We start from the raw sequence: 72,089 nt of genomic DNA on the forward strand, positions 1-72,089 counted from the left end.
CAACTTCGACTATTTTACATTTTTTGTCGAGGAATTAAGCTTAGTGTGTGATGTTTAAACTGTTTCGTACATCCAGTCAACATCTTATATTGCCACAGTATCAGTCTCACTATCTTACACTTGATGCCTATCAAGACATCAAACATGGGTAGGAGATTGTTTTGTTGCGATTGCCATACGATCATCCAAATTAACCCCAGAGTTATTTGACACCATCAGTCTGGTTTTCTTATCCGCTTTTGCCATTAGCATTTTTCATTTTGCAGTCAAACTTCAAGCTCTCATATCTTACTCATTTGTGCTCCCTTTTTCGAGATTATTTATTTATTTATTTGGAGTAGAATATCCTGGAATTTTAGTGGTATAATTAGTTTTGCATTTTGGTAGCTAATTTGATCAAAATTTATAGATTTTCGTGACTGTACTTGTCGAATCAATATAATAGTTTGTCAATGAGACACCTAAGGGTTAGTTTGGTTTGTGGAATTATAGAAATATCAATTTCTACAATTCTCAATTTAGCCAAATCAAGGCTTTGCAAATCTTTATTACTATTTTTGGGATTTTACTTGAACCGTTTGTTTCACTCAGAAGATGAGTGTGAAGGCAAATTTTTATGCATAAGCTTGGAGTTGACTCCAAAGAGTAGTCCAATCTATTGTTTTTACACTCCTCGAAAAACATAACCAAGTTTTGATTTTCAATTCCTACTTGCTAGTAGGAAGTCATAAAACCTAGTTTTGAGGCTAAATAAGAAGTCACAAATTCCAATTCCGATTTGTCAATTTTGAAACAAATGCAAAAAAATTCAAATTTGGATTATGAAAAAGCCAATTCCTGTCATCTTCCACGAAACAAACGGACCCTAAGGGTCTGTTTGGTTGCAAGGATAGGAAATTGGGAATAGGAATCAAGAATAGGAATAGGAACATAAATTGGGAATAGGAGTTAGAAATAAATTTTGGGAATAGGAATAGGAATAGAAATTCAGATTAGGAATGAGATTTATTATTCCACTCTGTGTTTGGTACTCCAAACCTAGAATAGTTATCTTGTATCCACAACCCTAGCTTTGGCGGTAGTGGGATCAATATAGGCAAACATTGCAGGGAAATAACAAAAGCTTCAAGGCCTTTTCATGGCAGCTGCTAAAGAGGGCAACAAACATGGTAGAATAATGAATGAAACCGATGCTTGCTGGAGAAATGATCCAAATTGGGCTCATTATCAATAGTTTCAAGGTGATTGGTAGGCATGTCTTATTTGGGGATATGTTGTTCATACAGGCATTTGGTCCAACAATATGTGTGAGCCTTTTGATCATAGTTCATGATTGCTTGCCTACCAAGTCCGCCATGATTCAAAGCTCACCATCTCACATTGGTCACAAACTTCCATTACTCCCATGACTTCTAAAATGGTCAAGTCGAGCAGGGTTTTAGTCAGTCTATTTAAGCAAACCTAAAAACATTATCAAATAAGCAAAAATTAAGATGGGAATAGGAATAACTATTCCGATAACAGGTTTTTTTGAGATTTGACATATGCTCATTTTGGGGCCAAAGTGGGAATATGTATTCCTATTCCGAATTTTGATTTAGCGCACCAAACAGAAAATTGAAAATAAGTTCCAATTCCTAATTCGAATTCGACGCACCAAACAGAGAATACAAAATAACTTCTAATTTTCAATTCCTATTCCTGTTATATTCTAGCAACCAAACGGGCCCTAAGTGTTTGCACTTCAGTTAAGCACACGATGTAGGAGAATTCCACTCTAGGTAGTGTTAGTTCTTATATAAATCTACCCTTACTCATCATTGCACATACATTGTTGCATATTGGAGGATGATGCAACTTTGGTGGACATGTGATTCCACCTCATGTAGGTGATAGGACATCTTCTCCTTATCATTGCTTCTTCTCTCTTACCTGTATAAGGAGGCCTATGTACATTTCAATCATATCCAAAAATGTCCATGTAATCAATTGATGTTCATTATCAATAATATCATTCCTACATCTTAATGTGATTATCTTGCAAATCTCTTATGGAAGTTATCTTGATTTTTTGCTTGATCCTAAGAATATTATAGATTCACCTAAAACTCAAACAAAAATAAATACAACTTTATATAAAAAAAATACTATTTACCAATTTAATTATATTTACTCCATCAAAATAGATCTAAAATAAACAAACATTACCTTAAACATGCAAGTTTCTTCATTACACATAAGAAACCTTTAATTATTTTGAAAACCTTTGCCTTGTTTTGTCAACCAACCATATTTTTCATATAAAGGAAATGACCTAGTAACCATCCAGGCTAACTTTATGCACCTACAATTCCTAATTTGTATGCCAAAATTTGTTGATTTTTTTGGTGAACCTCTGTAAGTGACTAAAGAGTTTAAAGCTAACCTTTCAACTTTCTCGCATTTACAAAACTCTGTGTAGAACTCATAGAGTGTGAGGTGGTCTAAAAATGCCCACTAAGACCCCCAATAACTGTTATAGTACTTTTTGGACAAATGAACCAATCAACAATCAAGAAAAATGAAAAATGGAAAAAAAAATGTACATCTATTGGTGTTCATGGTGATTTGTTTTGGCATGTTTGTGTGTAGGTATTGGGCCTTTGTTGGGCGATAATTAGGGGAAAGGTAACAACTAACATGGTGGCATTACATAAATGGCCAACAATTGACTCATTTCCCCTACTTCTAGCTCTCCGTCCATGCACACCCCTCCTCTCCCTCTCTTTATAGTGGAGATGACCCAATCATTGAGCATCCTAACTTCATGCTTATCAAAATCTTATGTGGAAATTTCAAACAAAATTCAACTTTTTCACAACTACTTACTTGGCAAGTTATCTGCGTATAGGTAAGGTTTCAACATATTTTTTGTCAAGTTGTCGAAAACAACCTAAATAAAAAGTGAGATAATAGTTGTGCAAAAAGAGTTCTCATGCTTGTACAAGTGATGTGGCATCACATCATTGACTACTTTTTATAACCAAGGGTACATTTCATTCAATTATAGATAGTTATTATTGTGCTAACAATTTTAAAATCACAATTATTACTACAATATTGTCAAAAAAAAAAAAAAAAGTTAGACATTAAGATGAGAAATATGAATATTATTAGTTCCTGCCCAAGAAACTAATGGAATCACCAAGTTTCATATTAGTTCTATAATCTAAAAATTTCATTGAGATACCAATGTTTGCAAAAGGTTTATTAATTTGCATATTTTTTTGAAATTGAAAAATACAAATTTTAAAAAACTTTATTGGTTCATGATGAAAAAGGCAATGAAAAAATTCAATTTTCTTCATAAAAAATACAACTCTTTTTTTCAACATCTCTATTAATGCAAGCATTAATTGTAACCTTATCTTTTTTTGTGACAAGTGGATAAACTTTTTTTTTAAATAAATATTTTTCTAACACCTCTATTAATGAATGCATTAATTTCAATTTTATCTTTTTCACATTTGTGACAAGTGGATAGATTTTAAAAAAAAGACAATTAGTTTTAATTGATGTTTATCTTTGTAATTTGTAAAATGTTATTCAAATGTAGATATTTTAATCAAATATAGACATTTTAACTCTTTTAAATTGTTAATTTTCAAAAAATATTTTTTATATAATTTAATTTCATATTTATCTTAATTTTAATTTGTATATAAGTTTAAATTTTTATTTTTATTTCTACATATCTAAACCAATGCTTTTAATACATTATATATATATATATATATATAATTTTATTAGGTTATACATTTATTTAACATATATAATTTTTACTATATTGATATTTTTAATTTATACTTTAAAATACATAATATTAATTTTGTATCAATTTTAATAAAGTTCAAATTATTTAGCTTGGTATATTATCAACTTTATTTATTATAAGTGTGTTTGGTTTTTTTAAGGCATAAATGTTATTTTTAAATTATTATTATTCTTTTTTTTAATTCATTATATTTAACCTTAAGAATATTGTCCAGCTTCTACAATTGGATGAATTTATCACTTGAACAAGATATATCAAATAATTTAATAATTGAAATTAATCAATTTAACTCTTTAAAAAAAAAATTATACAATTTTATCTATATCTCATGTATAATTAGTTGATAAATATCTTTGGTATGATAAATGTTCTTTAGGATGTCATTTAATTTTAATTTAGCATGATACTATAATGTTTATTTATATATTCTTTTATTATTTTAATTAATATACATCATTGCAGTTATATAATTTAATAATATACTAACTATACTCGTAATTTAATTTAGTTTAGCACTATAATATTATATTTTTCATTACTATTTATTTGTTATTTTATTAAATTAAATACATTATATTTTAACCAAATTCTACTTCAATCAACCATAAAATCATGAAGGTCAAATGAACTCCAACTCTCCCCTAGATATATATAAACCTTTTCATCATTAACAATTGAAATGAAAGACCTTAATAAAGCTCTCCTAACAAAAATTGGATGGAGACCGACAGAAGGAAACACGGGGTGGGAAAATATTATGAAAGCTAAATATATGTCTAATACCTCCTTTCGGTGGAACCTGTATAATAATGACCTCCCGAGTGGGTCAAAGATCTGACAGAACATTTTTAGAAATAGAGGATTGCTAAGAGATGGATTGAGGTGGATTATGGGCAATGGCTTCAATATAAGGTTTTGGGAAGACAGGTGGATGGAGGGGAAACCACTGGCTTTAAGTAAATTTAGTGGTTTAAAGGAACGCCTTAAAGAGGACATAGGGGTTAGAGTGGGAGACTACATTGATCAGGGAAGGAGATGGAAGAAGCTGTTGAAGGAGGATTATTCGCGAGAGATAGGTATTCTCATAGAGGAACTGGAGAAACTAATAAAGGAACAGAGGATCCCAGTGCTGCCACAAGAAGACGTTTTAGCTTGGGATTTAACTCTAACTGGGAACTTCACTGTCAAATCTGCTTATACCCTAATGTTTAGTAAGGAACCATGCCCAACTACATGGAGTAAGGTATGGATCAATAACCTTGTACCTAAGAATAATTTCTTTTGGTGGACAGTTCAACATGGAAAAATCCTAACAATCGATTATTTGAAAAAAAGGGGATTCTAGATAACAAACCGTTGTTGCCTTTGTGAACAAAAGGAAGAAAGTATTTACCACCTGTTCATTAAATGTCAGTTTGCGGTTGACATCTGGATTAAGGTTTGGGAAAGATTGGGGGTGGCATGGGTTATGAAAGATAACTTGGGACAGTTTGTGGATAATTGGGATTGCCCATTTCATCATCCAAGACTGATCCTCTTATGGAAGTTTATCCCACCATATGTATGCTAACACATATGGAAAGAAAGGAATAACAAGATATTCAGGAGAGAAAATAGGACGGTTGAAGTGGTTTTTGGAGTGATGAACAAATTGTTGAAGGAAAATATAAGAGTAGCTAAATACAAGATGCCAAAGGAGGAACTCAGAAGATTTGAAGGCATTGTGGCTGAGAATTGGGGTTGTCAAGAGGACTTCTTCCTTTTTGATAGCTCTGCTAGGAGGAGGAGACAACAGACAATATGGAGACCACCCACCATCACACAATATAAACTAAATTTTGACGGAGCTGCGAAAGGAGGACAGGGAGCGGCTGGTGGTGTGCTGAGAGACAGGAATGGTGATGTTCTATTAATTTATGCAGGCCAGGTGGGGATTGGTAGCAATAATGTGGCAAAAGCTATGGCATTATTATGGGCTCTACAACTCTCTAGGGAAAGAAACATTTTAGAGTTAACCATAGAAGGGGACTCCAAACTGGTGATCGATTGGGTCAAGGGGGAGGCAAAATTGGGATGGAAGATTAGAAATATCATTCTGGATATTAAAAATATATTGGAGGAAATGAGAATGGTCCACCTGCAACATATCTACCGGGAGGGTAATCAAGTGGCAGACACAGCGGCTGCCATGGGGTTTGACGTTAGGGCAATCACGTGCTGGGAAAATTTAGTTGATATCAACGAAAATCTAAGGATGTTGATAATAAAGGAAAAAGGCGGCAAAATTCAAAATGATGATTACTAAATTTAAAAACAAGGCCAATTTTGGCGAGATGGAGAACTTTGTCGCTAAATTTAACTTTAGCGTTTTGGAAATAAGAGACAGACGTGGCCGTACAAATGACAAGTGGAGTAATTACGAATTAAGAAATTTGTCTTTTCGCAATTATGGAAACTTGGGGCAAGCTTTGAATCGCTTCCCAAATGGAAGTACAATAGATATGATGGATTGGGATGTCAGAAATTGACAGGGAGAGAAAGTTAGGTTTTTTAATACCCACGAACCTCATAATAAGATGTTATGGGATTCTGGTGCTCATCATACGCGGGTTTGTAATTTCGATCCCTATTCCCCCAAAGGATCAAAGCAAGAGAGCAGCCATAGAGAATTGGAAAGCGATAAAGTTCTGATGTGTATTTCTGAGGAAGAGAGGCAGGATTTGGAGAAATTAATATGGGAGGTGATTTGAATCGGCTGGAACCAATGAGACTTGAGAACTTCAAGGACAGGATGGCAACTTGGTATCTCCTGAAGGAAGGGGGTTTTTTGCCATACATGATGTCCATGGTTGGGCACGATGAAAATTGTGCATTACAGTTTGTGAATAATTGGGATGATAAGAAGGTCACAATCAACGACATTACTTTTCAAGTCACAGAGGAGGTTATTGCCATGGCAGCAAGACTCACAATAAAGGGAAAAAAGTGGAAGAAAGTCACAAAAGTCTCAGATGAGAATAGCATGAAAAACTTCTTTGTGGAGAATGAGGAGCCGATTCGCTACAGAGGAGGGTTTAAAAGGGATAAGCTTCCTGAGCCCTGAGATGATGTGTGTCTGGTCTTGATGAAGTATCTCACACTGGAAGGCAGGTTTGGAGTGTGCTATTACTATCATTTTCCCTTGTTGAATCATTTTAGAAATAGGGATTTCATTTCCATTCCGTTTTTTCTTCTTCATTCGCTTGAGGATATGACTAAGGATGTTAAGGAGAAAAAAAGTAAAGGCCTAAACTTCACCATTATTCATCAGGGGTTAATTTTCTGTCTGTATCAGTTCCACTTAGCTTTATGTCCCCCCAGAGAGGTTGTTGTGGAAAACCCCCGCCATAGTAGGATTTCCCCCCTGAGCTCCAATACGGGGACGAAAATCCATACTCCTAGGCCATCTCCTAGTAAGGACACTAAGAAAAAGAAAAAAATTGACATAGCCATAGAACAAAAGGGAAACAAGAAATTAAAAGTTGAGAAGGTGGTAGAGGTTGTTGGAGAGGATTCTGGTGAAGATATTGGGAGAAAAGCAAGAAGAAGGTCTGGTAGGCTAGCTCAGTCCTAGGCTAGGGGTAAACAGAAGTCTATTAGATACCCTATTGAGGAAGTTCAAGAAGATAGCTTTGATAATAACAGTGACAGAAGGGAGGAGGAAAACATTTCCAACTCAAAAAAGGATGATGGTAATGAGGAGGGGGAAAAAAATTTCAATTCCGGGAGCATTTTCATGGATGACACTCAAACTCAAGTGTCGGATGGCAAAGAAAGGAATACTGAGACAACCCATGTTTTAGCTAGCTTTTCACTTAAACCCCTTACTTTTTGTGATGAGACGAGTAAAAAGGATAATTCTCCAATTACCATTTCTTCCCCTGTTAAGGAAAATTCAAAGATTTCTTCTAACCCACAGGTGCTGTAGGATAAACTAAAGGGACATAAAATAAAGGAGGATGCTGCTACAAAGGTCGAGGAGCATAAAGAGGAGACAGTGACGGTGGAGGAGCATTACAAAAACCTAGAGGAAAGAGTCAAAGTTTTGGAGGAGGGGTTTTTCACCTTCTCCAAATTTGGACTTAAAGTTACTCATGCTGCTGCAACTACCCTCCAATTGCTGGCACAGGAGAAGGAGGAAGCTGGCTTGGACATGGAGGACAATAAATTGCTCTTTAAATTCCTTGCTGACGACTGAGCCCAAATTCTTCTTCATGCAAGAGGAAAAGGGAAAAAAAGAAATCTAAGTTTTTTTATTTCTGTTCAGTTATGGGGTCCATGGATCCAAAGACTTTATATACTATTATGACAGTTATAGTTTTGCTAGTTATCAGCTGTAATTATGTTTTTATTAGGTCTGGGTGCCTCGCTGGACTTTGGTTAGTTGATAGGGTCACTTTTTGGTTATAACTCTCTTGTTTTAGGTTCTTATCTCTGTCTGCTGGTTCATCTGTTTTTGCTGACTGGTTGGTAATGTTCTGGTTACTAGCTTTTGAGTGTTAATAGCCGACCCCTTGCTTTTGGTCGCTTTTAATTTTTTAAATGAAATTATAATTTCGAGTACGACCAAAAGAGCTCTTCATTGAGATCTATCTAGTCAAGTGCATTTAATTTGGATTTCGGGTTTGTGCTGCATGAAAACCCATTTTACATAGAGGAAAATCCGAATTAGCGTTGCAGTTGGTTGCTTCTCCCTCTTTATGCAACGAAAATCACAAAGTAAGCGCGTGCGGAGGGAGAGAAGATAAAAATGGCGGATCTGTTTAGCGGCGACGAGACAGCACCATTTTTCGGTTTCCTTGGCGCTGCGGCAGCTCTCGTGTTCTCCTGTACGTCTTTTAAATCACAAAACATTAATTTAAATCCCGTCTTTCTTTCCTTTACCTTTTATTTTTCCTTAAGCACCAATATCTCACCATTAAAGACACTTGAAATTTACCAGCGAGGCATCGTTTTGCCACGGCTTTGATTTTCCTGTGAATCGATGCCTGATGTTAGATTTACCAGTTCCAAGAGGTTTATTGTGTGTGAGTTTGTAGGATGGATTTTACGTTCAATAGATTGTGGGGTTTAATCAGTCCGAGCGGATACTTTTTGCTTATTTGTTTGTTATTCAAAGGGGAAGCACTACACAAGTAGTACGCTGTGAAATGCTGAACACTTTCTGCATAAGGAGCCATGCTTGAGGGTATTTCCTCTGTCAAAATTCACCTATGACTTGCAATTTACCAACAATATGTAAGCAAGTTTCATCATCACAGAAAATTTTCCATCCCCGTCCCAGGATCGTAATTCCCTGATTTTCATCCATACTTATTTTTTACAATAAAAAAGTAGTGGTGCCTGGACGAATAAATCTACTCACAGGGATTTCATCGTCGCCGCGCTTTTCCCTATAACGAAACAAAATGGGGTGAATTTTGATGAAAGATCCAGGTGATTCTACTGGCAGTTTAATTTTCTTTTGAAGGAAAGAGGCTTTGGAGGTGGAGAATCTGCGGTGTAAACAATGGGACTTAATTGCACGCTGGCGTTATTATATACCATATTTTATTAAACTGTAGAAGGTTAGAAATTCAATACTCTCCTTGAAATATCAAAGGAAGCTCATTCAGTACTATGGGATCTGTAAGATAGATTACTTTTGTCGAATTCCTTGCTTTGGTGAAACTGGTGGTGTTGACCATGTGGTGAGTGCCAACACTAGATCTGCTTAGAGATACCCAAAGCCCTTCCAAAAGAGAAAAGTCTCTGAAAGAGAAAGTTGAAGGAATTATTTTAACTTAGTAAACATCCGCATAGCCTCCACAGTGACGAGGGTTGTGGTTTGAGTTTTTCTTGGCAATCGACAATAAACTTCAGTAGTTCCATTCTTCATACTCCTTCCTGATTTTCAGTTGAACCCTCCACATGTTCTCTCGCTCCTTTCATGGTTGTCCTTGTAACCTTCTCAACCTTCAACAATTATTCTCTTGCCCAGTTTCCATTCTTTTTTATTTTGCCTTTTCTTTCTCTCTTCTCCTTATGTTTGATGCACATCGTTTTCCTTTTCTTTCCTATCTATCCATTCCTTTGGTTAATTTTCATACCCTGTGTCAACCCCTATAGATTCCCCTTCTTCCTCACCCTTTCGTTGGGTCATTCTTGTTTCCACTCCCTCATTTCTTCTGTTTCGCTTTCATAAGCTTCTCCTTATACTAATTGATTACACTATATCATAACATATCATTTTATTATATTACGTTCCTGTCACTTTTATTATACTTTTAAATTTTTATTTTTGGTTTTTGCCTTGAAGGTAACTTTTCCACCTCTAAATTTCTATTTTCTATTTTAAAGTCTAGGCTCTTATTTTTTAATCTTCTAAGCTCCCTGTCCTTGGAAAAAATTGTCTTTTTATTGTGCAAAATTTTTAATCCATCTATTTTTATTTCTCATGCCAATTATGGATTACAATGTCGGACCTAAAATGTTGATGCAAACAAAACTCACACACACACTTTTCTAGAAATAGTTTACATTGTTCATGCCCATCAATTAGCATTTTTGATCAACTTAGGTAGGAACACAGGTTCTTTATCTCTCAGATTACTCGGAGAGTGCTACTGAATAGTAGGATGAAGAAGACTTTTGATGCTTTTCTAGGCTTCAAACAACTCATCAAGGGAACTGTGACCTCCATGCAAGTTGTAACCATTCACCATGCATGCAAACAAGATCTTTAGTATCAAGGTCCAATAAAGGCCAAGTCAATCTAGACATTTGCATTTGTTATGATGAAATTCAAGCAAATATGCTAGATGAAAAGGAAGAAACACAAATGGCTGTTGGATTACTTGGAAAGTGATGCAGAAAATGTGGGGTTTCTGATTTTCATATTATGACATTTGATGCATCTCTAGACAACTGCCAACTCATCAAGGGGTTGTTTGACCTCTATGCAACCATGAACCATCCATCTTCCATTTCAACTAGCCCTTTCAGCATAAATTCAAGACCAAGTTAATCTAGACATTTGTATGTTTCGAGACAAAATTAAATCTGTTACGCAAGATGAGAAATTTTGGTAACTTGAAGCTTACTTCTTTGTCAATTGCTTCGTGGATGTTGAGAAGATTACCTCCATATGATTTTGAAGGTTTCCATCTTGGTCTTGCATAATTGGGAAAATTTCCATTATCATTTATCTGAACCTATGAAACTTGGGAGGAGTTCCTCAATGCTGTATGTGAATAATACTATCCTCTTAAGTACCATGACAGCAAGGATATTAAGTTTCAGTAGCTCTGCCAATTTAAAGAGCAATTGTTGCCAGACTACATTAGTGAGTTCCATGACTGCCTCAAATGGCCACACATTGTTGAGACAAAGTAAAATAGGTGTAAGTTGTTAAATAATAAGGTGCAGAAGTGGACTTTATCTTATATCCATGCTAGACTTGAGTAAGCCCCCTGCCATGCTTCCAAGGTGGAAGTACAAGCTGAGATAAGGTAAAATTCCGTCTCTTCTTCATCTAGTATCATGTGTAAGAATATCCAACATTGACAACCTCTCTATGGACAATTGCCTTGTGCCCTAGAAAACAACCACCATTGTCACAATGTGAAGGTCTGGGAATAAGTAGAGTGATTATCACTGCATTAGCATCCACAATGATTTTGAATGTGATGCACAAAAATCCTTGATTGTGTACTCTTCATCAAGTATCATGAAAGCAGAAGGTGTTGATGCTGGTGCTACTGGTATTATTACTGGCACCTCTCACACTTAGCTTATTGAGGAACAAGAGTGCCTCATCCATTTTATGTTTTGGGCCATTGATCAACTTCTCCACCGCACTCCCTTGGTTGTCTGCAACAAGGTAAACATATCCAAATTAAGTGTCTATGCATTTTTAGGATCATCTAGCCCATACATGACGATGTCACTTGTGATGTCATATCATTTGAGATATGTGATATTCTACCACACAAACCATACATCTATGATGGTGATCATTTTGCAGAGCTAAGCTACGTATTTAGACCATTGAAGTGAAAGGCTACATATTGTTTAGTTATGGAATGTCTTTTGAAAACCAAAGTCTGTTTGGTATCAGCCAAGCAAGCTTGAAAAATTGTGTCACATATGTAGAAGATACTGTTGCTCATGGTTCATCTCGGCATATCTGAGTGTGTAAGTAGGTGTTAGCAATATGCCAAGAACTGCATACCACACTTTAATAGCAATGGATTGATCAAAAACTGCACAGCAGTATGGTTATTCCTTGATTAGCCCAAAGGTGTTCTAATGCATATATTCATAAGTTGTCAGATTAACTGCGTTCAAAGATCCATTCTTCTGAGTGTTTTTGCAAAATATGCTCATGTACCATTTGCTCCTCCAAGTGATTTTTTTTTTTTATGTTTCTGTTTGTACAATTGAGCTTTTAGTTGCTTATGCATGTCTGGAGATTGAAACTCCATCACGATAAACTAATTATTCTCATTGACAGTATAGATTCAACATCATGAGCCCTCTGTGTTTGATAAGGGTATCATTGTGATTCTAGAGAAGGCCCTCCAGTAACGTCCCCATCTAAGTCTGAATGCTGAATGAAAATGTGGTCAACAAATAGTTAAGAAATAAAGATCATGTTTGCAGTTAAGTCAGACCAGGATTAAGTCTTCAGTATTTAAGTAGAATAATAAAGTCCTTTCGCAGTTAAGACTTCAGTGGATAAAGACTAACTCTTCAATCTCAGGTCTTCTGCTGGACAGTTGAGTTAGTTTTTGATATCCGTTTAATTATTTCAGCAAAGTATGGGGGAGCTCCTTTCAATTTCAACCACTCATAATTGAATTGATTTCCATCCAGCTTGGGAGTGCTCAAGTTAGTTTCAGTTACAACGATGAAGTATGTGATCGATTCCATGCAATTTGGAGTTTAAAGTAGTGATCGGGGCAGAAATATGGTATCTTTTGAAATTGAAAGCAAAATCTAACTTCACCTTCTGGAACAGGAAAAAATGAATACTGCTACAACAACCTAATTTTTGAAGATGCACTTCTTCAAGATTAAACCTGTTACAGCCTTGGGAACAAAAACACTCAAGAGTGGGACCTTTGCATACTGTGCGGTACAATCTTTAACTAGTAGAGTGATTTATTATTATTTGTAGGGTGCAAAAGACACTTGGGAAATTAGATCTGTTTGCTGGGCACACAAGTGAGTAATCTGATATTTTCTTTACTTTCTGAAAATATGCAACGCCAAGAAGTAAGTTTGAAGATTAAAATAAAAGATTTCAACAAGGTAGGATGAGACATTCTAGAGATATCCAGGAACCATACAATACAGCAACTCATGCAAGGAAGTAGGAAACTACATGGGGAATATAAAACGTGAGTAAGTTTACTGAATCTTTGCTGCAAGAGAATGAGGTGGTCACTTTGGTTGAAATAATGCACTTATTGATTTGAAGGTTCAATTTGAATATATCTCTGATGACTCCATTTCCAACATACTTCAGGTTCAAAGGAGCATCCATAGACATGACTATAATTTGTGGAGAAATGAGATGCTTATTGGGGGAAGAAATAAGGACTGATGTAATCACTTGCATGTTCAGAGAATTGGAATGCTTGACCTTGGTGTGCAAATGCAGAAAGTTAGTTCACAGTCACACTACACCTTACATTGAAATGAAAAACAGCGTATGACACAACATTTTGTGATACAAGCGAACCTATGTGGTTAGAGAGTAATCAGTGCAAAGACATCAACAACTACAATAACAAATTAAGCAACAACAAGCTCGACTGTAGGCCCTTACAGATAACCAACAATATTAGAACTATGGTGGTTATGCCCTGCATTGTCAAGCTCAGAATTAGGAGCATAATCCACATTATAATAACCTTTCAAATGTGGGAATTTCATTCTTCAGGTAGGTAGCAAGATTCCCACTGGTACAACAACTTTTGAAAATGGAGAGATATTGACAACATGTTTTCTTTGGATTCATTGAATATTCTAATGCAATCCCTAATGAAATTAGGAGAAAGCTCCCAAAACTATAATCTAGTAATGTGGTCATAGGAGAAGAACGTCTGAGGAGATTCATCATCATCACAGATGAGTATGAAGTTGAATGTGAGGATGTGATGATGAACTTTTTTGTTTATTCCTTGGAGGAAAGTTGAAAAGAATGTTACTGCCGTTTGTTTGATAGCTGTATAGATTCATGGGACAAATTCATGCGAGTATTCAAACTATGGTATGGGGATAGGTTTAATCCCAATTTTGCGATCCATGAATTAACATGAGGAAATGAGTTGATGATGGATTTCAATAGTATATTTATTATGACCATGATATGGTTCAGTCAATGTAAGACCAAATAAATCAATGTGCTTGGTCTTGTATTGTAGCATGTTTGATGGTAATGTTGGATATTTTGCTTAGATGTAAGAATCCAGACCTCGAGAATGGTGTATGTCACCACAAATCAATATTCAAAGCAACATGCAGGCATTAGATGAGCACCTTAAGAGAGTAGATGTGAAGATATTGCAATCAAGTAGAGGTATTCAATAAAAGCCTCTTTTTGTCGAGGATGAGTTGGATAAGTTAATGGGATCAATTAAGGACTTACCTTATAAGTGCAAGGAATGAAAATGGCCTATCTCTTGGTAATGCTATTGCATCACATTAGAATGAAGGATAGAGGCTATACAATAGAGCTTATAACACATATTGGTCTAAAAACCCACTGCAGAATGATAGGCTGATGATTCAAAAAGCAAGAAAATTCTATCAAGTTGCACAAAGATCCCCTTGTTCCATTAAGAAAGGAGCTTGGGAGAACCACTGCAAAAGGATTGGCTGATGATATAAAAGCATGAGGATTCCAGACGATTTGATAGGGATCCCCTTGATAAGAAAGGAGTTGTGTGAGTTTTCAAGAGAATGTACTATGGTAATGGGATCAATTAAGGACTTACCTTATAAGTGCAAGGAATGAAAATGGCCTATCCCTTGGTAATGCTATTGCGTCACATTACAATGAGGGACTACAATAGAGCTTATAACACATATTGGTCTAAAAACCCACTGCAGAATGATAGGCTGATGATTCAAAAAGCAAGAAAATTCTATCAAGTTGCACAAAGATCCCCTTGTTCCATTAAGGAAGGAGCTTGGGAGAACCACTGCAAAATGATTGGCTGATGATATAAAAGCATGGGGATTCCAGACAATTTGATAGGGATCCCCTTGATAAGAAAGGAGTCGTGTGAGTTTTCAAGAGAATGTACTATGGTGTGAAGTATGTTACCTTTTGTATGATCCTATAAAGCAGACTAATCAAATATGCTTTTGTCCCTCCCCAAATGTGTGCATCCCTGTATTTGATTCAGATATACATCAGACACATCTTAGATACACGTCAAATAGTAAACCCATCCCTGCCCTAAAGGCCATGATTTCCAATAATGTCAGATACTATGTGATTTTATTTTTTAAAAACTTGACAGAAATCTTCCTAAATTTAATATAAAAAACTTCATTCATGCAATTTTTTTGTTTTTGTATAAACAAAGCTTATACCAAATGAGGAAGTCAAATGAACTGTTTTTCTAGTTCAGCGACCCATTTTTTTGGGTTATCTTCCAACACAGCTCTATTATTTTTCCATATTGTAAACTTTGCTATATAGTACACAATTGCACTATTAGGGTTAGAAGACAAATATCTAACAACTAAATGCAGATTCCATCAATGAAAAAAAGGAATAAAACATAAAAAATTGAAACAAGAATACACAAAATTTAATGTGGTTTACCTAATCTTTGGCCACGTCCACCAAATACTAAATAGAGACTCCAATCTTATTATCCAGTAAATCAAACAGATTACAGTCAGCAATCCCCTTGAAACTCAATACCGCTGCGAAATGCTACTAAAAAATCCTAACCCTAAGCCATTTTATCAAGATTTATGTTGGTTAGAAAAATAGGGTTAAAAAATGTGATTGAATAGAAAAATTAACTCCGGACGCTTTTGTACAATAATAGAAGTTGTTTGAGCTTTTGGGGGCACTGCCTCTTGAATAGTTGTTTGAGCCCTTGGACACCGCAAGAGGCGTTGCCCTTGACCCCATCTTGGGGGCATTGTCCCCAAACTCCCTTTGATTAATTTGGGGGGAAACTGTGTAGATAAAAGTTGGGAAAAATTAACCTCCGAGTTTGGTTACGCTCCATATAACTCTTGTGGTTTTTAAAGAAGTTGTTTTTCCCAATCAAGAGGGCAGCCTTGAGTATTGTGATAATGAATTCATAAGTTGGACACATTTGAATACGGGCTGGATGACGAAGATGAGTATATGACATAGGGTGTCGATGGAAAATAATTCCTATATTACTGGTGTATATGATTTTATTTATGTTTTTTTTTTGAGGATCGCTGCCAATGTAATAGCACTGCCATTATGTTTGGTATGTGTGTTCCACGTGCAGATATATCTCTTTATATTGTGGATGAGATATGGATAGACATGTCCCTTCATGGGACATCTCTATTCATTAATATTTAATTAATATAATAGTTTACTATTTAACTACACACACAAATATTTATTTACACACAGACACACACACACACACACACAACTTTAGTTTAGTCTCATGAGTTTATCCAATTGAAGCTACCAAACATTAATACTCTGTATTATATAGGGAGGATAAACACAAGAGACATTACACCATTGCTAATATTAGGAATGACAAATTTTAAAGATATCTTTGATCAAAGAAATCCACCATTTTAATATCACATTTGATATCATGAGTATTGGCCTCTAGAATTCACCAAATATATTGGTTAATGGCAAGTAGAATATCAACTCATGATATTAAAAATTTTGCAATCACATGAGTAGCGGTCTCCAGAATATCAACATATGATATTCTCCAAATACTCTGAGTAATTGTCTGCAGAATATCAACACATGATATTCACCATGTTGAAATCACAAGTATTGGCCTCTAGAATATCAACATATGATATTCACCAAATACTCTTTGTAATGGCCCGCAAAATATCAACATATGATATTTACCATGTACTCAATAACATTTGATATCACATTTAATATAATGAGTACTGGCCTCCAAAATATCAACACATGATTTTCACCAAATACTCTTTTGAATAATGGCCTCCAAAATGTCGAGATGCAAGATATTCACCAAGTACTATGAGTGATGGCCTCCTGGAGATCAAGTCACATGATATTCACCAAGTACTCTCTGTAATGGCCTCCAGAACATCAATTTGCATAACATTCACATGTACTCAAAATGTTTATAAGGTATGTGCACACGCATTCTCATAATGCATACAATATAAACATCCACCATGCAAAGTATAATCTATCATGATTTGCATAGGCATTGTAAGATATCCATTATAATAGAAAATTAACTTATTGTAAGATTGTCACCTTTCAATAACATCTACAAGTACAAGTGATAATCATTTGGAAGTTGTCACTTCCTCATGATACACTGGGGGTAGGCCCATTAAATCATGCAGTCATACACATGATACCAAATGTTTACATGAATTCAAAATTCCCTTTGATTCTGATATGATCAAGATCTTCAAGGATCAACTGAAACATATCCTCTAGTTGCTTCTTTAGATGAATGTGTCAGACTCTCTTTGATCATCAATCTTTTGAGCTTCTTATCCAAACTTGCCTTTAACAAAGTGTTAGACTCCCGCTGAATCTGATATCAATCATTTTGCCTGCAATAACAATCTCGGAGGGAAAGATCAAGGCACATAGCTCTTATAGCATAACTATATAAAAGATCTTTCCGATGTAATATAGATAAATGTCTAATCTTTAAAGATATAAGTATATATTCCACCTTTTATATGAATATATATTGTAATCTATAATTTTAATATATTATTTTCTTATTAATGCCACATATAAAAATCCTAAGTGACCAATTTATTAAAGCTTTTAATACATTATTATACACACACACACACACACACACACACACACACACACACACACACATATATACCCTTTCATAAAGTCAAACTAACTTGAAATAATAATATGCATACCTCCTTACACCTCGTACGATAGCCATATGCAACGTGGTCTTTATGCGTAGACCAGATCCCTTAGAAGTTGGTTGACTACTATATACAAGTGGTGGGTTTCTTGTAATCATGTCCCATGTGATTGGGCCGAGGAGGGTCTTTTAATAATTCTGTTGTAGAAATGCTACGTAATTGTAATGTGTACTGTTCAAACTTACCACTGTGGAAGTATGGTTTCCATGATACCTCTTAGTGAGTTGCATCCCTCGACCATTCCTAGCCTATACGCTGCTTTATACATCTATCCCAATTAATAGGTTGACTTTCGGTGTCACTCTCTTTATAAATTTTCCTCCCAATTCAACGTCTTTCGTTATCATTAACTCTCCTTCTAAATGCAGTCCAATGGGAACAAATCTGAGCCCCTCTACCGTTAATGCAGAAATGACGCTTGTTTACTCGCACACATCAGGTTTGGTCAAAGAAACATAACAGACCCCTATCACGCTGGATATGAGAAAGCATTCAAAATACTTCTTTGCAGATCAATTCAGACCTTTTCATGTGTGCTTTGGGATGTTTAAACATGCAGAGTTCTCCACCACTTCAAATTGCCATTCATTTATTTGTTTCGATGCTAGTTAAAACTTAACATACCTCCCTTTGCCAATAGATTTGGAGAAGACCTCTTAGTGTTTCAATATTGAGAATGCCTCCTCTAACAAGGATTCCTATGATTTTCTTATACACTATGAATTTGACGACACATTGCCTCCTTTACAACATGTATGTCATCGACTGTGTTGTGTTTGCATAGCTCATAAAAATGTTGGTGTTTGGTATGCATTGAGCGTTCACCATAGATCTTTGTTTGTTTAGTTCATATTTCATTTCACTTCTGCAACATTCTTTAATACACCATGGCCAATAACAATTTCGTATTGGAAAGACTTTGTGTTGTGTGGCTACCTTATCTGCCAGTTTTCCAAGTTTCTTCAATGAGATCTAGTGATGATTCAGTGAAAGAGTATCTGGTCTTTCATTTGAGATAAATTTTAACAGTGTTCTGATAACTCCTACATTTGCAACTGGCTTTGATACCATGTTATTTTGAAGATCATTACAAATGTTGTAAGAATTTGGCTTAGGCTAGAATTCACCCAAGAACTAAAGAACTCAACACAAGCACACAATAGACCAAAATAGACAGAGTATGATCAGAATGACGATATTCATTCAATAACTCGTTTCAAGAGTGCACTAGGAGTGCCTGGATATAAAGGCCTCAGGAGAGCTTGTAGAATGCATAGAAGTCAGCATCATGATATGTCATACAACCAGGCACATGTCCACCAGATATGGATTATCCTCCATTAAGCACGGGATTAAGTGCGATGATGTGAGGATAAGCCTACAATGGTGTAGCACGCAAATCAGTGGTGTAGACAACATGTGCTAAATGAGGAGTGCGGATAACTGTGTTGTCAACATGACAACTCAGTGAATGATGCATACTCCTGTGTTGTAGACACCACGTGCATAATTAGAGTTGCGTAACTCAATGAGAGTTCACAAACTCCTAAGTGTCTCACTAAAATAATAATAAAATAATGCAAAATAATTAAATAATGCATTAATCTAAGTAAAACTTAAGTAAGTGTAATAAGTAAATACTTATTTACACCAACACCCCCCCTTAAGTGCAACTTAGGGGAATGCCCTTAAGCTTATGAAATCTAGGGTGAAATGCAGTATGGGTCCCGGCTACTAGGCCATGTTAGGTACCCATGTACATAATGATATGCAATCTCCCATAAAGCGGGGAAAGAGGGAAAACCTCGTGGGAAAAACCCTCCCCCAAAAAGAGAGATAAAGGAGGATGCATGGATGGATGGAGTAATCAAGATCCCCCCATTATGACATACATCCAATATATACATAAGAGAATGATGAGAAGAGGTAGAGAGACAGAAAAGGCTCCCCCCCCAAAGAAGAATGCTGAACAGTGATTGCTCCAATGAAGAAGCTGATCCAAGACTGCAGCATGGTGTTCCTCCCCTTAGGAAGAAACAATGCCAAGGGTACAACTGAGATGCTTCCGCTGTGTGTGGAAAGAATCCCATGGAAAAGTGATGTCTCTAAAACTTGCTCATCTGGCTGAAGAACTTGTCCCAAAGAATTGTTTGTCTCTGCAACTGATGAAGAACCTTGCTGCAACTGCTGATCATAAGTATCCACAATCACGTCAATCTGTGAGGATTGATCATGTAGAGAATGAACAAGAGAGTCTGGAACCCTCGTGACAACTGAAGAAGGTAATTCTGCATCAAGAAGAAGAGGCAGATCATGAATACTGTCCCCCAAATCTGTCACTGAACCTGTATCTGGAAGACTAGAAGTACCTTGTTGTTCTGGACCTATCACTGTGGTGATGTATGCATGTGGACTGAATTGATGAAGTGACCTCTCACTGTATTTGTCGACAGAACTCCACGTGTCTGAAGCTGTTGAAGCACTATCGCTGGAATCACTATTAGTATCCACACTATATGATGTGCGAAGAGGAGTAGAGGACAAGCTCCGTGAACTTTCCTCAAAATGTACATCCTTCTCCACAAATATCCGATGTGTCTCAAGATCTAGAAGTTTATATGCCTTCACACTGTCTTCATAACCAATGAAAGTACAAGGCCGAGATGACTGTGCCTTGCATCCTCTGGAAGATATCTTTGCCCATGCAGGACAACCGAAGATTCTGAAGTGTGTCACAATAGGTTTTCTGCCACACCATGCCTCAAAAGGAGTTTTGGCATCTAAGGCTGGATGAGGAGAACGATTAAGAATGTGAGTGGCACTTGAGATTGCTTCGACTTCTAATGATGGATCGAGAGACTTGGCATGAATCATGCAACTTGTCATAGACTTAAGAGTTCGGATCCTCAATGCTGCAACATCTGTCTTATGCGGACTGAATGCTGAAGGAGTCTGAAGATCAATTCCCTCATGTTTGCAAAAATCCTTAAGTCTTCTATTCACATCCATGTTTCCATTTTCCATGCAGAGTACTTTGATGGCTTTCCGTTCTACATGAGCCTTGAAGTCTAGAAACTTGTCCAACACTTCATCCTTACTATGCAGAAAGTAGACCCAAGTGAACCTTGAAAAGTCATCAACAAAAGTGAGTATGTAGTGACCCTGGCTGAATGCAAAAGGACCTGCTAATACCATGTGAACCATCTGAAGAACACTTGTTGCTCTTGAAGACTTCCCTCTTTGTAACTTCCCTTCTGGATGCATATCCACTGAATCTGTTGAACATTCACCCTTAGAAAAGTTGATTTGAGGTAGACCTTTCACCATGTGGTATGTGTAAAGTTGCTGAAGGTAGCGGTAGTCAAGATGACCATACCGCTCATGCCATAATTGCATGTTTGAATTTGATTGAGATAACAAGGCTTTTGAAGAAGACTTGGGCACAAAATGAGAGAAAGAGTTCCCCACTGCAACCGAGGAATTATCTTTAAGACTGTGCACTTTTACCGAGTCTGGAAGGAACTCAACTCTATGTCCATCTCCAAGGTGAGTGATTTGGTAGATTGATAGGAGATTTGAACTTAGGTTTGGAACATAGAGAACCTCTTGGAACTCTCCATTTTCCATCTCCACGTTGCCTTTCTCTTCAACTTCCATTTTGCTATCATTCCCCATGAAGATGTGCGGTACCTTTTGAGTGATTCAATGAAGAAAAATCCTCCTTTGAAGAACCCATATGATATGAGGCACCTGAGTCAAATATCCATTCCTTTGAAGAGTTTGCATTTGCCATGAATGCTTGCCCTTTGCCCTTTGAATCTGAAGATGACCCTTTCTCCTTGTAAGCATTAGGCAATGGAACATTATGTTTTTTCATGATGTTGGTTAATTCATCAATCTGTTTAAGATAACACTCATGCTCTTCATGACCTGATTTTTTGCAATAAGCACACTTCTTCTTCTCCTTATTGTTGTTGTCCCCCTTCTTGTTGGAATTTGAGGACTTGCCTTGTTGATTGGATTGAGGTGTTGTCTTTTCTGCATCCTCAAATTTGTCCTTCCATTTCTTCTTACCCTTTCCTTTATTCGAAGATTGTCCAGCTGAATTTTGAGAACCCTCATTGGGCACCAATGCTTTGGACTGAGGTGATTTGAGAATCCCCATTGATTTCAACTTCTTTTCTTCATCATCCAACAGTTTTGCATATTCATCAAAAGTGACTTTCTTTTAGGTAGACCCTAAGGTAGTCTTTGAGGTATTAAAAGAAGATACAAATGTGGAATACTCCGATGACAGCTTGTTATGGATGAGCTAGATCAGTCTGTCATCTTTGATAGAATTCCCACAATCACTAAGCTTTGTCCTTAATTCATTCACTTTAATGATGAAGTCCTGTATGGAGTCATATGACTTAGGATCTAAGGATACAAGCTCATCTTCAATTTTGAACACATCCTCTTTAGACACTTTACCATATAGTCTTTCGAGGGTATCCCAAGCTTCCTTGGATGTAGTACATTTCTTAATTTGATACATGATTTTATCATTTACCCCCAAACATATATCACCTAGGGCTTTCCTATCCATTGCTACCCAATTTGAAATTTCACTTATTGATACATTATCACCTGCTGGTTTAGGAAGAGTACCATCTACAAATTGTGAAACTCCATTATGCATTAAGCGATACAACATTTTGATTGACCACGAAGCATAGTTATGAGGAGTTAATTTAGGAAACTTAAAGTTGCCCATAATGCAAAAAATGAAAGAAAATTGCAGAAAAGAGAGAACACAACACCAAGAATACCCCCCTTTTCACTAAATCAAGAACCCCCCCCAAGATAGATGCTTTGGGCACTTTATCAGTAGTGCGTTTACAATGGGCCACTTGCCAATTTTGGCCTTCGTGGACTTCTTATTTTGCTTGTTACAACTTCTTAATAGAGTACAAATCTGAAACTTTACAAAGTGCTACAATTCTGAAGCATTACAAAGCAAAGAGAGGCCCTATTGTTGAAAGTGACAATTTTGTCTACACAACACTACAATCTGATGCCAGAACTAGAAAGTAGACGAAAAAATATGCACTGTCAAAAAAAACAAAACCTGTTTTCGACTCCAGATGTGCCCGTACAGAGCGTTTGAAGTTGCAAAATGTAGGATTATCCAGGTACAGTCGCCAAAAAATGCAATTCTTGAACAATCCGTGCACCAAAACCAGAAAATAGCTGCACCACTGAAAAATTTGGAAAATTTTACCCAATTTCAAAAAAAATTGCACTTGATTTGGAGTCTGGATGTGCGAGTTATGGCCTCTTGAAGTCGGATTGCAAAAACCAAAATGAATGTGGTGAGGGGTTGCACCAGCAAAAGATGGGGTTAAATTTGACGGTCATACGACCGTCGCAATAGTTCTAATTTGGCCTGTGATGATGTCTAGATGGGCGTCAATTTTAGGTTCATAAAAGTGATGACGTTAGCAAGCGTCTGGCCAGTTGGATGACGTGGTAGATTGCGCTACCTTCCGTACTGTACGGAAAAATCCGACGTGTTTTGCTGACAAAACAGTGTACGGAGGGTTGAGTCAGCAATGATGTGTCGTTGATTGGACTGCACAGTCGGATTGCTGACTGTATAGGTAGTAAAGTGACTGCGGATTTGCAGGATCATGTGGCATTTAGAATTCGCCGCGTGGCGGGAAGGACGACCTCTGCGTGGCGTGGGCGGATTGGCCCTCGTGTCCAGTTGTTGTAGGCTTGTCTGCCGTGTGGGCAATTTGAGGGGCGCAGCGTGTACAGAGGCTGGACCTGGGACGTTTAGAGGTCACCGGAATCCGTTCTGCAGTCGATAGAATATGCTCTGCGTTGCCGGGTATCAGAGGTTTAATCCCATGTTTGTGGGATGGGCTAGATTTGTGGGTTTTAAAACCAACTGCCCGCGTAGAGTATGTAAAGTTGGATGCCGAATTGAAGAGCTGCTTGATCGGGATTGTGGACAGTCGTTGCCGGAGTTGGAATGTGAGAAATCCCTGCCGGATTTGATTTGTCGTTGCCGAAATTTGTGAATGGACGCCTACAAACCGTTGTGACGGATCTATGACGGGTTTTGACAGGTACGACCTGCGGAATTGTAGAGGTACTACCGGGGTATATTGGCCCGAATTTAATAATAGAACCCTGCGAATAATTAATAAAATCTGCCAAATACAGAGCCGAGTCGGGGTGTCACTGCCCGGTTCGGTTAAAATTATTTCTCTGTACAAATTGAAAAAATCCGAAAATATGCAAAGTCAGAAAATACAGAGAAATATGGATCCGAAAATTAAACAATCAGATCAATGAAACGATTATACCCGAATTGCAAATCGGGGCCTTCTGGTTTCGATTTGCAAAAATTTTTTGCCTCACGATCAACTTTCACCCAATATAGGCAAATTTATAGTTGATCTTCACCGAATCGACGCTCCGAACACAACGGTGAGGTTAGATCTGGCTCTAGATGCTCCCAATTTCTGCGGGTCCTCCGGATTCGTGTCGAGGTGCTGAAGCATGAACGGCCTTGAATGGCTACGTGATGAGAATCCTCCTTGGCTCTGATACCATGTAAGAATTTGGCTTAGGCCAGAATTCACCCAAGAACTAAAGAACTCAACACAAGCATACAGTAGACCAAAATAGACAGAGTATGATCAGAATGACGATATTCATTCAATAACTTGTTTCAAGAGTACACTAGGAGTGCCTGAATATAAAGGCCTTAGAAGAGCTTCTAGAATGCATAGAAGTCAACATCATGATATGTCATACAACCAGGCACATGTCCACCAGATATGGATTATCCTCCATTAAGCACGAGATTAAGTGCGATGATGTGAGGATAAGCCTACAATGGTGTAACACGCAAATCAGTGGTGTAGACAACATGTGCTAAATGAGGAGTGCGGATAACTGTGTTGTCAACATGACAACTCAGTGAATGATGCATTCTCCTGTGTTGTAGACACCATGTGCATTATTAGAGTTGCGTAACTCAATGAGAGTTAACAAACTCCTAAGTGTCTCACTAAAATAATAATAAAATAATGCAAAATAATTAAATAATGCATTAACCTAAGTAAAACTTAAGTAAGTGTAATAAGTAAATACTTATTTACACCAACAAATTTAATAGCATTGCCATAAAGTTTGGTATGCGTGCTCTAAGTGCTGCGATCTCTCTTTGTATTGTGGATGAGATATGAAGATACATGCCCCTTAATTAATATTTAATTAATATAATAGTTTATTATTTAACTACACACACACACACACATATATAACTTAAGTTTAGTCTCACGAGTTTATCCAACTGAAACTACAAAACATTAACAATTTATCTGACTTGTGTTCCTATTGATGTTACTCTTGAAACAAATACAAAAGATGTGCTTGAGGTCTATCTAAGAATTTTCTTAGTAGACAAGTGTTGACTAGTTGTACACCTTTTTGCTGCTAAATGGGTGGCTAACCCAAATTGCATGTTGGATTTTGGAACCTCTTGTTATGTCATATGTCTTGAAGTCATGAATTAATTGGGCTTGCAAGTTTCAAAGTCTTATGGAAAATATTTTGCTATGGATTCTCAAGAGGTTAATGTTATAGTATTGTGAAAGGTTTAGAGGTTCAGCTTGCTACACATCCAAGAAATTCTTAATTGATGACTATAATTATTGTTAATGTCCTTTCGAAGTGGGGCTCATTGTCTAAAAAGTTAGGGTCATTCATTGGTGGGGGTATTCAAATGGATCTATCATATGCCTTTATCCCATTGCATGATAAAAAAGTTAAGTTGCACTAGGAGAAGAAGATGATGGATACTATTGAAGATTGTGACAAGATTACAAATGAATTTTTTTATTAAATGTTGGTGTTGATAAATTCATTGCATATTTCCTTGATCAAAACCTCTAAACTAATAATTTTGTTTTTTGTTTTGATCCAAACAGTGATGGAAGTGAATTTTGGACTATGCTCTTTGACATTACAATCTTTTTATTACCCTACTAGCTATGCATAGAATGAAGCTCTCATGTTGGGTTTAATATTGTGTACAACCATGGGATAAGGTGCTTGAAGATCCTAGGTAATTTGGAGTTGATTTTTTTAGGTGAGAGATAGATATATAACAAAAATGACATTTAATGTTCTGTCCACATCACAAAATGAGAGGAAATCATTTATTTAAATGATTTATTGAAACCCTTATGTCTCCCATAGGTTAGATGCCACCTTTTAATTTGTTAATTAAAAATTTAAATCATCTAATGACTCCCTAGATTGGGTGCTCACCCCTAGGAGTCGCCTTCTCAAACAATTTGTGATGATGGGACTCAAGTGATTTAACTTTTAATATTTAAATAAATGAAATATTTGAAGTTACCGATTTTTGCTTTGGGAAGGTTTCGGAGATGAGAGCCTGTTATGTGGCTACACGATATTTTTCTTCATTACGACATGGATGGGCACATGTGTCTATATATATATGTATTATATATACAAAGGGTAATATACAAAATCGTAAAACTAAATCATTTCATAGTATGAATCTATGATGCTTGATCATTGATTAATGCCAAATTTTAAAGACAAACATAAATTTTTTAAATACTTGCTCATTGATCTATGTTCACGATTCTAAATAAAATATCACATTGAATTATTGAATTACAAAATGAAAATCCAAAATATAGTTCATTAAAGTTTGAAACACGTTTCAATGTTCATTAATCACGAAAGTGTTCATCAATCATCAAATGGATATCAAAAAAATCAGCATCAATGGGGTCTTTGGCAGCTGCAAGTGGTAGGTCAACATTATCATTAGAACCCAAATCGGTTCCATTAGAGGTTATTGTGTCATCATCATTACCCACATCAAGCAAAGCGGCTCTAGCAAGATCCTAAATCGTCAAATCTAAGTCAATAGACTTGGGTGCTACATCCCTAAACTTCTTCGCCCCCTTGTATTTTCGAGCCTTGTATGCCATGAGGCACAAATTTGTGTGAATAAAGACCAAGTCTCTTGCTTTTTTGGCAGCCAACTAGTATGTACTCCAATTCTACTTAGTGACAAGAGAGTTGACAACCTAAAGAAAACCTACAGAGTAAAAAAATACAAGATAAATTCAATTGTGTTAAGTGTTACCCTCTACAATGCAAGTGGCCAAAAAAAGAAGAAGGAAAAAAACTTAAAAGCTTACTTGTGATAGGATCTTTAATTGCAAGAGGTTGGAGGTACAAATAATTTTACCCATGAACGTACAACCATATAATAGCATCCATTCTTCTTCTAGTCATTGACAACAATAGGGTCTACATCTATTCTTGAGATAAACAATCTAAATTCTCTCATAATATTGCACTTACCCATGGATCATTGAAGAGTCACGCTCTCTTGTACCCACTAGCAACCTCAACATCATACTTTTATGCTATAGTACCTGGGAGATATAGCATATGTTAGGAGGTGTAAAGGACTAGTTATCTTGTTCCAACGATGAAGAACAACTGCTTACATCTTGGGCATGGGTACACTGTTTACCTGTGCTTTGCCACTGCCACTGAAGCAATGCCGCATCGTGGCTGAGTGTTTCGTGGGCGTGCTTACTTGGGGTGAAACCCTGGCGCATCGGGTGTGCTTATATCTCGGGCACGAGTATGTCGTGTACTTGTGCATCACCTCTGCCATTGAAGCAATGCTGTACTGTGGCCACACCATTTGTCGCAGCTTGCGGGTGCAGGAGTATGTCTTAGGTGTGAGAGTGTGTGGACGTGTGCATGGGTGCATGCGAGGTGCTTCTAGGAGATGCATAGGGTGCTTCTGACTCCCGTGTTGAAAAGTCTATTTTTAATTTTTTAAAAATTATTAACTTACCCATGAGGAATCTAGTAGTTCTATAGATGAAGACTTCAATTTAGGGGATGATTAGAGAGCTCCCACCCTTACATTTTCATTATTGACATTTTGTAGATTGTAGTCACTTTGATATGACCATGATACATTATTTCATTTCACTGTTTCATGCTACTCTGCTCATTGTAATCATGAGCATCTTGATCTTTGTGATGTATCATATTTATAATTTGAACAATGAATTTTGAATCTTTCATGGCTGAATTTCATAGTCAATGATTGACTTACATGGTACTATGTGTGATTTATATTTCTTATTTATCATTATGTTTAAAACTTTAATTTTATTAATGTTACAACTTTCTATGAGTATGCTACTAAGTTCAATGGTCGTTGATTTTGAAGTTTGAAGTTTGAACTTATGTTACGTAAATCACATTTCAATTTTCTATATTCACTGTTCAACTATATTTGGTATGTTATATCGAAGTATTATTTCATAATTAGCATTTCAAATCATAAATGTATACTATGCAACCTCCTCCCTTCCCCTCTTCCCCTATTGCCACACCCTTGACATCCCCTCATGTCCCCAAATTTGAGGCCCCTTTTATGGTGCACTTGAAACTTGTCTTGATGTCTCGCCGCATCGCTACACCCTCATTTCAATGTAGCATTGGCTATCTCTCAATAAACAAGGTTAGAGGAATGTATTATAACTCGCTAATTTTATTTTCTTCAACATTGTGTCCATGCTATCAAAGACATCCCCCAAGCATGGTTCATCCATGTCAGCAAACTGAAGCATAAACATGATAAGTTCGATTAATTTCAATACATAATGCATAGAAGCCCACCGATCATCATCCAATATGATTGCCTTGAACTTTCGGACCCTCATTGTATTGGATGACTTCTAGATGCCCTATTGGTTGCTAATAACCATTTGTAACAATACCCTCTTTCACCCACTGTAATGTCCCCACTTCTTAGGACATCTTTACCTATAGAAATTATTAGCAAGATAGATTATTAAATTAAATTCTAACAATTTATATCTAAGAATGCCATTATTACTACACCTCCTTAACGATTCCTTCAATCAAGCTTCCTAATCCTCTAGGAGGATCCCCTGTGTAATGAGGAACGACCCTTGATTATTCGACCTTCCTCCTTGAAACTACTTAATTTTTGTTGAATCAAAAAATCAATCAAAATCCCTTGAAAATCTTTTGAAAATTTCCTAACAAAATTTTAAAGAAAAATCACAATTTTTTTTTTTTTTGAAAAATTGGTCAAAAACCTTCTTAACATTTCCTCAAAATTTCTAGGGTAACCCCATGATTTTGTTTTAGATAAAACTGATCAAGAAAACCTCTAGAATTTTTTTCAAAATATTTAGGTGATTGAACCACGAAATTAATTGGAAAAATTTGTGGAAAACCAACCTATACTTTGATACCATGAAAGATAATCGATTGACAGTCAAACAAAGGAGAGGAATACTCCTATAACATATTAATATTACACTCTCTTTCTATAACAGAAACAATTGATGCTAAAGACAGAATAGAAAGTTACCAAACTTAAAGAGCAGAAAGTTACTCAGAACTGTCTTAGAAAGTTAGTTACATGCCCATTATACTAATTAAAATATCATTTTAATAACATCTCTATCAATCTTTTTTTTAATATCGTGTTATAGGTACATAACATGTAAACCCTCCTTGACATTTCTCACAGTGAGAGTGATGATCATTGCTAAAAATTATAAATATGATGGCATGACCAGTCACCCAACTGTCAATAAGTGATCTTCAGAAAAGTTTAATGATACCTAGATCCCATCCTTGATTCATATCTTGCTACATCCATGTGTTCCATTTTTTGCCATGGGAGGCCCTCATTTTCTGCCTGAATACTCACTACTGTTTTAAAATTTTGTGTGTATCTATTGTGATTTACTTGTTCTTTCTATGTAGTATCACACCTCCATGATTCTTGCCTCTCACAATGATGCAAATGTCTATATATGGTGCCCTTTGCTTTAAAGTATAAAACCTTGTTTGATTCTTCACCATTTTTTGCCATTTGTTCTATTGGCTTATGGCGGGGCTATAAATACTCTTCTTTCCGCCCTACATCTTTCTCCTCTTTTGTTCCACAATTCTTGGATGCAATTTGCAGTAGAATTTTGAATTTGCCATACCTTTTTTTACTTGTTTATTTCTATATTGAAGATTCATGAACTTCTCTTGCACATTGAATGTTTTTTGTCCTGACAAATTCTAATAAGTAGGATACCATAAACAATATACAATACATTCATATCCAAAACATAAAAATTTGAATGCAAAACATATTTATCCATGGAGAGCTTCAAATCTTAAAAAAACACCCTTGATTTGCTTTGCTTGTACCTATAGTTGCCTAGTTAAGTCCATTCTAATGAAGTTAATACCCACTACTAGGGTTTATGAAAATTGTGGCTTGTGCCATTTGAATGCATATCCATGAATTTGAAGAATTGAGTTTTCCTAATATCCTTTATTTTTTTTTCATCTTTCTTCTTCTTATTTCCCCTCCCCTCCTTCCTCGCTTTCCTCTTTTTGGAGCCAATCTATCTAGTAGACCAACTGGTGTGGAGAGCAAAAACTAATAAAAGGTTTCAATGTTTGATCTTCTCATTTAAAATATAATAGCTGTAGCCACAAATGATGTTCTAGAAGTGTCTGTTACTAGGGCATGCCATGAAAATATTGAGCATTTTACCTGCAATTCTACTTAATGCATATCATTGAGATCGCTAAATCAAATCTTTGTGGGCATTTACTTACCCTTCATCTGCAAACTAAAATTTCACCGCTCTCTTGCTATCTTATTCATTTTGTTGACCAGAGTATTGGTCTTAGTACCGTTCTGCCCTATGAAGTTCATTCCTCTTTATGATTTAAAGATGTAAGTGAAGAAATGAGGCAATTTGCAAGGTATAGTGAGCCAGGCCAACAAAGTATAGTCAGAATATATTTGTATCTTTCCTTTATCAAAATTCTATAGAACCTAATCCTTTTCCCCATCACTTATGGTAGATGAGACTATACTCTGTTTTCCAGCCTGAAGTGGTTTTATGCATTGGAGCTGTCTGTTTTAAGCAGGCACTAGTTTGCACAGAGAGACTGTTTGGTGTAGGTCCATCTCTTTGGTGGTCTGGTAGTCATTAATTTGTATGTATGTTTTGAAATGCCTAAGCATTTGATTATTGATTGACTGATGCCTTAATGAAACACCTAGTTAACTTTTATATTGATGGAGGCCTTTAAGTCTTTCCTAATAATGAAATGGTGCACTTTGGAGACTCCCTTTTGGTTTCCAAGTTTCATGTCTCTGTGAATATGGTATCTCATGTGCCCAAGTCTTAGCTTATCTTTTCTTGTGTATATGATTTTCAATAGGTATGGGTGCTGCATATGGAACAGCTAAAAGTGGTGTTGGTGTAGCATCAATGGGTGTCATGAGGCCAGAGCTTGTCATGAAATCGATTGTGCCAGTTGTTATGGCTGGTGTTCTAGGTATCTATGGCCTAATTATTGCTGTCATCATTAGCACAGGAATCAATCCTAAAGCCAAGTCATATTATTTATTTGACGGCTATGCACATCTATCTTCTGGACTGGCATGTGGCCTTTCTGGTCTTTCTGCGGGCATGGCTATTGGTATTGTTGGTGATGCTGGAGTAAGGTATGTATCTCTTGTTAAATTTTGTTTTGTATCAAACCTTGGTTATTTATGCTTTGATTATTAACTTTAGGTCTAGGATCCCCATGTAGGTTTTTTTGGTTATTTATGATTCTTTAGTAGCAGAGGCAAGATTCTGAAGTCTTTCACCATAAAAAAGAGACTGAAATACAGATTACAGGAAAGAAAAATAGAAATTCTGAATTCAAATCCAAAATGCACATACTATTTAAAGATCTTAGACATGGTCTCTAACTACCAAATATAGTTAATTGAAATGGTGAGGTTGAATTCATCTTTTCATACTCCGTTATAAATGAAATCATACATTGTAATGACAGTCATTAGCATGTATTTTCAGCGAATAATATTTGGAATGCTAGAATAATGGGCAAGATCCATATAATAACATTTAATGAAAAATATGTACATAGAAACCTTACTTGGGGACACTTCCTTCTCTTGCATGGATGGTTAATCACAATTTAGAAAGTGGTACATGTTTCTTGCATTAACTATTTTGTTTCTCTATCTAGGTTCTATACATACATATATCTACTGCCAGTTCTTGTAATTAATGTTTTTCCTCTATTAATCTTTTTTTATAATAAGCTTATAATAATTTCAACTGACATGTCACACACATGCGGACACCCACATGCACACACATATGGATACCTGGTGCTTTTTGGTTGCTCAGACTTTAAGCTTCTAAGAACCAATCTTTGCATGTTTTTAAATTAATAATTCTGTTCACTGAGGATCCACCATATGTCATAAGTTCATAATAATTGTGGAGCTAGGATAAAATGCTCTCCTTTTTAACTAGGAATGATAACCCACTCTACTGTTCACTGGTGTGCTGCACTTATTCGTTTACATGCCTTTATATGTATTTCAGTCAATGAGCCATGTCTCGGTCTTTGTATGGCAATGTTCTTTGGCATTTAGTTTCTAATTGTTCTTTGATCCAAGATGAGGTGTGTTAATTTATATTTAGGCGCTGCATGTGATCCGGTGGACAATCTTAGTGAAATTTGAAGTGTCTTCAAATCTCCAAATTTTTGCACCATTAGAAAGATCTCAGCATCCTGATTCTAACGCAACTTGAACGGAGCGAAAAGGAGTCCGTTTGTGCAAGTTATGCGTGGTCAAAGTTTTGGTCAACAGGCAAACCAGATGGCTAGATAGGAGGCAAAATCAGACCATCTCGAAAGTGGTCAACAATGGATTTCAAAATAAAGAGCTTGATGAGAGCTTTCCAACGGTATTTTTTTCATAAAAAACAGAGCTCGTATAAAGAAGTTACGGCAGTTTGAATTTTGGTGACGTCATCATAACGTCATGGGGCAGTTTTAAAAAAAATAAAAATAAAAAGGGTTCTAATGAGATTTGAACCCGTGACCTTTACTTCCAAGCCCAAAGGTGGCGGCCATTGCACCACATGTGACTTTTAAGATATGGTTGCACGAAATTTTATATAACTTAAATGATGCCGCAAGCCCTCATAAAAAAGAAGGCCGCCGGTGGGTTTGGAACCCCGACCGGCGGCCAGCCTAAAATTGAGCCTGCCGTTGCGCTATTTGCGTAACTAAAGATATAAAAGCGAGATATTTTATTTAAACCTTATCGTGAGAACCGTCCACTTTAGAAAATAGTTAATTTGTTATGGGTAGTTCCCATTTTTAAACCCCAATTTGTTATAGCCGAATCTTGTAAAATGGCTAAGGGGTATTTTCAGAGGGTAAGGTCCTAAAAATAAAATAATTTGTTTTAGCCTATTATAGGCTAATTTCATGTATAAAAAGGGGGTTTAGGAAACTCTTAGGATATTCAGGTGGTGAGAACAGGAGAATGTTTAAGAGTTTTTTGAAGACTATTCTGCACGTCGAGGGCATGCTATGCTGATGTGTTTAAGGGAATAATCTTGGTGCATTTGTAATTTATTTTGGAGATTAATCGGATCGGTCGTACTCTATTGGAGAGGACCCGGAGACGTAGTCACGTTTGTGGCGAACTCCGAAATCAAACTCTGTTTGCATCTTCTTATCTTCTCTCTCAATTCTGTTTCTCATCTTAAGTTTTGATTTCATTGATAGTAAATGAATTAAGACTTCCGCTAAGTTGTGATTTATTTAATTTGATTTTATTAAGCATTCATTACTGCAAATAGTCTAGATCCGTTCATCAGATCAGCATGTGATGGCTAGAAACATATATCATTCTTTATTGTAGAATTAGTTGCTATTGTGTATCTCTGTGGTTGTCAAGGGTACAAGCTATGTAACATTGCAAATATACATCTGAAGATCCTTGGTAGGAATAAAAGAATAGGAGGTTTGAAATGTGCTTAAGCAACGTGGCTTTGGCTGAGGTGTGTTGTGAATCCCCCCAAATATCGCAGGATGCTAGAGCATCTAGTGATCTCCAAAGAAACAATGAGCGAGGGGCAACAATATAGAACAACATAGGACCCAATATGCCACAGGGATATTGTTGATGCTTTTGAAAGTGAATGGGAGGACATGATCACACTTACAGGTGAACAAGGCCATACAAAATGAAGTGTACTTGGCTGACAACTTTGGTATTGTGGAGTTTCAGTAATGTATATTGTAAGAACTAAGAAAGCAGTTTTTTTCTGTCTCTACTTAATAATAAAGCTTTGCTTAATATTCTAGGAAATGGACAATAATGGAGGTCAGCTACAATATTTAATTTTTGCTCCTTTTTGGTATTTATGGATGAGGTGAAGTTGCTGCACACAGGATGCATGTATCACATTTTAATGTTTATACCTTTTTAATTTTGATTAAAACATAAACAAAATATAAATGGGAAAGAAATGAAGGATATACTCAAATTAGTAGTCTTTATAATGACCAAAATAGGTCAATTCACTCGAAAGAATTACCAGTTGCATTAGAGAAGAACTGGGCAAAGAAGACGCTAGGCTGTGTTGGTATAGATTTGTCTATGTAGAACTGGGCAAAGAAGACGCTAGGCTATGTGTTGATATATGTTTGTCTATGTGAGGAATTGATTGATTCTGACTCTATATGCTTGGTTAATAACAACAAATTCTACTGGTAGTTGAGTATGTTATGTAATGACCAACTTCCCTTGGAATTTTGAAGGCACAGTCTCCTGTAAGATCAATTATTTTATTCTTTGAATAAGAAACCAATGGCATGCTTGTAACCAGAAAGTAGGAAAGGCTACCCACAACCATGAAATGAATGCATTTGAGAAATATTCTATAAACAAATGAATATAAATCCCACAACAATATTGCAATACATGACTGAAATATCAATTTAAAGATAAAACTCTTCAAAGTGAGATTCTGCTATGTTTGAAAGAAAAATGATGTCCAAAAATGAACAGCACACTCACACATAAGGATGATATCCAGAAAAGACTTGAAGCACATGGTTTTACAATTTTATTTTCAAACTATGAACGTTCGGATTAGCAAACTTCTGATTCAAATTATCCTTCAAAATGGAGAAATTTCATATTTCTTTCTTTAGTTGTTTATCAAAACAAAAATCTAAATCCTTTTCATGTCTTCGGTTACAAATTTGAAGACTTTCTTAATGTAACTGTCCAATAGAATCTTTCAAACAAAGTTTCTTTTGAATATTCCAAGCTTAACATGATATAATACTCCAAAGTTCCCAAACAATATCAATTAGAAAACATATAATTAAGGTTAAGGTGACACATTCTGCTGATCCACGTTGATGCTATCTCCCTGCACTATTTGGGCTTATGGTCTGGCTTTGTAGTCTTTTTGAATGCTGGGGTATTATCATGTTTTGGGTCCTCAACTTGTACAATGTTTTATTTCCTCTAATCTGTACACCTTTTCTGGTCTTCACATTGTGTAAAACCAGAGTTGATTCTTGCTTTATTTCTCATATTTTCCATGCAGACCGATTGTTTATCAATCTATCATTCAATAGCTTTTACAAATTCGCTCTTTAGTTCCTTTTCTGTTTCATTTGAATTATCTTTCTTCTTCAGGTGCCCTACAGTGATTGAGAGCTTTTAATGAATATTGATTTAATGATTAATTCGATTACAATCTTTCAACAATTTATTTTGGTCTATCAGGTTCTGCTCAGAAAATCTACTTCTCCATTCTATCCTCCAGATGATGCATTTGATATCATTGCATTTGGAAGAATATTGATTTAATGATTAATTCAATTACAATCTTTCAACAATTTATTTTGGTCTATCAGGTTCTGCTCAGAAAATCTACTTCTCCATTCTATCCTCCAGATGATGAATTTGATATCATTGCATTTGGAAGGATCTGTTCTGCAATAACATTATCCATGCCCTGTTAGAAATAGGGATTACTGACAGGGGGGGGTGGGGGAATCAGTAATCTACAAACTTTAGTCGCCAACTGGATATTGTTTCTTACTTTAAACCATACATAACAAAATAATAAAGTAATGCTGAACAGTAACAGTAACCATGCACAAAGATAACTCATAATACTATATTTTGTTAACTAGGGAAACCCTGGCCAAGGGAAAACTCCGGTGGGGATGATACCCACTAGGTAATATACTGATATATAAGGACCTTGTTAGAGGATGGACCTTGTTAGGAGTCAATGAGCAAATTCAGTATAAGGAGTCCTTGTTAGGAGATTCCAACCCTGTTAGGAGTTGTAGTACGATAGATGCAAAATGAGCCCACTGCCCAAACATGCACTTCTAATTACAAGAAGAGCTCACTACCTAAACAAGTAATCATACTTCTGGAATATAAGTACTGTAACTTCTTCCTCAATTGATCTCTGATTTTCAACTCAATCTCGGAGCACAAAATAACTTATACAAAACTTCGCATATATCACTTTCACAAAAGTTCGCATACAATTGCTCAACATAACTTCAAGATAGCACACTTGAATTTGCAATATGTCCTTTGCATAAATACCACGCCTTTACACAAATTGCTGCTAGGTCGGCTAAGACCATAATACACTTTTCAACTTAGAGTAAACATCTAGGATGTCAGTCCTAATTGGACAAGTAATTATTTTGTAAACAAAATAATCCTTTCCTTCAATTGCACTGTCCTGTGTCATTAGAACACGGATATCTTTATTCTGTATAGTTTGTATTGACTTCCGAAGTTATACAAGTCATCATCAACATGTATACAATCTCCATCTAACTTCACTAGTCATAATATGACATCAGCAACAAGTTATAAACAAAACAATACACTGCTGTATACCAAATTCCATACTTAGACAATTTTTTGAGTACCAAAAGCTAAGTATCTTTATTTCCGAGGTTTCCTGTAAGCATGTACATCATGTGTTGCCATACATAACAACAATTACATATCTCCATTAGCCAAGTGTCAACGATCTCCCCTTTTGGCATTGATGGCAACAAAATAGGGAAAATTGGCTAAGTATAAAAAACTTAACAAAAACAACACATTCACATTACATCTATTACAATTTGTCCATCTTTATATATGATCCCCCTTACAATATACTTTACAGTATTATTTTCTCCTCTTTACCCAATTTACAATTTTCCTATTGTATCTCTCCCCCTTTGACATCAATAACAAAGATCAAAATATAAAAAACTGTTAAAAATCTGTCCATCTACTGTCAAAAATGCTGGCCTTCTGTCTTAAGCTGATAGGATTTTCATGCAATCATCAAAATTTGCTTTCAGACTGTCCATACCTTTAGTCCATGTTTCCTTGGTGGATTCAATAGAGGTGAGAATTGCACATAAGGCATATGATGCAATCTCAATTAAGGTCTGAATACAAAAAATTAGAATAAGTGTCCTTGGCCTTGACACATTCCTCCAACTATTTATCATCAAAAGATACTTTCAAAGCAATAGACTCTCGGAAATTTGATATTCTCTTCAAAATTTGTTCCTTCTGAAGTTTCAGTTTCCTGATATCATTGTGAATGCTGACCACTTGTCCTTCAAAATCATCAATCTTACAAGATGGATGTTGTATCTAGCTAGATAGAGCCTCTAGCTCACTCATCTTTCCTCCAATTTGACTGTCAATGTCTTTAGTCTGTTTATAAGATAGGGTACACTTAATGTACAGTATCTTACCATCCTGTTGACACTTCCAAAGTTCCTTGATACAAGTATCAAGACTTATCAAATCATTCGTAATATTTTGGCAAATGGTGCTAAACAAGTTAGCATCATGTGAAATTTGTGCCTTTGCTTCTGCAACATTTAACAAATTGGTAAATTCTTCATCAGATGACTTTAGCACTGCCTATGCCCTCTGTTCTGGATCTGCTTGTGTGTTGTACTGCTAGAGTACTTTGTAGTTTTCCAGTAACCTCCATCAAGGTATAATGCAGGCTCTTCACTGTTTTGTTCCTCTGAATAAGTTTTGATAAGGATGAGATCAAGTCCGTTTGATCATCATCATCAGTTGCTAGGCTAGCAAGTGAAAGCGGAGTAGATGAGCTAGAAGGTTCAATGCCATCCTCCCTTTACTTCTTGGTTGCCTCTTTGACTCGTCTCTTTTCTTCTTCTTTCTTTTTTCTTTCCTTCCTTTCATTTTCTCTCCTCTTCCTCTTCCAATTTCTTCTTGTCTTCCTCTGCTTTCTTTCTAATTTCTTCTTCTGCTATTCTTTTCTTTTCCTCCTCTTTCTTTCTTTTCTTCTCATCCTCAAGCAATTTCTGCTTGGCCTCTCCTACTTTCTTCTTTTCTTCTTCAAGTAATCTCTTCTCTTCAATTTGCTTCAGTTTGTCTTCATTATCCTCGGTATTAGGTTAATTAAGTTTGGAACCTTCAAATGGATTAGTATCATCAATGTTAATGGTAATATTGGTTTGATCTATTTGCATAGTGTCACCGCTCATTAACACTTCCGAGGTTTTGGGTGCTGGTGGAGTTCCTGCCTTAGATTCTGTCAACATCTGACTTGTAGCTGCTGCAGTCTCACTTCTTAATTTGTCTTTCTCATCCACCATAAACAAAAATGATCTCACTTTATTTCTCAGATAAGGTGCAAGATTATTCAATAATCTCTTAATCTCTTCTTCGTCATTAGTCTTGCAAAATAGTTCTTAGCATAGACTTCCAAAGTTCTAAATCTTCTTCTCTTGCTGGTGCCTTCTTCTGAATAAGTCTATCATAGACTTTCTGGTTTACTATGCCCTCAATATCATTCAATTTCAGATTATTTGCTATAATGTATCTCACAATAGAGATTTCAATCTGATCTTTTTCAAAGTTATACAAATCATAAAATTTGTTCATTTGAACAAAGTTACCCTCAATAGCAATAGCTGAGTTCATCTTTTCTATCTTCGGCTTCCAGGGTTGCCGAGCTTTTCCTACTGATTGCTTTGACGTTGTCACCTTCTCTGCTTGCTTAACTTCTTGTTCTTCTTCATCGCTAGACTCAACAATTGTCAACAATGTCTTTTGCCTGGTCCGGTGGCTTGTTGCTTGACCCTCCTAGTCTTTGCGGTCACTGCCTCCACTAATCTCTCAGATTATCTCTTTGGGTCACTTGGTTACACATCTAACGTTGCTACATACGAAACGCTCTATTCTGAAGATGTCTCTGCAACAAATACCTAACATGGGTTGCACATTTAGTATACCTTGCTTCATGGTTTGCTTGACTGCCTCAGACTCACTCTAAGTCATACTAGCCTTTGATAAACTTTCTTTATAATAGTTTCTATCTTCTTGTGAGAAGCCTTTTCAAAGGATGTCTGATGAGTTGATTGGGTAATCTCATCATATGTTCCAAATCTGTATTCAGTTTTATTTTTCTTTGATTTCAACAATAAATCAATATATCCAACTGCAATATCATCACTCAATTCATAACCTAAGGGATCAAGAAATGTTTCTCGAGGTTCTACTGCTTGTATATAAGTAAAATCTGTATCAACCATAACACAAATTTCATCTTTAAATCTATCTATAATTGCAAATGCAATTTTGAATCTCTGTCTCATTTCATTTTGGAATGTTCTCATTATCGGGTTTCCACTATCCCATATCTTATCTGTAGGATGCCTTTTGCACATTTCTGTGATCTTTTCCATTGTATATTTATCACTGCTTTGGTATAACTTTCAACTTTCTTCTTAACCATTTTCTCACCTATAGGTACATTGCCTTGTTTGCTAGGACTAGTTACCTCATGAATAAGGTCGGCAGAAATATCAACTACACTATCTTGCATCTACAGTTTCCCATCTTGTATTAATATGATTTGTGTCCACTCATTTGTGTCCAATTCTCTGTAGAAATGATATTTGAACAGGTCTAATTCCTTCAAGTGTTCAAATTTGGGTTTCACAGTCATATCGTGATTGAAAACTAATTCCATATCCTTGTTCATGTATTCACTCCCAATAGATTCAAATTTACTGTTAAAATAACTTCCTATATCTTCCAAATATACTACATTGTTCGGAGTAATGGATAATGCTGAGTTAGGGTTTCCTTCTATGGTTTTCACGGAAACAACTTTCAACTTAGGTCTATCTTTGTTCTCAACATTGTGCACTACTGACATATCCATGATTCTATCAAATATGAGCTTTTACCTAATAAATTTATGGAAAAACTATAAAATACCTCTTTTCGAAAATGGAGTTTGCTTCGAAAACGCCTTGACAAGTCGCTTCTGAGTGCTTTCTGCTTTGGATGTATTCGCAATGAAGTAGAAATCAAGTTTGTACTCCATTTATTCCATCAACTTTAACTTGTATTAATTGCATTCATCGCAAACACGAAAAAGCTGTCAATTTCATTCCGTAATCAAATATCTACTCAAGATTGTCTATCCTAACTTCAGATGCCACCCGAAGTTTGCCATAGCTTCCTTTCATCATGACAAAGCTCCACAAGACTTTGCTTCACGAAATTCTCTACAAAACATAGTTTTCATCTTCTGCTATAGAATTAACTTTTTCTGTAATACCAATAACTCTTAATTCCTTTGTAACTTGTTTAGATAAGCTCCAAATTACAAGCGAGCTTAGGTATCATCTAAACTTATCTTGATACACCTTTTTCCAACTTCGCAACCTTTGATTCGATCTCTGAATGAAGTTTTCAAATTCTGTGAACAAGCTTAATTCAACTTAATTGAATCAAACTCGATAATTGACTTCGATTCTCCTGTGTCACAATCATCTAACTTATCTTTTGAGATGTCCAATCCTTTTACAAATGCCTCATTGAGTTCTTCTCCAAGTTAACTGATTACATTCCTTTGTTCCTCATTGTCTTTGTTAGTTCCAAAGTTCCTTTCATGGTTCCTTTTGTCATTTCTGACATTTCTTCCATCATTCCTTTTGTTTTCAAAGTTTCTTCCATTGTTCCTTCTATCTTCGAAGTTTCTGTCCATTCTGCAATATTTTGCTGAATGTTTGAAGTTGTTACATAACTGACATACTGGTGTTCTGCTTCTAGGATTTTGCTGATCATCAGGTGCATGATAATTCTGAGATATGTGTCCAAAGTTATTACACTTATAACACATGATCTGTCTTCTGTCTTCATAAGGTCTTCCTTCCCTTGATGTCCTTTCATTAAATCTTCTATCTGCAAGGTTAGTATTTCTAGACATTTTACTATTTCTTCTATCATTATCATATTTAGGTTTCCTAAACAATTGCTTTATGATCCATACCATGACAATTATGACAATAAAAATCTTTAACATGATTAAATGACTTGTTTGTACAATCTCTTTTCATATGACCTATTTCATTACATGAAAAACACTTACCTCTAAATTCATACCTAGTTTCTTTAGGAGATTCCACTTGCTTTGGTTTATCCAAAATTTCAACTTCCTTGTCTTGTCCAACTTCTTTAGGTTTGTCAGAAGATTGACTAGATTCAATCTTATCATTAGATTTGGCTTTTTCTTTTGGTTCTGATCTAATCTCATTTTTTTTCCCAAATATGTGAAATAGATAACCAAGACCAGTCGTATCATAAGTAGGTCTTTGTATTGACATTGAATCATCGAGCTTTTCTTTGCTACAATAAAGCTTCTCAAGTTGTTGCTTGCACTGAGTTAATCCACCTTTCATAATAGTATTGTATTTATGAAGTTCTTCATGATCTTCTTTCAATGTTTCAAATTCAGATGTCTTCTTTGCCAGACTTGCTCTAATCTGCATTCTTAGTCTTCAAATCAGATTCAACTTTGCTAGGATCATTTCTCAAAGTCAAGTTCAGATTCATAATCTTTAATTCATGCTTCAAGATCTTGTATTCTGTCTTCAGCTTCGGATAGTCATCATTACTAGTTTCAGATTCATTAGATTCAGGCTTGGATTTGAGATATTCAATCTTTTCCTTCAATTGTCCAATGTATACTTTGAAGTCTTCATATCTGTCTTTCAGCTTATCTCTTTCTTCAGTAAGGAGATCAATGTGTTCAAGTGCCTCTTCAAGTTTCTTCATCAACTATTCCATATTTTTAGGGATCTTACTCAAGCTGTTAAGCCTCTTTAGAGTAACTATGCTCTGATACCAATTGTTAGAAATATGGATTACTGAGAGGGTTGGTGAATCAGTAATCTACAAATTTTAGTTGCCAACTGAATATTATTTCTTACTTTAAACCATACATAACAAAGTAATAAAGTATTGCTGAACAGTAATAGTAACCATGCACAAAGATAACTTATAACACCATATTTTGTTAATTAGGGAAACCCTGGCCAAGGGAAAACCCCGGTGGGGATGATATCCACTAGATAATATACGAATATATAAGTTCCTTGTTAGAGGATGGACCCTATTAGGAGTCAATGAGCAAATTCAGTATAAGGAGTCCCTGTTAGGGGATTCTGAATCCGTGTTAGGGGATTCGAACCCTGTTAGGAGTTGTAGTACAGTAGATGCAAGATGAACCCACTGCCCAAATATGCACTTCTAATTACAAGAAGAGTTCACTGCCCAAACAAGTAATCAGACTTCTAGAATATAAGTACTGTAACTTCTTCCTCGATTGATCTCTGATCTTCAACTCAATCTCGGATCACAAAATAGTTTATACAATATTTGGCATATATTGCTTTCACAAAAGTTCGCATACAATTGCTCAACATAACTTCTTCAAGATAGCACACTTGAATTCACAAGATGTCCTTTGCATAAATACCATGCCTTTACACAAATTGCTGCTAGGTCGGCTAAGACCATAATACACTTTTCCAACTTAGAGTAAACATCTAGGATGTCAGCCCTAATTGGACAAGTAATTATTTTGTAAACAAAATAATCCTTTCCTTCAATTGCGCTGTCCTGTTTCATTAGAACACAAATATCTTTGTTCTGTACAGTTTGTATTGACTTCTGAGGTTGTACACGTCATCATCAACATGTATACAATTTCCATCTAACTTCACTAGTTATAATATGACATCAGCAACAAGTTATAAACAAAACAATACAGTGCTGTATACCAAATTCCATACTTAGACAATTTTCTGAGTACCAAAAGCTAAGTATCTTTATTTCCGAGGTTTCCTGTAAGCATGTACATCATGTGTTGCCATACATGACAACAATTACATATCTATTAGCCAATTGTCAACATGCCCATGTTAATGATCTCTTTCAATTTGCTATCTGCCTATTGCCATATAGATTCCTCTTGCCGAATACTTGCTATTTCTGTATAATTGGTACTGATAGCATCATAAACTTGTCCTATGTTCTGGATAATTTGGCTCCTTTTATTATTATATAAATAATCTTTATGCACTCTTCTTTTGCTTTACCTTATGCTTCATATTTTTGCACTTCCTCAAACATTTCTATTCCCAGCAGCTGAGCTGGGGTCAAATGAAGTGCTGGCCTGACTTATTGGTTGGGTGTACTATGGATTTCAAGCAATCAGTTAGGAGTTGGACCATTTTTTCCAGCTTTTTGTTATCTTGCTTTTCATTATCTGTTTTCTCTACTAGCTTTGGGACTGTCTTCTTTTGCTTTACCTTATGCTCCATATTTTTGCACTTTCTCAAACATTTCTTTTCCCAGCAGTTGAGCTGGGGTCAAATGAAGTGCTGGCCTGACCTATTGGTTGGGTGTACTATGGATTTCAAGCAATCAGTTGGGAGTTGGACCATTTTTTTCAGCTTTTTGTTATCTTGCTTTTCATTATCTGTTTTCTCTACTAGCTTTGGGACTGTTACTTGGAAATTGTGAACATCGCCATTGAATCTTGGTTATATTATAGTCATTGGGAGTGACTTGGCTTGGTTCTTTCTGAGCAGACTGATGCGCCACTTCCACATACAGTTCCCATAATTGTTATTTTCCATCAGTCTTTATGGGAATTTTAACCTCTTTGCCTTAACAGACCTTTGTACCAGTTTCTCCACAAAATCTGTATTTGGTAGGTTTACCTGAACTACCTTTCTTTTCTTAGACAAGGTTGTTTCAAGCCACGAAGCGGAAGGAGGACTACCAGGGTTCTTGTTTCTGATTGAGAATTAAGGGGCAAAAGTTGCGGAGCTCTCCTTAGGGGAGGTGTCTTAGTGACATTATGCTTAGGGGAAGATGGTGGAGTGGGATCAAACCTCGGTGGAGACCTTTGTGGCATGTTTGTTGGAGGTTCAGAAGAATTATGGCGAGGAGACCCAGCTTCCTGAGCGTCAGTTGGATGATTTACAACCTCTTCTAGTACAACTCCTTTCTCCTTTTCTTTCTTGGCTTCCTTAATCTTTGGAGGGGGCCCACCACAAGTCTTTTCTGTTTATTCTCTTTTCTCTGGAGGCTCTTCACCATCACCACCTCCACTGGGTGAAGCCAAGTGCTGAGCGGTAGGGAGAGATGTGCCAGATGTAGAGGCAGATTGAGTTTGGCTTTGAATTACTGTGCCCTGCACTTTTGATGTCTCGGCATTCTTCTTAGCTAAGGACTCTATATATACAATTGGCTGCAAATGGATGTGATTAGTAAAAATTGCTTCTGACAAATCTGATTTGTCATCATCAACACCTCAGATATCCCAAATCACTTGGAACGTGCTAATTTGTAGTGTGTCGGCCTCATCCACTTCCTTCCTAAGTCATACTCATCCGCACAGTCTGCCCAATAGTCTTCAGTTGTGTAATATGGTGGAAGGTTGGGCCTAGGTGCAAATATTTTTTCACAAAGTTTTACTATTAAAAGGGAATCTCATTTCATAAAATTGTAACAGTACATCATGCAATATTTACTTACACTCATTTTTAGCCTATGGTAAGTTGCGTATTTCTCAGAGGGGGCAAAACACCTTGTGGCAATTGGAAAAAAATTCCTAGATAATTAGGTTGTTTTACAAAAGGCTGGTGAGAATGGGGTGGGTAAAAATCACTACCTGTTTATACTAAATATACTGCTAGAATCATAAAGGACTATTGAAGTGAATATTCTGAGTAAATTACAAAGCATCAGGAACATAAATTTTTAAGGATTTGTTATGGTGCTAAACCCAATCCTTGCTATTCAATATATGATACTCAACCCACTTGTGAGCAAGGCCATGGGTAAGTTGTCGAATTGCTTTCCTGACTGTGAGACAGTTATTTAGAAGCTGAGTTCTATGCTTTAAGCTCATTTATAGTGCTAAGCTCAATCCTTGTTATAAAAAAACAATGGTAAGTTAAATTCTTCCTATATTCTAATTAAGATATTTGAAAAAAATCCAGCTGGTTAACTCTCTTGCAAGCTAGGCAACTGAGTTGTGGAATTGCTTTCATAACTGTGAGATAGCGATTTAGAAGTTGGGTTCTATGCATTAGATTCATTTATCGTACTAAGCTGAATCCTTGTTCAAAAGAATATTGCTAAGTTCAATTTTTGCTATATTCTAATTAAGATATTTGAAAAAAAAACTGCTACTTAACCCTTTTGCAAGCTACACTACAATTGAGTTGTGGAATTGTTTCAACTGTGAGATAGTGATTTACGGACATAGTTGCAGATATTTTAGTTGTTGTTTGGTCATGTACTGTTTTATATGTATATTTGCCATTTGGTAGTTGCATGAATTTTTTTCTGTGTTCAATATTACTTTTAGATGCTAAAAATGCTTTATCTCTTTCAGGGCAAATGCACAACAGCCAAAGCTCTTTGTGGGCATGATTCTCATCTTGATCTTTGCTGAAGCCCTGGCCCTTTATGGTCTTATTGTTGGTATTATTCTATCTTCACGTGCTGGTCAGTCAAGGGCAGAATAGAGGGTTAGAATGCTGTTAATTGGCATGGCTAATTTTGCCATCTTTAGTCTAAAATCATCTTGCTTGTAAAACCTGTCAGAAAAATGATTTGTTTTTGACTGTACCGCTATCCTCCAAGGTCTTTTAGGATTGTTTTCTTCTAGTTCCAGAATATGAATATTTTTCAATTAAAGAATACTATTTGGAGCACCTTTACTGGTACATTATAGGTGGTTATCTGACCCACCATTATGTCTGTTTTTAATGACATTTATGAAGCTGGATTTTGGTGTTAAATTGGTTGAACAATACACACACACAATTTAAGTGATAATAAATAATAGTTCCATCTTTGTGATTTAAGATATAAGCCTCCACAAAATATTAATCCATGTACTAGAGAAAACCGTATTGGTCAAACTAGGTTTATGAAAATCTGTATGTTGCTTATCACAGAGTCTTCTTGGAGAATGATACATCTGCCATAAGCATTATGTAAAACTGTATTGCTGTTGATACAAGGTGTTGCCATATGTTTCTTTGTCAGACAAACATAGAATTTGCATTATATCTCAAATGTCCGAAAGGACAGAGCAGGGAAAGAAAAATTGTATAATTTGTTCTTTATTAGTTGATTTGTATATACCACAATCGTACTAATATTATAGTCTTTTATGTAATTTGTCAAAGTAAAATCTGATGCACATACCGAAGAACTTTGTTCAATCTTGAAGCCTAGCTATTCTCTTATAGGCTGGCTTTTACAATTATGAGGAAACTGATTTTCAAAGTTTTCATAGGAATAGTATTAGTGATTGATTTGAGCTAGAGCATTGTATGTACTTATAAGAGATTTTACATCAGCACACGTAATTGAATAGAAATAAATGTTTCAACATGTGCTTCTTTAGTTTAGTTTGTTGGGCTCTGTGTTTTCTTGATACACGTTAATCTTCTACGGTGGAGTATAAATGTATGAATTTTATGTAAAGCAACTAAAAAATAGAAGTAGAAATCTTGTAGTATAAATAGAACATATCAGATCAGTAAGCCAAAGCCTCAATAATGTCTTTATTCCAAATTTATTGTTAAGCACTATGCAGATAATTTCTGGTACAGAGAGTTGAAGGTTACACGGTGTTAGTCTTTGATCAAGGATTTTCATTTGTCGTCAATTGAGCAGAGACACTTCATACTTACGAATGACTCAGCAAGGTCTCAAATTTATTTAATAGGCTTTGACACTAAGTATTAAAATTGTTTGAAAATTATTATAGAAATAGAATTTGGAGTTTCTGATTCAATGCCATGAAATGAGCTAGTCCGATAAGGCCCCATTGCAGCGATTTGAATGAATACCATGATTCTTTGATTGTGCATAATATTGTCTCAAAAAGTTTTTGAGGGAATCCACTAGCTTTATCACTGTTTTGTAGCAGTCAAATGAAGTAGCTCCTCGATTATACCATGATTCTTTGATTGTGCATAATATTGTCTCAAAAAGTTTTTGAGGGAATCCACTAGCTTTATCACTGTTTTGTAGCAGTCAAATGAAGTAGCTCCTATGAAAAATCGAGTGGATATATCATTAACCATTTTTCAAATAATCTTTGTCGCGTAAATGTCTTTTCTGAAAAGTAAAAATTGGCTCTTGAAGAGTTTTGAATTAATGAAGAAATGACAAAGAAGTGTGTGTCTAGTCTATCCACCACAGTAGAAATGCAGTCTTTACTATCTAACTTAAGGAACTCCGATGGATTCCATAGATACGATTCCACATCTAATTTGAAATAGGTAATGGTGGGTTCAAGCTTGGTGAGACGTGTTTTGCTTTGTTTTGTTGGTATGTTAAGTACTTTGTTGATGGGCAATGCATTATTTATGTATATGAGGACATCTTTGGTGAAGCCATTGAATGGGAATCTTTATCTGATTTGTTTGCTGGTCTTATAATATCTAGGTTGTCTCATTTATGGTGTGTCATGTAAATCTCTCAAGATCCTTTCTTTCATTTTGGATTAAAATAAGTTTTTTAATTAAGAATGAGATGACACCTTTGTTAAAGACTTCCAATGAGAATCTTTTATCTCATTTGTTGTTGTCACACTAAGTGATGCAACATGTGCAATTCTCAACTACGTGTTCTTAACATATCGTGTCATAATAAATACTTCCAATCATCAAAACTAAGAGTAGCAGAACATAAGGAGCTTATTCACTGACTATTGTTGTTTCCTATCCTTTCAGTGAAGTTAGGAAGAACATCAAGTTTTTATGATTCTATCATTATTATAGATTCTCATGAACTAGAGATTTGTTTTAACTGATTGCCATGACATGCATAATGTCTATCTTTGTCATAGGTGTGGAATCCTTTTTTTCGTTCACTAAGCATTTTGTTTTCAAATGATATGGCATGTACCCTTGTTCTTGAATTCTATAACAAATCAATGTGAAAATACCTTTTAAACCTTGTAAATGTTTAACAAAAGCTTGGTGTGTTGATTTTCCCATGCATATGAAGGGTTCTATTAGTTGTGAAATTTCTTTACAAATCTTTTATAATAATTGTAAGGATTAAGTGTATCTTAATTGTGTTAATGTGGTATAAAGAGGTATTATTATTAATATTTCAATTATTTTGCAAAGATAGTTTATTGCTCTAATATCATGAGGATTACATATAGATGCCTCCAAATGGTGTTCTTATGCTTTTTTATATACTAAAATGTTTTTGATGTTAAAAGTAACAAACAAGGGTGTTATTCTTTACAAAACTATAACTTGAAGGAATAAAATTATAGAGTAAACTATTACAATAAGGTAAAATTTTAGACCATCGATAGTAGGCTAGCAACAAAGCTATCGCCCCACATTTAGAGAAGGTAGACAATTCACTTACATCATGGAAAGGAGTGGCAACATAGTGATTTTTCCGTTGTCGATAAACTATTGAGACAACTGTAACGAAATAACTTGCATGATAAAGTAAATAATATGTAAATACATGACGACCACTTTGAGGGGGCAACCTCCAAATATCTCCAATGAGAACACACTTCACAATATGATGTTGAAATAAGACTCACAACCTCTTATATATACCTAATTATGCTTAGGTTGAATAGACATAACCCTATGTAACACTTAGGCAGACCTACCTACCCAAATAATAATATAATAATGATAACATGACTTAATTAAGGATTAAGATAACCACAAGTTAACTATTCATAACCCTATATACACTAATATTAAGGGCGTAGCATGCCACCTCACTTGAAAGAAGCATTTTCCTCAATGCTAACCAAGTGTGGATTCTTTTGAATGAACTCATCCTCCTCCTATGTGGCCTCTTCAACTAGTAAGCTCTTCCATTGGATGAGATATTTGGTCAGGGTTCTTTTCCTCAGCTTCTTCGTGCGTGTTTGAAGAATGCACTCTGGTTCTAAAATTATTCTTCCTTCATCAAGTTTTGGTAGTACTGTTTGAGTAGGAATATTCTGCCCCATTACCTTCTTCAAACAAGGAACATGAAAAATTGGATGGATCTTTGTTGCTGGTGGCAACTCAAGCTTGTAGGCAACACTACCATTCTTTTGCATGATTTGGTATGGTCCATAATATCTCAGAGACAACTTATTATTCTTTTTTTGTTGCTTCATTGAGATTTGTTTATAAGGTTGCAATCTTAAGAAGACCCAATCCCCAACTTCAAAATTTCTTTCACTACGACGTTGGTCCGCTTGTTTCATTCGATTTTGTGCCATAGCTAACTTCTCCTCGATTACTAAAAGTACTTGTTGTTGATGAGGCAAGTGGTCCTCTATTGCTTGCACTCTTGGTGACACCTTTAATGATGATGTGATGGAAGGAGGATGATATCCATAAAGTGCCAAAAATGGAGACATTTTTGATGAGCTATGAAAAGAAGTATTGTGCCACCATTCTGTAAGAGGTAGCCAATCTACCCATTGAGATTGTTTTTCTGAAGTGAAACAATGTAGATATACTTCCAAACATTTATTAACAACCTCAATTTGCCTATCCGATTGAGGACGGTATGAAGAACTATGAGCCAATTGAGTACCCAAATATGAGAATAAATCTTTGCAAAAGTGACTAATAAAGATAGGATCACGATCACTAACAATAACCTTAGGTGTACCATGTAGCTTTTGGATATTCCCCAAGAAAACTTTTGCCACTATATTTGCTGTATAAGGATGTGATAATTCAATGAAATGTGCATATTTAGTGAGACGATCAACTACAACCACGATGACATTATGATCTTTAGAATTGGGAAGCCTTGTGATGAAGTCCATGGATACTTCTTCCCAACATTGGCTAGGAATAGATAAAGGCTGCAAGAGACCTGGTATCTTAATTGTTTCGCCCTTATTTCTTTGACAAACCAAACATACCAACTACTACCATGATGACATTATGACCTTTAGACTTGGGAAGCCCTGTGATGAAGTCCATGGATACCTCTTCCCAACATTGGCTAGGAATAGATAAAGGTTGCAAGAGACCTGTTGTCTTAATTGTTTCCCCCTTATTTCTTTGACAAACCAAACATTCAGCCACAAATTTTTGAACATCACCTTTTCGCCCTTCCCAAAAAAAATCTTTCTTGACCCGATGATATGTCTTCAAAATTCCTAAATGACCACCAATTGGAGACTCATGTAGTTCTTTGAGAATCTTGTGTTTAAGAGTGGAATTCTTGCAGAGATACAAGTGCTCTTTATACCAAAGAATATCCCCCTTTAAACAAAACTTATCTGAATTACTAGGGTCACTTTTTATTTGCTGGATGAGATCACTGGTTGCAACATCATTTTGCCACTCTTCTTTGGCTTTACGACCCAATTTTCTTGTAATATTGAAAGGGCACACAATAAGGCTTCATCTTTTTCATCCTTCCTAGAAAGTGCATCAACCACAATATTTTCCTTTCCTTTCTTGTATACAATTTCAAAGTCATATCCCAACATCTTAGTGACCCATTTTTGTTGCTCTTCTGATGATAGTCTTTGTTCCAAAAAATATTTTAGGTTATCATGATCTGTCTTAGCCTTGAAGTGTCAACCCATCAAATAAGGCCTCCATTTTTCCACTACATGAAGGATTGGTAGCATTTCCTTCTTGCAAATAGGTCTGAGTTGAATTTAGCATTGGAGTTGTACACATAGCCTTCTTCAATTGCTCAAACGATATATTAGCAGATTCATTCCAATGAAAAGAATCCTTCTTCAATAGAATGGTAAGGGGTGCTGCTATATGACCATAATTCTTCACAAATCTTCTATAGTATCTTTCTAATCCCAAGAAACCCCTCAACTTCTTAATAGTTTTTGGAATAGGCCATTCCATGATTGCCTTAATTTTGTTAGGGTCCACCTTTACTCCTCCATTTGAAACTGTGTCCCAAATACTCCACCTCCTTAAGACCAAAAGCACACTTGGATGACTTATCATAGAGTAAATGATCTTCAAGTAATTGTAATGCTTGATCTACATGTTGCAAATGTTCTTCCCAAGTCTTGCTATAAATTAATATATCATCAAAAAACACTAACACAAACTTTCTCAAGAACTTTTTAAAAATGGAATTCATCAAACTTTGGAATGTAGATGGTGCATTGGTAAGACCAAATCACATCACCAAAAATTCATAATGACCCTCAAGAGTTCGAAATGCTATCTTACAAATACCTTCCTCAATTCGAATTTGGTGATAACCTGATCTAAGATCCAACTTGGTAAAATACATAGCTCCATTTAATTCATCTAGAAGATCATCGATGACTGGAATAGGAAACTTATCTTTAATGGTGTACTTGTTGAGCACTCTATAATCTGGACACATGCGCCAAGTTTCATCCTTCTTACGCCATCACCACAGGGGAGGAGTAAGCACTTTGGCTATGCTTGATAACTCTTGCCTCTAGCATTTCCTCATCAATTTTTTCTATCTCACTTTTTTGTATCTTTGGGTACCTATAAGGCTTGATGTTTGGTGGCTGGCTCCCTGGAACTAGTGTAATGCTCCACTCGGAAACCCAAGAGAAATAAACCTAACATGTTACAATGTTTACTGAACTATTTTTAAAAAAAAGTTTAAACAACATCAAGATAACATTAATGCGGAAGCAACATGAACATACACATAATCGATTACAAATACAATTTCAATTCCTCAAGGGTTCCTTTACGTTGAGTTACATTTAATAATTTTAAATTAATTAGTTTAAGTTCCAAGTACAATGTCTCATGATCATAAAGAAATAATAGATACATAATCGCATAATCAAAGCATAACTATAACTAATACAATGAAAGTTCATCCAATTAATAACATCCACTGCACATGTCGCAGGGTATGTGAGAATAGATACAATACACCAGAATACATGATCACATATATATACATCATCTGAAAATAAGTCTTTGAGATAAGAAATAAGAATGATGAAGGTACATCTTTTGCAACGAACATCCAACAACTGGCAATGTGAGGGGAACCCAAATGGTAAGAAGACACTACCTCTCGACCGCGTGGTTACCTAGTTAGGCTTCCACTCCCACCGTGCAGGGAAGATAATGAACGATCCACAAACGGCTATCAAACATAAAACATTCCTAGGCAAGGAATTCTTAATAGCCAACACTACCTCAAAGCTAACACATGCTACTCAAGAAGATAAAATAATCCAAAAGTAAGAACACTCAATCCAATACCAACACCACATAACCAAACATCATACACGAACCAAGTATAAACCAAATACCAAGATCATAAGATAAAGTCAACGAAAGATAATCACCTCAAGTCAAGAACCACATGTCAAAAGTACACCATCCATGAATCACCAATCATCATCAATGAAAGTAATAACCACAATAAACACATCCAACAATAAGTACACCACCAAAGGTACACAAAATCTACAGAGGAGACTCAGGCTACATACTAAGGAGTGTCATTACATGGCTGCTTGAGTTACCCTGGACTGATCTCTTAATAGACCCCGAACCCTCAAGCATTGAGTTACCTTGGATTGGTTACTCTGAACCCCGGACCCTCAACATCACACATGTGGAAACCAAAAAGCCCTCTCAAGAAGACGAGGCAATCATCCCATTCCCATCCTTAGTCTGTACAAGCACTCAAGGCACGGGTGGATAAAATATGTCTAACTTATCTTTTTAGTGTGTTTCCCCCCAAACAATTTTTAATTACTAGATTATCTCTTATTACATAACTTGCATTAGGTTACCCTGGCACTGACCACTTTGGGTCCCGAACCCCTATGCAAGCCACTACCAAGTCACATACCGAGACAACCTCTCCTAAGCACATAAAACATAGTTGTCCCATACCACAACACCCATAAAGATCAAATTCGGTTCCTTAACAGGCAACCTGATAATAAAATGGTTCTCCTATCCAAAAACACATAAATGCTCCATAAAGTAAACCTCATAAATATAATCTCCAATATGAATCACAAACACATCATGACACCCAACCACATAAGTGGTATCAAATAAATCTCACAAAAACCTTTGGTGTACTCTCTAGACTGGTCGACATTTAATCAACACCAAAATCCAAAGCATAGACAATACAAGCAAAATAGTACAGTTCCATCGTCTGGGTCTCGTTTGAAAATACACAATTGGATTACAGGCAAAATTTTAGTTTACGTTTTAATGAATGTTTCAAGTTATAAGATTCTTAGTTTATTCTACAAGTCATCCCATTCTTAATTTAAACAATAGGTACAATTACTCGTAATCGATTTGAGTACTAAACAAAAGTAATTGTTTATTCAAAGTATTGGAATAATACTTATCAATTTCACAGTAAATATGTACAATTTATTAAGATCAGTATTATCGATAATTTAAATTTCATTGAATAACATCAATTATCAATTAACTTGATTTAAATTACAATTAATTAATTAAATTAATTATTATAAAAATATTTATGTTAATTTCTTAATAATTACAAGTCATTAATTTCATTAATTAATAACTATATTCTAAAAGCATTATTATTTAAATTAATAACAATTATTAAAATCTATTAATAACTAAACTTAAATAATATTAAAATCTTAATAATAAACATTGTTAATTAATTAATACTGAAATCTTATTATAAATATTATTAATTAACATTAATATTAAAACTTTAACATACGTAACAATACGAATCAATTGTTATAAAGCGATTTAAAATCGCTGTCTTCAAAATGATGCCGTACGACTGATAACACCTGTCGCTGCCGTGCGACTTGTATCAGTCCTGTTGTGTACTGTAGTGACGTCAAATATATGGTAAGAGGGGTGCGGTGGGGTATAACCCCGCCCACCCAAATTTATTGTTTATAATATATTTTAACAAAACTAAACAATCGGCCCTTAAAAGAAGCCGTGCGGCTAGCCTTAAAGGCTGCTGCAGGCTTTAATGCCGCAACATTAATCAAGCCGTGCGGCTCCCTGCATTAGCAGGTCCGCCGACCAATGAAATAGGTAAATGGTTTTATAATATTTGTTGATTTTTATTTTATTTTTATGTAATTTTATTTATGAATTATTATATGTGAAATTTAAGAATTACTTTATAATTTTATAATTTTTATTTTATTTAAAAATTTATGAAATACATTTCACAATTCCACAATTTTATATATATATATATAACATTTACATAATTATCCCAACGAGAAAATTAAGTTTAACCTTTCAAATTTCTAATTCAAAATTTTCTTTTATTTCAAACTATTTCTCAAATTAATTTCGTTCTTAAAAACTATTGAGAGAGGATGTTTATCTTTTAAATCTCAAGCTTGATTTCAATATCCAATAGATTCTCGTATTTAATTAATTTCTTATTCAAATACAATCCTCTAAAATAAACTCAATGAAGTATCCATCTAAGCCATGTACAAATATTTTTCAAACAAGAACAATATTGCATACCAGAAAAACAACACATGCAAAAGACACAGAGCAGATAGAAACTTGAAGGGTGAAAACCACTATACAGTCAAGCCACGAGATCTTACCTGGATCTGATGCTAACCTCTGACAACTAGATGCAAATTCCTACCGCAAGCAAAATCTTTCCAAGCCACGTAAAATTCTTTTCTTTCCAAACCCTTCAAATTGCTCTCCATAAACCTGTGTCTCCTAAAACTTGTGTCTGTAACTCATGTCTATATTAATGACTCGAAAATCCTCTAATATAAAACTAAGTACCTTTTAGGATTTTTGTCACCGCCACTTTTAAAATTACAATTATTTAGTTTAATTAATTCTTTCATGCACAATTAATTTGCTTTAAAATATTCTTTAATTTAATCCTTTCATGCACGCCAAATTAATTATTGAATTACTTTATTTAATTTTTTCACTAGACTTCACTTTTAAAATTAATTTATTAACTTTTTAAATCTAATGTACACATTATTAAAATATCTTTATTCAAGTTCACATGTTTTTATCTTTTAAATTAATTTTCTATATTTTAAACTCATTCAATAAAATTAAATCTTTTTCATAAATTAATATCTTTTCACTTCTTAATTTATTTTTGAATGTTTAATTTGATAAATATTTATTAACTTAAATAAAAATAATATTTAACATTTATTTAAAAATGAACTCTAAATATATTATTAGTAAATTAAATAAATATTATCACGTTCTAAATTTATTCTTAAAACTTTTATCTTCGAATTCCATTCTTTTATTTAATTAATTTCTCAATTAATTAAATATAATTAAATATTCCAAAAGTCATAATAATTTTTCATTAAATTAAATCATTAATTTAATCTTTTAATTAGACTTAATTAATAGAAAATTCACTAAAGACTCACAAAACAACATACGCACAAAATACTCATAGGTTTTAAAAAAAGGTAGATAGTCTGTTACGAGTCCTCCTTGCAGGGCAAGTATTTTAGGCTATGGCTAGGATTGGACCTGATCATTATCTTCCCATTCTCACCATTTGAGTATTTGTAATAGGGCACACTCATCCTGGCAATTCAGGGAAGTCGATGTCCGGTACCTGCATCCTGCATACAAGACGAGCATGTACATGTATATAATATATCTAAACTAAACAAACAATGGCGGGGAGTGGTTCATCATGTAGATCCCGACTAGCAGGTGACTACGACTCCCTCCCTTAACCACATCAAACACGTTAGACAGAAAGATAAAATAAACACGCGCACCATACACATGCAAGTATGGGGTAAGTATCGTAAAAATCACAAGTCTAACATCAAATGTGTACATATAATAATGCATCTCTATCAATACAACATAATCATCATTAAAGACATCATGTTAACATTTTTATGAAAGAAACCATATTTACTAACTAGGAATCATCAAAACATCATTAACGTCATTGAAATGAAATCAACTAAACAATTATAATCGGTATATTTGTAATTCAAGACATGAAATAATATCATAATATTGTAAATCCAGTATCTCTAAAACTAATCAATGCATTAAATCAGCCTAAAGAATTTGACAATGATAACAGAAATGCGAACTAGGGGCAGGCACTACAACTAGTTGTATGGCATGGTCATGATCCCTCTTAGGAGGAAGTCCTTTAGGCATATCTCCAAGAATCACTGAGTGACGATCAATTATTGCTTGTAAATTTGGATGAGTAAGAGCATTAGATTTAAGAGACCTCTAATGAACATAGCTGGGCACCTTTCTTAAGAAACTTGGGCATTTGATGAGAGCTTACCATCTGTGGGGATTTTGCCTTCAATCCCCTTAGCTCCACTACCTTTCCTTTTGATTGAAATCACATGAATAGTTCTTTGAAGTTCATCTCAATTGTTCCCAATTTAGTAAGCCATTGTACTCCCAAAACAATATCCACTGCACCCATGGGTATCACATACATTGGGGTATGAAGTTGATAGTCTCCCGTGGATAATTTGATGCTATGACACTTCCCTGGACAACTAACTGTGCCCCCATTTGCAATCAAAACTTGAAACTCTAGGGTTGGATATATAAAACAATTTAGAAGAGTTGCCAACTTTCCGTTGATGAAATTATGAGTGCTATCTGAGTTGATCAACACTATTAGTTTTTACTTCTTTAAGAAACCCACTACCTTGAGAGTTTGTGGTGCACTAAAACCTGAAAGTACATCACAAGAAATGATTAGTTGAGAATCATATGATTCCTCACTTGACTCCCTATCCTCCTCTGATATGGGCTCATCCTCTTCTTCCTCACTTGGACCTTCAATATAGAACAATTTCTTTTTAGTACATTTATGCCCTCGACTATATTTTCTATCACAATTGAAACACAACCTTTTTGCTCTTTTCTCCTCAATTTTTTGTGGAGTCAACCTAGTAGGTTGAGGAAGAGGTGTTGAATATCCTTTTTCTCTTGTCACATTAGCCCCTTGCTTTCTAGGAATCAAGAACTTCTCCTCTACCCTGCATGCCAATATAAATGACTCATTTACTGAGCTAGGACAAAACATGCATACCTCATGTTGAATGTGATCCTTGACCACCCAAGAATAAATCATTCAAGTTCTCCTCTGTAATTGTATCCACTCTTAAGGATAGATTTCAGAATATAATCCTTAACTGATCTTGTTTGTTGAAGCTTAGCAAGTTGGCTAAAGAAGTTTTTTGTCCCACTATTGCTATATTGTGGTTGAAGTTCTTCTGTAAAAATTGACCATGATACAGTGAGACATTTTTTCCTCCTATGAGTATGAAGCCAATGATATAAAATGAATTGATTTGGTTCTAGATATAAGGAAGCCATCATGCCCTTTTTTCCATATGGGATTTGATGCACTTCAAAAAAATTCTCCATTTGATTTATCCATGTTAGAGGATCATTGCCATCAAATTTTTGCATATCCACCTTTGGAAAAAAAATTCCTAGATCCCATTGGATTATTATCATTATTAGTCGACTTAAAGGTTTCACCTTGATTGCTTGAGAGCTCCTTTCTTGTTTCATTCATATAGGTGCTTAAAATGCTTCGTATATTTGATATATCTTCTCGTAGGTCACACATATTCTTCTTAACCTCTTTTCCTTGAACTTACTAAGCTCCTCATTGGGATTACTATCCTTTGTTGCTTCCCAATCTTGATCAGAGGATTTCCTCGGTGTGGTAGCATTCTTTTTGCCTCTTGTTGAAGGCCCCATAATGATGGAAACCAATATTTTTGAAATAAGTCACACAAATGAAATGTAAATTCTTTGATTGATTGATTTATTTTTTACTTTAATTAACTAGGGCCAATATACCCTTACTCGGAAAAAAATGCCCAAAAAATGAGCAAATTTGCTGCCTTGAGAGAAAATTTTCCCAATTTTGCAATATCTTGCTTTTTTTTTTTCAATTTCTCCAAGCTTTGAAATTTAGGCTTCTCTACTATGTATTCAAAAACCCAATACAAGAATGCAAGTTATACCCCAATTTGGTGAGAGATTTGAAGATCTCAATAAATTGTGTAGAAATAGTAATTCTATAATAATTTTTCTCAAATTTGCTCCAATACCTCTAAATTTTGGACTATAGCTTCTTTAATGTGGTCTTCAAAAACCCTTTAAAAATATTTGAAAAATTCGCTAAAATCTAAAAATTATGCTATTCCCAAAATTGCCCAATGTTGAGAAAAAATCTTGCCTCTATGGTGCCAAGATCATGCTTTGATACCACTTGTAATGAAATAACTTGCACAATAGAAGAAATAATATGAAATATTATATAAATACTTGATAATAACTAAGAGTAATAGGTCACTTCAAGGGGGCAACCTTCAAATATCTCCAATGTGAACAGACTTCACAATATGATGTTGAAATAAGACTCACAACCTCCTATATATACCTAATTATGCTTAGGTTGAATAGACACAACCCTACATAATACTTAGGCCAACCTAACTACCTAAATAATAATATAATAATGAGAACATGACTTAATTAAGGATTAAGATACCCACAAATTGACTATTCATAACCCTATATACACCAATATTAAGGGCGTAGCAACAACACTTTTAGAAGGGTCTCCACCACAAAGAGAGGGTAATGGAACCTTCAAAGAAAGAGAAGGCTCGTAGGGTTATCTAGGACAATTTTGATGGTGTATTTAGTGGCCACATCTTGCAAATATTTTTTAAAAAAATTCCCACGTGGTTGTAGCATGTCATATTTCTAAATATTTTACTTTCATTTCATTAAGGATAATAGAAAGCAAGTGTTCCAATTCTTGCAATTATTTGGTTCTTGTACATTATTGTTTCTTTCTCTATTCTATTATGTGTGAGTGTGTGTGTGTGTGTGTGTTATTAAGAGGAGTACCCTTCATGAAGTGGTATTGGAGTATAATTTCTAGATAAGATAAATTTAGTAATATCCAACAAGAGACTACAAGGGTCTATGGGATTAAAAAAAGTACAAGATAAAAAAATGCTAGCTACAAGAGGACCAAATGGTGCCAAGGAAAGAAACAAATAGGAAAAAAGGAGAAGAAGCAAGGAGCACAAGAATGAGGCAAGGACTAAGGATCCTTCATCCATAAAAAGAAGACAAACACCAAAGGGTACGAACTAGGGTGAGCAAGTGCCCTAAACTACTGTCAAGAAAAGATGGGAGGATGTTGCTGACGAGTATAATGAGTTCTCACAGATCTGGAGTGGCTAGAGATGGTGGCATTGGAAGGCCACTTTGTCCCACGAGAAGGAGACAAGGGAGAGAAGAAAGCATTGATAAGTTGAACTGGGGTCACTCTCTAGGGGAATAAGAGCTGCAAGGTGTGGTCGCAGAGTCGCATAGTCTCTTTGAGGTATATTGCAAGGCATCTTTGGTCCGTGTAGCTGAAAAAGGCCGCAAGGGAGCTACACTCTCTAAGTAAGCAATAGAATCTCCCATGACTCCCATAGTAGGTGGGACAATGAAAAATGAAATTGATCTCCATCCCGATCATGCCCAAGGTATACAAGTGACAAGTTCGGTCCTCTCTGTCCATGTGGTGATATGTCTAGATCCAAAGCTAGTGGGATCCAATCCTAAAGGAGCCTAGCGAGATGCGTAAGGCATGACACCAACATCAAGACAAGTAGTTGGGGGGCATGATAATACCGTCTTTGACCAGAAAGTGCTCAACGTAAAAGGCCATCTTTGGGCGTAACCCACCTACAAGGTTACACCAAGTCGTGGTGATATACTGTCTATAAATTTCAAGTTTGACATGTTTGTTCAACTCCTGTTGAGAGGGCAGGAGGTGGGTAGGAGCATCAAGAGAGAACTGGAAGGGGGGGAGGTGGTTAATATCAATCTTGATTGAGCTCAACAAGGACAAAGCCTGCATGAACCAGCAACATGCTCGAGAGGACGTATCAAAATCCACAACAATGACATAGGAGCAATAAGCCAAGTATGAGGATCTCAACCGGTCGCTCGCAGAGTCAACAAAACCACAAAGATAGTGAAGAAACCAAATCAAATTGAAAATGACGGCCAACCTAAAGGGATACTAGGATCTTGAAGAGTGTATGAACATAGCATCGAATGTGAGGTAGTTTATACCAGGACCATGGTTTTAGGTTTGAGTAATAAGTGAAAAATGCATCCACAAAAGAATCATGGAAGAAGAGTTATAGGTGTGATAGAAGAAGGTTTTAGAGCCCTCCAAAGATAAGTGGAAGCATAGTAAGAACTTAATAGAGGAGTTAATATTAGGCAGAGAGATGAAATTTAGGATACATTTGTAGAAGGAAAAGTTGAAGAAGAGAAACCATAAGAGGAGGAAGAGGGAAAGCTCTAGGAAGAGAAGGCTTTTGTGAGATGTGTTTCCATTACAAAGAAGAAGGGTATCAAGATTTTGAGTGTCCCCAATATCAAGGAAGGTCAAAGAGAAGAGCAAAAGAAAATGCATGAGTTGTACATGTGGATGAGGATGTTGAGTCTTCACATTATGAAGATGCTAAAAGATATGAGGTCCTGGGTACCAAAAGAGCCTTAGTGAATGGTGAGAAGGATCCTGAACAAAGGATTTTTTTTTCTTGCACAAGGTGTGAGAGTAATGACAATGTGTGCAATGTTATTATTGATAGTGGTAACGTTGTTTATCTTGTTTAAAAGAAAATGGTTAATAAATTAAAGTTATAAATAAGGAAGCATTTGACTTCATATCGGATTTCATGTTTTGCAAAAGGATCATAAGACTTTGGTCAATGAATAATGTTTAGTAAAGTTCAAGATTGTGAACTATCATAATGAGGTATTGTGTGATATTATGCCTATGGATGTTTGCCATTTTTGTCACGAATAACATGACAATCTAATTACTATGTAGTACATGATGGGTATGCAAATACATATTATTTGATGAAGGGTGTAGTCTAACACAAGCTAAACCCATTGGAGTCAATAGAGGAAAATGTATGTAATGATGCAAGAATATATTTATTTTATGGAACAAAGTTTCTAAATGGTATGAGACATGGACACGTATTTTTTGTTAATCCCAAAAGTTAATAAAGAAAAAATAGAAGATGTTCTTGTAGAAGTTATAATTTTTTTGGATGAGTTTCTATTTATTGTATATGATAATGTACCTGATGAGTTGTCAATGATAAGAAAGATTAGTCATGAAATGGACTTGATTCCTGGAGCTAGTTTGTCAAATAAAGTAACCTATAGAATGAATCCAATAGAGAGTGAAGAGTTGAACAAACAAGTGTAAGAGTTGTTGTACAGATGGTTGATTCAAGAGTTTGAGTCCATGTGAACCATCATAATGAGGTATTGTGTAATATTATGCCTAGGATGTTTGCCATTTTTATCAAGAATACCATGAACATATAATTACTATGTAGTACATGATGGGTATGCAAATACATATTATTTGATGAAGGGTGTTAGTCTGAACAAGCTAAATCCATTAGAGTAAATAGAGGAAAATGTATGTAATAATGCAAGAATATATTTATGTATGAGACATGGACATGTATTTTTCAAAAATTCCAAAATTTAATAAAGATGAAGTAGAAGATGTTCTTGTAGAAGTTATAAATTTGTTGGATGAGTTTCAATTTATTGTATATGATAATGTACTTGATGAGTTGTCAATAATAAGAAAGATTAGTCACTAAATGGACTTGATTCTTGGAGCCAGTTTTCAAATAAGGCAACCTATAGAATGAATCCAATAGAGAGTGAGGAGTTGAACAAACAAGTGCAAGAGTTGTTGTACAAATGGTTGATTCAAGAGTTTGAGTCCATGTGAACTATCATAATAAAGTATTGTGTGATATTATGCCTATGGATGTTTGTCATTTTTGTCAGGAATACCATGGCAATCTAATTACTATGTAGTACATGATGGGTATGCAAATACATATTATTTGATGAAGGGTGTAGGTTGACACAAGCTAAATCCATTGGAGTAAATAGAGGAAAATGTATGTTATAATGCAAGAATATATTAATTTTATGGAACAAAGTTTCTAAATGATATGAGACATGGACACGAATTTTTCATTAACTCCAAAAGTTAATAAAGATGAAGTAGAAGATGTACTTGTAGAAGCTATACATTTTTTGGATGAGTTTCAATTTATTGTATATGCTAATGTACCTAATGAGTTGTCAATGATAAGAAAGATTAGTCATCAAATGGACTTGATTCTTGGAGCCATTTTTAAAAATAAGGCAACCTATAGAACAAATCCAATAGAGAGTGAAGAGTTAAAAAAACAAGTGAGAGTTTGAGTCCATGTGCTATATTGATAACTCAATCAATTGGGATCAATTTTTATATAACTCAAAATAGACCCAAAAACATGCCATGAAAACTAATTTTGATATCACTATTTGAAATGTACTACACCCAATTTGCGTCTTGACATGAAACTAGTTGAGGTCAAGCCTTCCCATTTCTATAATCTATTCATATAATGTTAGTGAAAAAGTTTGATGCATCTACTTGTTGGTAATTCAATATTCATCTTGTAGAATAAACTGAATGGAACCAATTTCTTTGTCCCAAATTCTGATTTTTCATATTCTACATGCAACTATTTTAAACAAGAGCTGAGTGTTGCAGCTAGAGTCCTACCTAATGTAAATATAAAAGGTTGACTAGTTGAAATTTGCATCTATAATAAGGAAAATAATAACTTCAGAAAATATTTCTTTTAAGTGCACAGTGGTTTCCTTCTAGGGAACTCATAATGAGAATACAACCTTTTGTTTGTGGCCTAAAAAAAGTCTAAATGCATTCAAAATCATCAACTAAATTGTAAAGGTGATTTAATTTTTGTAGATAGATATAGGAAATCATATATTTCCATTGCTTTCAAACTTATGATAGAATAGGATAACCCCCATTTTGTGAAAAGGATTCTAGAAGACCTATCTCATGTTCTACTTGGTATTTCTGGCCACTTTTCCAATATAACAATTTTACATCTCTTTCTATAAGAAAATGAGAACTAAAAGAAAATTAGAATAGAAGCATTAGTTGGAACATCCATTTGACTTTTGACTTTTTTTAAATGCACAAGCTTTCCACTTTTCACTGTGATGACACAATACCTTGCAAGTGCATTTTTTATGCAATAATTTGATTTTATCCTTGTTTGCCTATAACACACATTCAAATTTTAACATTAAGGATAAAAAAACTTGTAACAAAAAAATAAAGATATCTTTCAAGCCATGGCTGCAATAGGAGGGTACTTCATATTCTACACATAGGCAAAATGAGTGTGCATTTAGACATGATAAGCAACTACTTGGGAGCTTTGGGATTGGAAAAAACAAGTATATCAACAAGGATGTTCATCCGTTGTCTTTGATGGGAAAGGCCACATTATTTAGCTCTCCAAAGAGATCTCATGCCTTAAACACCCAAATAAACAAAAGTGGCAAAACTCATTTTCTTTAGATAAGATAAGATAAGATAATATTAATGTCCAACAAGAGACCACAACACGGGTCTAAGGGACTGTGAGCTTACAACCAAGAAGATAGCACCAAATGGAACACTAAACGATGCCGAAAAAAATTGATGCATTCCAATGGGATGAAATCAAGTTAATAAAATTGATGTTCTTTAGAAGATGTATTCCATTAGAAGATGCATTCCAAACTAGTTAATAAAATTGATGTTCTTTAAAAGTTGTATTTCAAAATAAGTAATAAAATCAATGTTAAAATGGGAGAAGATAAGCATCCAATGGGATGAACTCAACTGGTAAGATTAAATAAATGGACTTTCAAAGCTACATCTCAAGTTCAAAGACCAGAAATGTTATTGATTGTTCCAACTGGGGATAAAGTACTACAACCCAAGGCAAAAATCACTAGTCTTAGGAGTAGAACTTTAACTTGAAATAAAATGATTAGATGTGCCAATGAAAAGCATGGAGGCATTTAGAGCCTTTTCCTTTGAACTAAGACCTCCTTTGGATGATGACCTCCCTCAAACTTAATATCCATTTGAATTTTTTACAACACAAGCAAAGTACGAACCATAATATTTTAAACCTCTATGCCTATTTAAGTTCGTGGAGATTTACACTTGTTTCTGCTTACCGAGTTGTCTCATCATAATAAAAAGAAATCATGCATGTAAAATATGAGACAAGTGAATTAATATAACTATTCCAACTACAAACTTATTCCTAGTATGTGTGTGTTCAACAAATGTCCACATGTTCTCTAATAAATTCCCCTATTTTTTCAATAGAAAAACAAAACGCCACTAAAAAATCATTGGCCAATCGAAAAATAGAATTTTTTTTTTTTTTTTTAAAGAGGGGTAAACGCTTTGACCTGGAGCTATGAACTAGTGAGGCCACAAATGGGGGACCTCATCCCCATGAGATTTGAACCTTGATGGCAAGGATAACAACACAACAACTGAACCATCACAACATGCCACTATTGGCACAAAAAATAGAAATTAAATAATAGAATTTCACTTCAATAAATATTTTCTACAAAGCATATGATAAAAGGACTAAGAATTATAAGACAAAACAATAATTTTGTTTTCCAATGTTTTGCTTGCTCAAAATATCTCATATGTTGTGAAAGGAAGAAACTCTCAATTCAATTTCTTTTCCTCAGAAACAACTTATTGTTTTCTTCATGCCAATCCACAATAATACAAATAGTGAGAAATCTGCATTAAATCATGTCATCCACAGTCTCTTCATTTCATAAAAGTACTAATATCCATCATTCCATCATTTCTAAATACAACATAGATAAAATTTAACAGTTGACCTTGTAAAGATTTGCAAAAAAAAATGCTAGATCTTTAAGGTTGTGCTCCTCAATTATGTACAACTAAACATTACACTATGCAGGTTGATGTTACAACATTTGGGAAATCATCTAAAACATGATTTATTTTTAATAAATTTTTTTTTCTTTGGCTCTTCCAAGATTTAGAAAATTGCAAAAAGCATCATGTGTATATATTGTTGATATTAAAAGATACTGAATACATGTATGTATATTTACTTTTTCCATTCACAACTGAGAATTAATATTTTACAATTTCTCATTTTTTTGAATGAATTTTATTTGTGTAAAAATGTTGAAGTGAATTCTATTTGTATATAAATGTTGAAATAAATCTTTGATGGTTGTTTAATTGCTAGATTATTTTTTTAGTAAATCTAAGTGACCTAAATCATTTGAGACTTGTTTAATCAATATATAACACTGAGATAAAAAATAGAACACATTCTATTTATAAGCATTAGAGCTTCATTTTATATGTAAAGTGTGTAGCATGTTCTATAATGGAAAACAAGCGACTTGGTAAAGTAGTGGAACACATGGGACAATAGTAAAATAATATATTTATTGACACAAGTTTTTCAATCAAAATGTGACTAACCAACGCCTTTGGTGTAATAACTTTTATCACACATTCATAACCATAGAAGGTAAATATTTTCTTAAGCTTTCAAAAAGATAATTGATGATGTTGTCCATCACCTGAAAGCATTTTCTACTCCAAGTTGAAATAAGACACAACATTGCACTTATAGTAAAAAATGCAACTACATAGCTCATTTCTAGACTAATTCCCAACCATATATCCTCTTCATCATCGCCAATCTTATCAAAATTTATCATAGGACAATAATTACCTTGGTTAAGGTTGCACCAAATCATGTTGAGTTGGAGGCCACATAGGTTTCAATTATTGGAAAATGACGATGCATTAAATGTTAGGAGTTGTCCCCCTTGTGGTATCTTTCTTGAGAAATTATTATAGGACAAGTGCATGAATGTGAGAGATTGCAACTCCAAAGGGATACTTCCAGAGAATTGGGTGAGATAGATGAAGAGACTCTAGTTGTAGCATTTTCTCCAAACTCATTGGCATTTCACTTGTAATATGGTTTTTTGAAATATTCAAAATAATCAACCCGAGAAATCTCATGTTTGGAGGAATTTCACCTTTTATTTTATTTATTGCAAGTGTCAATGATCTTAATATTAAGATCGTTTACATATCGGGTGCTTCTTAAGAGCAACAATTACAACTTATTCAAGTTCCTTTCAAGCACACTAGAAACAATAATTGAAAGATCAAGAGTCACAACTTAGAATTCCTCAAAGATGTTCCTCTTGAGATTTGAACCAAAGTATCCACAATGAGAGCTCATTGCTTCAACCAACTAAGCTAAACCCCTTGAACAAGTGTCAATGATCTTACAAACTCTGTCCTTTGTTAATGATTGTCACTCAATTTATATAATAAACATTCTAAAATCACAAAATTGAAGCTGTACAAGAAAACAAATATACATTTGAATCCATCCAAATAAATAGAATCCAATATTTCTTTTCCAACAAGATCATCTATTTGGCTTTGAGTATTTTAACACAAGTAAGAATAATGGAATCAACTCAAATATATTGTAAATATACCAACGTGAAGCAGTTTCTACATCGACAACATCTCAGAAATCAAAGCTAATGTACCATCTGCAAAAGCCCACTTCAAAGATTATAAATATCCATTCCAAATGCATCTATTAAAACAAGAAACTGTATAGCTATGTGGGCGCAGGCTCCATATTTATAGATTTTATCGATTATTTAAATTGTGGTAAATTTCCTATGCGAATGAAAGGTGAGAACAAAAATTTAGAAAGAGAAAACATAAATTCCATTTGATAGTGTAGTGGAAGATATTCAGTCAACAATATCTAGACCATCCAACTAGTTAAGGGGAAGATCAATATAGGCCAAAGGAAAATATCTTCTTGGAGGAAATGTATCCCCAAACTTCCAATTCTTTAGGAGCTGTATTATTTTTCATTGTAATTGGAATCAATTTGAGAGATGCATAACAATTAAAGAGGAAATGTTGGCAACAGATCCCGAATACTTCCTCCCATTGTTGTGTTCAAAGTATCAACCATGATATGGAGATTTGTAGACCTTTTTTTGTTTACTGAGTTGTCCGAATATAATTAAAATAATTAAAAGAAAGTATGCATGTAAAATATCAAGTAAATTAATAAATTGATGCCACCTATTAAATGATTTTCACTACAATGTTTAGCAAATGAAATGTCCAAATGTTACATAATAGATTTTTTTGTGTTTTTTCAGCCAAAAAACAAAAATGCCACTAGGAGAAAATCAACACAAACCAATCAAAAAATAGAAATTAAATTACAAAAATTCACTATAATAAACCATTCTCTACAAAGCATAGGATAAAAGAACTATACAATGTTTCTAAGAAATGAAATAATAGATAAAAGAGAAATGAAAACTATAATCTCCACCTATTTCTAAGCTAGACTAGGCTGGACTAACAAAAATCAGGCCCGATAGACTATGCACGTTTTAACACAAAATTGATGTTATATAAATAACTTCCCAACTTATTCAATTTAACTAATTATTGCTAATGCTGATACAAGTAGACATACTTGGATTTTAATTAATTCTTGAACAAAGAAATTGATGCCACAAGTAGAGAGAGAGTGTGTGATAATTTGGAATGCAAACTAATTTCAATATATCAGGCTCGATTCTTTTTAATTGATAAACAATTTGATTCTCCCGAATTTGAATCACAATAAATAGATCAAACAAAAGAACTCGGTTGATAACTAGAGAGAGGGAAAACAAAAAAAAATAAAACTCTAAACTTTATTGAAGCTACTAAAACATCTGAAACTATCAGCATGACTATTGATAGTCAAAGTGTGAGATATGAATTTTCTATTCTTCCCTCTGAACTATATTTTCTTCCACTAATTTCAACCCTTTATAATAATTTGATGGGCAGTTACAAATGATTCTTTAGATTCTCTTTCCGTTGCAAAATATCTTTTGGTGCTCCCACACCAATGAGATAATATGAGCACAATGGGATATTCTAGTACCTAGTTTAACTATAGAGGAGATAAATGACATTTTGGATACTCATGTTGTATGAAGAACAAGGAATATGAAATATGAGGAGTATCTTGTCAAATGTAAGGAAAGAATCGTTGAAGCTTTATCATGGCTATCAAAGGAGGAGGTTAACCACATTGGTTTTCCTCTAAGTACCTGAGATGTGACAAGGTCACTTCTCAAATTACCTTAAGTGTTTTGTAGTGCCTACCCCTAGTTTACTTTTCAGTTATTATTGCTGAACTCTTTTAGGCCAGCTTTATGATTATGTTTGATGATTAGTGGTATTTGTTTTCTAGATTGTTGGATATTATTTCTTGCTTAGTTGATTATATGACGAGACTCATTGGTACTAGTTATTTCATGTTTGCATGATTATTCCTTGATGATAATGATTGTTTACAGTTATTTCATGATGTTGGTTAGATGGATTATTTATACATGTTTCCTATGAATACTTACCTCATACTTGCATGTGTATGGTGTACCTATATATTTTATTTTATGTATGATGTTTCTGATATGGTTGAGGGAGGGAGTCCTAGTCACCTGTTAGTCGGGATCTACACGATGCACCACTTCCTGCCATTGTCTGTTTAGTTTAGAATATATGTGTATGTACATGCGTGAATTTTATGTAGATTGTAGGTATCGAGTACCAACTTCCCTGAATTGCCAAGATGTGCATACCCTATCACAATATCTCAATGGTAAGAGAGGGGAGATGACCCTTGATTCCAAATCCTATCCTTAAACCATTTGTCCTAAGAAGTAGGGCAATAATCTAATTTGTCTACCTTTTGAATTTGTCAAGTGACATAAATTCATGATTATAACCTTTGAATTTGATCTAGTTTTTTTGTACTTTATTATGGGTTTTCATTTTAGTGTTGTATGTTTGCAATTATTTTTGTTATTATTTAATCAAATTAAAATAGTTATAAATGATTTAATTTAATGAGAATTTTATAAAGATAATTTAATATTTAATTAATTGAGAAATTGATTAAATAAAATAATTAAATTTAAAGATAAAGTTATAGTTCTAATTTTGGAGCATAATAATATTTATTTAATTTAATAATATATTTAGGAGATCGTTTTAAAAATAAATGCTAAATAGTTATTATTACTTAATAAATATTTCTCTAAAAAATGCTTCAAAAATTAATTAAAGAGAGAAAGCAAATTAATTTAGTAAAGATATTTTAAATTTACAAAAAGTGTGCATGAAAATGTAAAATTTAATAAAATATTAAAAAGAATTTGATCAACGAGTTCCCTTGCATAATTGCACAATTAGAGCTCCAAATTAGGGGAGAACTCTATATCAGAGATTTGGAGCTCATTTTTTAATAACCAAGATTTGGAGAAGTGATTTTCAGAGAAGGAAGTTTTCAGAAGAAAGAGGTTTTCTCGCATTGTTTGTGGGATTGCATGTTTGCGTATTAGCATTAGATTCAGGTAGAATCTTGTGATTTATTTATGCAAAAAAAAGGTTTCCATCTTTACAATCTTCTGTCTACTTCGTATTTAGATAGATCCGTTATCATATATTTGTACCTTTGTTTGATATCATTGATGAAATCCTATTGTGAATCTTACTTTGTCTTTGTATTGAAGTTATTTGTGTTTGGGGAATTGAGTTTTGAAACCCTCATTCTGCGAATTTTAATAATTGATTATTTTTAATCAAGAAGGGTTTTGGAAAGAAATTGATTTATAGCATGCAAATTCGATTGACTCATTGGGTTTTCCCTATCAGAGTAATTGATCACGCTTTAAAAATAAATAAAAAATGAAAAAAAATATATTAAAAAAATTCATTTGTTTTAATTTTTAAAAAAATAATAAATTGGTGGGCGAGGGCCACCAACCCCCCACCCTCCCCTTACCATTTTTCCTCCCCCCTACACAGTAGAGAGACTGTTGCCAAAAGACATTAGAGTCGCGCACGACAGATTCTACTACCATGACAATAGCTACTCTGGTGTCGTGACAAAAAAAGCTGCCAGTGGTAGCCTTTTCAGGCCAGGCCGGTGGGCCTTTAAACTCACAGGAACTTATTTCATTTTATTTTTATTAAAATTTAATTAATTTAAATTTTAATATATTTAAATTTTAAGTTATTAAAATTCTAATTTTAATTTTAATTTAATAATAATTTAATTATTAATATATTTGTTTGATAATTTTATTTTAATTATTAAAGTATGTCAATTTATTAAGTAGATTCTTCAAATTTATGTTATTAGCAATTAATTTAATTAATTTATTAAGTAATTAATTTGTTTTTTTTTTGGCGAAAGGTGGTAAGCCACCATAAATATATAAATAAATAAATAAATATTAATAAAGTTGGTTCAAGGCCTCGTGAAGGGAAGAACTTAGCAAGAAAACCTTTAGTCTTTACCTAGGTTACAAAAGTTAACTGATATATCGCTATACATTTCAACAAAACTAATAGCCTTAACTGATATATCGCTGTACATTTCAACAAAACTGATAGCCTTTGCTAAAAAATTACATTTGTGAATAATACTAATTGATAGAAAGAATAGAGTTGTGAATATGACAAATTTAATGCCCAACAACCATAGCCTCAGAATGGCATGCAAAAGGTAGTTACAAAACCGTCTCCACAATACCAACATCATATTAAATCCAATACGATGCACACCAAAAATCTAGTTGAGCAAAAATGTAAACTGTCAATATGGTTCCCACTCCATTTGAGAGGGTTTGTGGTTGTATATGCGAAATTGGGGGCCTCTAATCCTCACATACACTTCAACATGGTCATTACCTATGAGATCATCCTGAAATAAACATTGTATTGTTTATTCAAAAAGGCTAACAGAGCGACCTATTGCCTTCTAACTAGAAGCATTATGCCTTTGCTCTCATAACGAGAAGCAGGCAACCAGACCTCTAGAATGAAGGATTTATGCAGCTAAATGAAAGTACAATTAATCTAGATGAGAGATGCAATTATTAATCTAAGAAATTAAGAAGCATAGTATGCTAAATGGATGCATATTTAAAATCTAAATGATATTACAACGAAAGAAATAAAGCTATGCAAATGTGAGCAAAGTGAGTAAAAATTTCAGCATAAGTTTGACGCAAATTCCAAAAATCATCCTCTGTAATGAGGAATGGAGAGCTTCTTTTATAGAATCCAAGAGGTGATCGACAGTCAAGATTAACCGAAATGGACAATCAAGATTGAAGAGGAGAGCCAGTCATAAAGATAACTTCGTCATAAAAAGGGAGTTAACTGGTTGCCTTTGAGTGATAAAAGGAGTTAATTGATTCCTTTTGAGTGATAAAAGGAGTTAACTGAGTCCCTTTTGAGTGATAAAAGGAGTTAACTAAGTCCTTTTTGAGTGATAAAAGGAGTTTACTGAGTCCTTTTTGAGTGATAAAAGGAGTTGACTAACTGCCTTTTGAGTGATAAAAGGAGCCGACTGGTTGTTTTTTTTAGTGAATATCTAATTTAATAAAATAGAATATGACCTCATAAATGGATAACTTTAACTAATTGAATAATTAAATTCAATAATTAAAAAGAGGAGATATCTTATTAAATTAAATGTATTTGATTCCTTTGTATATTAGCTAAAGAAGTAATTTTAATTTAATTAAAGTAGAACACTTATAATTATATTAATTTAAATCGATAGGTTTGTGTAGCTAATTTGAGTCAATATTTAGGAATTAAATAAATAATATG

At 34.7% G+C, this 72,089-nt stretch overlaps 1 protein-coding gene across 1 annotated transcript; it reads left to right on the forward strand.

The window, feature by feature from the left end:
- The first annotated feature begins 8,518 nt into the window (after nt 1-8,518).
- On the forward strand, nt 8,519-46,147 carry LOC149567010 (V-type proton ATPase subunit c2). The gene is made up of 3 exons (XM_089820214.1): nt 8,519-8,682; nt 31,337-31,622; nt 45,739-46,147. The coding sequence occupies exons 1-3, from the start codon at nt 8,604-8,606 to the stop codon at nt 45,869-45,871; spliced, it is 498 nt and encodes a 165-aa protein (XP_089676340.1). The 5' UTR covers nt 8,519-8,603; the 3' UTR covers nt 45,872-46,147.
- The last annotated feature ends 25,942 nt before the right edge of the window (nt 46,148-72,089 follow it).

The sequence above is a fragment of the Cupressus sempervirens genome, chromosome 3 (assembly GCF_028749045.1).
Source record: "Cupressus sempervirens isolate cs-2001-9-10 chromosome 3, ASM2874904v1, whole genome shotgun sequence".
Taxonomy (NCBI): domain Eukaryota; kingdom Viridiplantae; phylum Streptophyta; class Pinopsida; order Cupressales; family Cupressaceae; genus Cupressus; species Cupressus sempervirens.

What these genes read in the sequence shown, in the direction of transcription:
- LOC149567010 (XM_089820214.1), top strand. Translation starts at nt 8,604, where the DNA reads ATGGCGGATCTGTTTAGCGGCGACGAGACAGCACCATTTTTCGGTTTC. An exon ending in GGCAGCTCTCGTGTTCTCCT is followed by an intron (nt 8,683 to 31,336) that starts GTACGTCTTTTA and finishes GATTTTCAATAG; the next exon opens with GTATGGGTGCTGCATATGGA. An exon ending in GTTGGTGATGCTGGAGTAAG is followed by an intron (nt 31,623 to 45,738) that starts GTATGTATCTCT and finishes TATCTCTTTCAG; the next exon opens with GGCAAATGCACAACAGCCAA.